This window comes from Eriocheir sinensis, unplaced genomic scaffold (genome assembly GCF_024679095.1).
Source record: "Eriocheir sinensis breed Jianghai 21 unplaced genomic scaffold, ASM2467909v1 Scaffold287, whole genome shotgun sequence".
Taxonomy (NCBI): domain Eukaryota; kingdom Metazoa; phylum Arthropoda; class Malacostraca; order Decapoda; family Varunidae; genus Eriocheir; species Eriocheir sinensis.
Genome location: NW_026111595.1, coordinates 320237 through 385000, shown reverse-complemented (window position 1 = coordinate 385000; position 64764 = coordinate 320237). Strand labels below are relative to the sequence as shown.

The 64764-nt window shown below is 46.4% G+C and overlaps 1 protein-coding gene across 1 annotated transcript; it reads left to right on the top strand.

The window, feature by feature from the left end:
• The first annotated feature begins 19047 nt into the window (after positions 1–19047).
• LOC126991471 (uncharacterized) lies at positions 19048–48288 on the top strand. The gene is made up of 5 exons (XM_050850228.1): positions 19048–19078; positions 20584–20829; positions 44728–46248; positions 47244–47391; positions 48282–48288. Exons 1-5 carry the CDS (start codon positions 19048–19050, stop codon positions 48286–48288), a joined length of 1953 nt encoding a protein of 650 aa, XP_050706185.1.
• The last annotated feature ends 16476 nt before the right edge of the window (positions 48289–64764 follow it).

Sequence of the window (64764 nt, the reverse complement as noted above, 5' to 3'; positions counted from 1 at the left end):
CTGTTAGTATTAAAAACCGAGGAAAAGTAATTGTTTGCAATGGGTTGGCTGTCAGTCACTAGTGCACCGTCACTGTTTGTTAAAGGTCCAATTCCACTTCTGATCACCTTTCTGTTGTTTATGTAACTGAAGAAGGATTTCGGATTATTTTTACAGTTGGCCGCAATATTTTCTTCATATCTACGCTTTGCCTGACATACTAATCTTTTTACTCGTCGCCTGACATCATGATAAAGTCTAATGTTTTCGGGTGTGCTTTGTTCTTTCTTTAACCTGTAAAAACAATTTTCTTTCCTTGACTGAGTGTTTAATTTCGCTATTAAACCAAGGTGGGCTTTTATTGGTGTTACTTCGCTTCTCACACTGAGGGACGAATATGTTCTGCTGAGTGAGTAAATGATTTTTAAAGCTTAGCCAGGCTTCCTCTACATTGCCGTCATTTGATAGTGGCATTTCTGTTAGTTTTCGTCGGATTTCTACGAAGTTAGCTCTTTTGATATTGGGCACCTTTACTTTATTTTCAGTCACTGATGTTTAAGCTCTAATGTCGACGCGCACTAATTTATGATCGCAAGAACCGAGGTGTTCTCTTACCGTGACATTACTGACTAAGTTGTCTTGGGTCGTTATAATAAGGTCTAGTATGTTATTTTGTCGAGTTCGCTCAGAAACCGTTAGGCTTGGATAATTTTCTTCTAAAAATTCGATCATTTTTTGTGACTCGCCTTCTGTACCTGACAGTTTCGCCCAGTCGATATGCGGGAGGTTAAAGTCTGCTAATATCAGTGAGTCGCTGTTATCAAGTGACTGCTTTAAGACGCTGTACATTTCAACATCTTCGAGTGATTGCCCCGGAGGCCTGTGGGTGACAGATATATTTACATTGACTTTTGCAATGTTTATTCGCACGCACAAATGTTCAACGTTACTGTCTCTTGGTGTTCTGTCAGTGGGTTGCAAATAGCTTTTGGCAAAAAGGGCGACGCCACCACCTCTATGTTGTATTCTGTACTTGAATCAATATTTATGGCGTCGATAAATGTTTCGGTTATAGCAATTACGTCTGTTTTTTTTGTCAATGCAAGACATCTCAGTTCATCAAACTTGTTTCTTAGGCTACGCGCATTGAAACTAAGGACTCTTAGGTTATCTTGAGGCTTGGTAATAGATGTGGTGGTACATGCGGGTTCATGGTTACGCGTAAGTTCATGGTGGAGAGAGAGAGAGAGAGAGAGAGAGAGAGAGAGAGAGAGAGAGAGAGAGAGAGAGAGAGAGAGAGAGAGAGAGAGAGAGAGAGAGAGAGAGAGAGAGAGAGAGAGAGAGAGAGAGAGAGAGAGAGTTTTTCTTTCGTCGAGGGCTAAGCAATATAAAGAGAACGGGAGACATAACAGCGTATTTAGGGTGACATTCATTTCCTTCTGTTCCTCATGAAATGTCTTCGGTGTTTTTGTTAAACTTTATCTTTTCTCTCTTCATTTTTGGTCTAACAGGTGTCTTCTCTTCAATGAGACAAATAGTTAATTAGTGAAGGAGCTGATTAAATTGTTAGTTGTAAGGTTATTTATTTATATAATTATTTATTTATTTATTAGTTTATTTTATTATTTTCTTTCTTTTCTTTTCCGTATTCTTTTTCTTTTCTTCTTAGATGTTTTCTTTTGTGTTCTTTTCTGCTTTTATATTATTTTTTTTTCTTGATCTTATTTTCATCCCCCTCCTGTGATGTCCTTTGGTCCGGGTGAGCTTCTTTCACCAAGGAAGAGACACACTCGTCATTTCCTTCATGTTACTGAGAGCCGAAAATGTGGATGATGACTTTTTCCTTTTTAAGATGTGCTTATATCGTATTATTTTTTCTGGTGTTCTTTTTTTGTGTTTTCCTTGTGCTGGTTTTCTCTTTCTTCATTTTCCTTTTTCTGGTGTTTCTATATCGGCTTTTCTTGGTGCCGTATCCTGCTACAGACGAATCTCCTTCACCCCAGAGAAGCCTCGCCCGTACCAACATACCACACCAAACGCCTGTGTGGTGGATTATTATTTATATACTTTTTTGTTGTCGTTGTTGTTGTTGTTGTTGTTGTTGTTGTTGTTTTCCCTTTGTTGATGTTGTGTTTCTATTTAATCTTTTTCCTCGTATTCTTTTTCTGCATTATCCTTTCTCCGGTGTCATTTTTCTTTATTTCCCGTGTGCTGGTGTGGTGTGGAGTATCTACATCGCCTTTTCGTGACGCGGTATCTTGCCACAGGTGAGTCTCCTTCACCCCAGAGAAGGCTCACCCGTACCAACATACCACACCAAAGTCCCTAATCCTCGTTGTTCGTTTTGCTAATGTTGTGTTTTTGTATCTGATTTCTTTTTCCTGGTATTCCTTTTCTGTATTATCCCGTCTCTGGTGTTATTTTTCTTTATTTGTCGTGTGAGTGTTATGTAGAGTATCTACATCGCCTCTACCTGGTGCCGTATCTTTGTCCTTTGTCGATAAAAACACGTCGCCATAACTCGTTATCCTTTCTTTGTTTCCAAAATGTTGATTCCTTTGTCGATAAAAACACGTCGCAGTACCTCGTTATCCTTTCTTTGTTTCCAAAATGTTGATTCCTTTGTCGATAGAAACGTCACAATAATTCGTTATCCTTTCTTTGTTTCCAAAATGTTGATTCCTTTGTCGATAAAAACACGATCACAATAACTCGTTATCCTTTCTTCGTTCCCAAAATGTTGATTCCTTTGTCGGTAAAACTAAACCATCTCAAAAAACATATTTTCCTTTCTTTGTTTCCAAAACGTCGATTCCTTTGTCGATAAAACTAAAACATCGCAACAACTAGTTTTCCTTCCTTTAAAGGTCAGCATCCCACCCCGACAGTTATGTCAGGGTCAGCATCCCACCCCAACCTTCAAGTTGGGGTCAGCATCCCACCCCGACAATTAAGTCAGGGTCAGCATCCCATTGAGAGCCCAAAATGTGGATGATGACTTTTTCCTTTTTAAGATGTTGTGTTTCTATCGTATTTTTTTTTCTGGTGTTCTTTTTTCTGTATTTTCCTTGTGCTGGTTTTCTCTTTCTTCATTTTCCTTTTACTGGTGTTGTTTTTACTGTATATCGGTTTTTCTTGGTGCCGTATCCTGCTACAGACGAGTCTCCTTCACCCCAGAAAAGCCTCGCCCGTACCAACATACCACACCAATGTCCGTAATGATTCTAGCTGTTCGTTTTGCTAATGTGTTTTGTATCTGATTTCTTTTTTCTGGTAATCTTGTTATGTATTATCCTGTCTCCGGTGTTATTTTCTTTATTTGTCGTGTGACAGTGTTGTGTAGAGTATCTACATCGCCTCTACCTGGTGCCGTATCTTGCTACAGCGGAGTCTCCTTCACCCCTGAGAAGGCTCACCCATACCAATATACCACACCAAAGGCTATCATGCTGGATTTTTGTGTTTTTGTTTTATTTTTTGTTTTTTCTCATCTGTGCTTCTATCTTATCTATTTCCTGGAATTTCTCTCCTGTATTATCCTATTTCTGATGTTCTTTTAGTATATTTTCCTTATTTTCGGTGTGTTTCACCTGTAATATCCCTGTCGTGGAGTTGTTCTGAAATCGCCTTTCCTTGGTGCCGTGTGCTGATGCGAATGGATCTCCTTCACCCCAGAAAAGACCCGCCCATACCAACACACAACAGCAAACGCCCTCCCCTCCCCCCGCCCCTGGACACTCGGGGTCCACGGCACCGCCATGGACGCCCCGAGGGAGCCGAGACGCCCTGCCGGAACCCCTGAGCCCCGCGACGCTCGCCAGGGAGACCTTGGGCTCCCTGACGCTCCCCAGCACCGCCGAGGCGGGGGAGGGCGGGAACTCCAGACAACTGCAGAACAACTCCAGACGGGAATATTAAATTAATCGTAAACACGGTGACGGCGCAAAAGCTGCGTTTGTCGAGTCTGGGATGGCAGGACGCCGGCCGAGTGTTTTCGGCGCGGCATCCGTTTCCCTCTCTGTTTCTGATTTCTCATTGTATTTTGAGAGAGAGAGAGAGAGAGAGAGAGAGAGAGAGAGAGAGAGACCATTTTAATAGGGATAATGCTTTTGTAATGCTTTAATCAGTTGATATTTTTGTTATTACCAATATCTATCTATCTATCGACTCCCCCCCCTCGCCCCCCCCTACACATTGTGTGTATATGTATGTATCTATCTGTGTGTGTGTGTGTGTGGCCGCTTCGGACCCCCACACCCACCCACCACTCCACCAATAGCTTTTTATTCCATGCAGATTTTTTCATAGAATTATTAAGCAACTATAAAAAGAAACAGTGCCACCTGACAAAGAAAATTCTCCTTAAGATGTCTGTATGAACAGATTTTAGGTAAGTTATAAAGGAAGGGAGGTGAGCAAGCTTTTATACAAAATCGTAGGCGATGGCGGAGTGGCTTCGTAGCGTAAAAGCACATATAGCCTAATATTACAATTTAATAAGTTCGTATAAAAACTTGCTTACCTCCCTTCCTTTTGAACGTATCGATAATCTGTTGACACCATCATATTCAGGAGAATTTTCTTTATCAAGTGGCACTGTTTTTACAGTAGCTTAATAATTCTATGAAAAATTGGCATGGAATAAAAAGTGATATAAACCTGTATAACCCGTCTTTGACTTCAATTAGCTTTATTTCCTTTATTTTTAGTCAGTGTGAGTTGTTTTCAACACATTCATAATCTGCAATCTTTCTCCTGTCCAACGATGAAAAAGGCAAATATGTATTACGCGACATGAGTGGCGAGGTCAGTTTCCATGATCACATCTCTCTCTCTCTCTCTTCGCCAAATACTACTGCATTGCATACCTCACTGCAAAAGTGGTGCATGGCATCTTTGCATCCTTCATCATCAGTTTAACCCTAGATAGGTAATCTGGGGGTGTCAGACACCCCAGCCTTCGTGCTGAAGCAAGTTTTCCTCTTCCCGCCACAATGATGTGAAAGAACGCCGCACTGCAAGTGTTTTCTAGTCATTATGGTTTAGTCTGACGGGAGAGAGTGGGCATCATCGTCACTCTTATCCCCAGGCAATTCTGTGGCTGCTCTGGGGGCGCAGGACGCCCCCAAACCCTAATAGTGTAGCTGAATTTTCAGGGAGAGAGAGGGCTGACATTGTGACAAAACTCGAATTTCTGCGAACACACTTGCTTGACTATAGTGTGTGAGCATTTCTTTTGGAAACTGTTGCTCTTGCGATGACGTGTGGATGGCCAGCACCCCCATTGGCCGTAAACTGTGGATTGTGTACGCTTGCAAGTGATGGTGTCCCATATGCGATTTTTCTTGTTTGTGGTATTTTTTTTGTGAGGGAGATTTTCATAACGAAATATGTATAACAATAGTTCTTGAAGTGAATATTATAAAACTAAAGTGACAATATAATATTTAAAAGTGGTTACAGGGCGTTCTGGTGCCGATAAATATGTATATATGCACAGTGAATATCTGCCTTTTTTACTGGGACGTGGGGCCCATATATGTGGGGGGAGGATGAGGAAAGACCCTATGGAAAAGAAGAAAAGGAGGTGTTACTTATTCCACAAAAGTAATGACACCAAAGTGAAGTCCGCCTGTGCCTCTTAATTGCTGCGTCCCCATAAGTGGACGCGCCACAGCTACCTTCTCTGCAATGACTGCAGGTAAGACCCGGTAAATATCATGAAAATATGAACCAAGGTGTTTTTAATGCCTTATTTTGCATATATCTTTATTTTCATCCATTTAAATTCACTAATATATGGGTTTATAGGCGCTGAAAATACCAGAAAAGAAATTACTCAAAAAAGGGAGGAAAAAAAATCCCACTTTTCAAAACACTTTTCCACTATCTTCCAACAGGGTTTGCTGGCTGCTGGCTTCAAGGTGGATTACCTCATCCCTCCACTTAGAGTTCCTAGACAAAGGATGCCCCGGGGTCACGGGAGTTTTGTTATACATATGTTTTTAAAATGTCACTTAATAAATGCGAAAGTTTTTGGAAAATATATTTTTCAGAATTTCAAAGTTATGTTTTCAATTAAAATAGAAGTTGAAATTACAGAAGAGGCCTTAAACATCAAGTAACTAGTTTAAGTCTTTCAATAAATTCATTACCTGATTTTATATGGATTTTACTTCCCTTGGGGTCCAATCAACCCCCAAAGTATGGAAAGTAGCAGGATTTATATGATTACCTATCTAGGGTTAACAGAGATGTCTTTGGCTTCAAGCTTAAGAAAATGCTTCAAAAGGTATTTTTTAACTACTCCTTTTTGGACTATTGCTATTCATACACTGTTGTTAATAATAAGGCAATAATATATTGATTTCTTATATATGTTACATAGAAACTGTTTATGACGTCATTGTCCAAGCCCTTCCTGCGTCGTGACTGGCTCGGTCTGGCTGACATATCTGACTGTTGATTGGCTGGTTGTGGGTATGGGACCGAGCCAGTATACAGTTCGGCCAGTGATGCCAGATATGGGGATTTGTCCCTAGATTTGGGGATTTCGGGGCACTGATGGGGACATGGGGACATTCACTCTCGATTTGGGGATTTTTGAGGCTGAAAATAATAGGTATTTATCATTAAAATTAAAATAATAATATTGATATGAAGGTTAAAAGAAAACATGAGGTTAAACCGACGGCAATTAAGAAGTAAAATTTATGAGGCCACGGTTGTTGTTGATTGTTTAATTGATATACTAATAACTGGCGCCGCAACAGCCAGGGTCACATGGCGCCCATGAGGCAGAGAATACGAATGAGCTAGAGCTAAAAAAAAAACAGACGGCAAAGCTGCCGACTTCAGTTTTTTTAACGTTCAAAGGTTCAAGAAATCAATGACTACCATGAGTTTTTGGACGATTGTATAGTCGGTCCAAATTAGCTTGGTCAATTTGCACCGAGAGGCCCCTCCCCCATTCTGGCTAAGCTCCGCCCCCCTTTCACCTGATTGGCTGTAGATGACATCATAGATTGTATCAAAGACACGTACCAAATATATATGATTGAGATAATCTAGCTTCTTTCATGATTAAAAAATATTCGAAACTTAATTGAATAACGACACTCTATTTAAACAATCAATGACATCACTTAAGAAAGAAAGTACAATCATAATACTGCAAGTTTTCAAGGGAGAACGGGCCCTGCAAAACGAGCACTGAAGGCGATGATGGTAGGATATCGATAAAGTAATGCACACTTTCCGTCATTATTTCCTACATAGCTCATTCACATAGGCATACCAAATATAATCACATCAAAAAATATACTCTATAATTTCTGAATACAGGTAGGAATCATTGTATTGAGGAATAAGATATGTATCTGTGGCTTGGCGCGACGGGTAGGCTACGCATGTACGCTCAGCGCAACAGCCACAGAATACCTTCTGTAAACTGCTGTAGAATATATTTTTGTGATTATATTTTTATAGAACCTGCATATATGGTATGATGTTATATGTTCCCTATAGGCATTACTATCAGCACCAACTCTCCGTCAAAATCGCAACAAGCGATTAGTAATTTGACACAAGGCGGCATCACCGCTGCTGACAACTCTCCCCTCAGTCCCTCACTCAGTCCTCAGGGAGTCAGACTTGCCACGCCGGCTGCATCACGCACGTGATGTGACACCATTGTAAATTTCCTTCAGGTTCGTAATTGAAACTGTATCGAGCATTTAGCGCACACACGCCTTTCATCAGGTAAGCAGTAACCTTAACTTAATGTTAGATTATTAGATGCTGTGATGCCCATGAATGCGAGGACCAAAGCATTTGAAAAATAATTGTGTTGTAGTTTACACATGCCCAACAGCACCAATTTACTCTAAGTATGATAGTTTACACATGTACAACTGTAGATCCTCACGAGGGGATTGTTATTATAATACTCTTAGGACGGCGTAATGGCGCGGTACGTATAAATTATGAGGGATGACGCAATTAATGGCGTATATTTCAGTATTTTTATAACAAGTATAAAATATATGAAACGGGGATATTTGGGTATTTTTCCTAAGTATATCTAGGGATTTTGAGACCAGGCTGTCTGGCAACACTGACAGCTCCGAATAATGCTTCCCGGCTAGTGAGGTCAGGCAGTGATGGGCGGGGTCAGGTTCACAGGAGCTGCCTTGTGTAAGTTGACCGCCCTCTTGTAGACTCCTTAGGTTCCTGTGTCATCATGTTCACGCTCCCTCGATAATCCTCCCTCACAGACTTCCTCTCCTCCTCCCCCTCCTCTTCCTCCATTATTTTCTCCCTTACTGTAACTTATCAACTCTCCTCCCTCTCTCCTATTTCCTCTCCTTCTTTCCTCCCCTTGCTCCATTATTATCTTTCTTATCACAACTTAACCCTCCTCCCTCTCTTTCCCTTCCTCTCCTTCCCTCCTCCCCTTCCTCCATTATTTTCTCCCTCACCACAACTTATCAACCTCCCCTCTCTTCCCCTTCCTCTCCTCCCCTCCTCTTCGTCCATTCGCCTCGCCCTTATCACCAGTAATCTCCCTCTCTCCCATTTCCCCTCCTCCCCTTCCCCTACCATCATTTGCTCTCCCCTTCCCCTACTATATTTGTGTTCCCCCTCCTCTACCTCCTCCCCGCCTCCTTGTTTTGCTTTATCAAAAATCTAGTATAATGTTTAGGCTATCTACACAAGTATAGATTTGCTGTAGGAGGCTGGACGTGTGTTGCTGCCTACAAGTGGCTACAAAACTAACACACGGTGCCAACAGTTTTAGATAAAGATCCAAACCACAGTCGCACGCCGTGTGTCAAGGGGAGAGCTGTACGAGTTACAATTACCTCTCATTCATTCACTCTAGAATATTAATAATCTTTCCCAATCAGTGCATCGTTATACAAATGACAGTAAAGAAGCAACACACATTGTAACAAACCACACCAGCCACCATTACTCGCCCAAGTATCGATGTGCTGGGTGCCGGCACATACAGCTGCCACCGAGGCTACGCGCGAGCCGCTTGAGGCGCCGCCGCCGTGCCGCCCCGGTTACAAGTTTCCCATAGGGGAGCGCGCGACTCTCCCTTCTTAATTAACTGATAGTACTCTTTGCTATCTATTACCACCACCACCACCACCACCACTACCAGCACCGGCAGCAGCAGCGCCACCAGCACCAGCACCTTCACATCCACCACCACCACCTGCACCATCACCACCACCAACATCACTACCAGCAGCGGCACCACCACCACCACCACCACCACTACCAGCAGCGGCACCACCACCACCACCACCACCACTATTATCCCCATTATCATCATCATCAGCACCATAATCTTCCTAAGGAGGCGCCAGGCAGCGGTACACGCTGAAAACTGAGCCTCAGGCGGGACGAAGAAGCAGTCCAATTACACCTGAGAGAGAGAGAGAGAGAGAGAGGAGTAAGGAGGTAATAATATAAGTAATAAAGGCAGACAAAGAGAGACCACAGAATGTAATAGAAGAAATGTTTAATAAAAGAGTATTGTGATTGCCTTTCTCTCTCTCTCTCTCTCTCTCTCTCTCTCTCTCTCTCTCTCTCTCTCTCTCTCTCTCTCTCTCTCTCTCCTTATATATATATATATATATATATATATATATATATATATATATATATATATATATATATATATATATATATATATATACACACACACACATTTGGTTTCATTTCGTAAAGACTTTCCTTCCTTTCTATATGTTTCCTTCTCATTTCTTTTCGTTCACAACTATTTATTTTAAGCAGTCTTCCTTACTTATATTATCTTGGTGTCTTTAGTGTCCTCCTCCTTTCTCTCTCTCTCTCTCTCTCTCTCTCTCTCTCTCTCTCTCTCTCTCTCTCTCTCTCTCTCTCTCTCTCTCTCTCTCTCTCTCTCTCTCTCTCTCTCTATATATATATATATATATGTATATATATATTTGATTTCCTTTCGTTTAAGCTTTCATTCCTTTCTATATGTCTTTCTTTTATTTCTTTCCATTCTCAGCTATCTTTTCTATGTGGTCTTCCTTACTTCCTATATTTTCTTGGTCCTTTTAGTGTCCTCGTGTTTAATTTCCTTTCGTTAAAACTTTCCCTTCATTCTTTGACTTTTCCTCTTATTTTTTGTATTCATTTACAGCTATGAGGTTCAAGTGGTCTTCCTTACTTATAATATTTTTCTCGTTTTTTTCTTTTCTCTGTGATTTCATATCGTTAATTTTTTTTCCATTCCATAAGTCTAATTTTTAAAGTTTTTTCATACACAGTTATTTATTCTGAGTACTCTTCCCTACGTCTAATATTTTTTCTTGATGTCTGTAAATTTTCTTTCTCGCCTATTAAAAGAAATTAAAGTGGCCTTCTGTGCTTCATTAAAAAATATTCTTTACTTTCTCGCGTATGAACATTTGGCCTTTTTTTCTTACTTCAAATATTTTCTTGGTAGCTGTAAACTTTCTTTTATGAGTGTAGAACAACATTAAAAAGTGTCCCTTATTGCTCCTTATATTTTTCAACTTTTTTAAACTTTCATTCTCGCGTTAAAGAGGAGGAAGAGGAAAACATCAGAGGAGGAAGAGTGTTATTGTATGGAAAGGGAAGAAGAGATAGAGGATAATTTTATGAAGAAAGATCACAAATAAAGGAGAGGTATTTCACTCCATTCCAAACATAGGGAACCATTGAAACCTAAATCAATACACTTTTTTTCTCAGCATTTTCTGTGTTCTTCGTGGATCAGCGAGCAGCGGTTCACCCTTTACTTCGTTCCGCCCTCGGCCGCCGCCTTGACCGCAAACAAAAACAATAAAATACTTCTCCATACAACTGTTCCCTTCCCCAAATGTTAACTTTCACTACAGGGAGAAAGTTTACTAAGGAACGGAAGAGTAATTAGTAAGTAGAAAGGGAAGGAAAGGTACTCACTCGGGGCGGCTTAGCTTCTACGTAACTTCTTTCCTTCTTCGCTCTGGAGGCTTAACTTCTTAATATCTCTTCCTCTTCCTTCCTTTTTTATATATAGCCTACACTGTTTTTATTGTCCTTGAGTCGGCTCCTTTGTTGTAATAAAAAAAAAAAAAAATAAGGTGGTGAAATACAGAAGGCCAGCCAGTTTGCAGTAATTTAGGTTAAGAAATAAAACATGAGATTATGATAGGTGGTGGGAGAGTAGGCAAGGACTTGTGGGTATAGTTTTACAAGACGGACAGTAGGCGAGAGTAAACATGTAAGTCGGCAAATGTAGAGCTTAGATATGCCGGAAAGATTACAGTAGTTCAAATGCTCTGCTCCTCTTCCTCCTCTTCTTCCTCCTTCTCTGAGTCTTCTTCCTTTTCCTCTTTCTCTTCCTCCTTCAACTTTTCCCCCTCTTCTTAATCCTCCTCCTAATGTCTCTCTCCCTCTTCCTCTTTCTCAAACTACAGGGTGCTTATGAAAGACAGACAGACAGACAAACATCCCCTCTCTCTCTCTCTCTCTCTCTCTCTCTCTCTCTCTCTCTCTCTCTCTCTCTCTCTCTCTCTCTCTCTCTCTCTCTCTCTGGTTCTGGGTATGCGGGTGAAGTGTTTTCACCTCAGGGAACTAGACGTCCTTGCCCTGCATAGTCTCAGGTCACCCTCGGACAAGGTGTAATACCTGATCTGTCTCTCGTGCCAGGGTCACGGTGAACCCTCTGGGAAGCAGCAGTGGTGGATTGGACTGCAGGCAGAGGATCTCTTTATGAGACAATGGCTGGAGTTCCAGGGTCCTAGTCAGCTGGACCGTGCCTAATTATTTAGGCCTGCGGTGTAGAGGAGTGTGGCGACCTCTACACTAAAAAGCCTCCCTGGGAACCAGTTGTCGGTGTGAGCTCCCCGTCCCTCCCCTCTATCGACGGTACTCCCATCCCTATTCTGCATAACAGCTGGTTCTTGTCTTCTCCTGAAAGAGATGTCTTCCGTGGGCCATTTGAAGTTGTACCTCCCGGCTTCTCGGTGGAGCTTCTGAGGGTTTTTCTTAAACTCAAGGAATATTTCAGCTTTTTGGTCTCTCAGGAAGGGCGTCTGATACTCTCTAGAGATGTGGAGAACACCTGGTGGCAGGTGCCACTGGCCAGGCCTCGAAAGGGTCGTAGAGTTGGGTTAGACGTTTCGGAAAGTGGGAACGAATTGCTGGTTCCTCTCCTCCCTTGCCAGCTCTGCTCTGTGTGACTACGCCGGCCCCGTTCTATGGGACAAAACTTCGAGGACAATAGCTGAAAAGCGCCGGGTTGTGAAAGTCTCTCTCGTGACCGAGGCTCAGGACAAGCGATTGGTCTTTGAGGCGTTTTCAAGACCCTGTGGGAGCGAACTCCCAGTGTTGGAAGCATCTAACACAGCAGTATCTAATTTCCATGCACAATTTTTATCCAATTCAATTTATGGTCACAATTTAAGTTATTTCGAAAGCGCTTTTAACCCGGTAGCTGCGGGGACCACGTTTCTTAAAGGTCCCTCTAAGCGAGAAAAATGAGAAAAAAAGCAACACTCGCGCAAACCATTTCATAATATGTATCAATGTATTTGTGATCAGTTTATGCATCATCTCTTTTGGGGGGTCTTTATCATGGCACAAATTTGGCCCGTCGCTGGTACACGGTAAAGCCACAAATTTGGCCCGTCGCTGCTAACTGATTAACATTTGCCCAAACTGTTAACTCGCTTAAATTTCTAACAATGCCTTCGAACCTTGAGTGTGACGTCTGTCCCGGACAATTTGCAGCTCAGTACTTCCAGCTGAATAAAACTTGCCGCCTCTGTGTTCAAAGATTACAACTTCAGAAGGCTGTGACTGAATGGAAAGTCAAACATAATGATCTTGAAAAGAAATTCGAAGCCCTTCAGGAATTTTGTGCAAGCAATGTGGCAGGGACTCCACCATCGATGGTGGAGAGGCCCTCCACCGAGACTGTGCCCTCTCCAAACGACCCTCCTGCTTCACGGGAGGACGTGTTACCTGCCTCACAGGTTGACTCCCAGCCTGCCTCACAGGCTAACCCCCAGCCTGCCTCACAGGCTAACCCCCCGCCTGCCTCACAGGCTAACCCCCAGCCTGCCTCACAGGCTAGCCCCATCCCAGGCTAACCCCCAGCCTGCCTCACAGGCTAACCCCCAGCCTGCCTCACAGGCTAACCCCAGCCTGCCTCACAGGCTAACCCCCAGCCTGCCTCACAGGCTAACCCCCAGCCTGCCTCACAGGCCAACCCCCAGCCTGCCTCACAGGACAACCGCCAGTCTGCCTCACAGGCTGACCCCCAGCCTGCCTCACAGGCTAACCCCCAGCCTGCTTCACAGGCTAGCTCCCAGCCTGCCTCACAGGACAACTTCCAGCCTGCCCCACTTAACGCTTCTCTTCCTGCATCACAGGATGTCGGGTTCCAACCTGTAAGGAATGGAGCCAACCGAAGCAGGCAACCAAGGATTTACTGACCCCACTACCTTCAGTAGGTTCCAGGTGCTGGCAGACACCAAGGAGGATGAGTTTGAGACTCGCCTAGTTGGGGACTCCATGGTGCGTGGCCAGCTGGTTGAATTCTGTGGTCGTTCATCAAACGGCCGCAGAAAACGTTACTGCTATCCAGGTGCCAGACTGGACGACATCACCGCAGCGTGCGATGATGTCACGAGAAATGCCGACCGAAACACCCTCTGTCATTCACGCGGGGACAAATGACGTAAAGACAACCCGTTCTGAGGAGCTGCTTGAGAAATACCGCCGTATGATCAAGCAGTATAAACGTAAAACGGATGCCAGTAACATCATAGTCTCAGGAATCCTCCCGAGGGTCGGTGCCGAATCTAGCTTTTACAGTAAGGCCTTCAGCACAAACAACAGACTTCAGTCCCTTTGCTCACAAGAAAACGTCCAGTTCGCTAACTTGAGGAACAGTTTTTACTACGATTCAGACTTGTTCCTTGCTGATGGCATCCACTTAAACCCTGTTGGAGCAGCCCGTTTCGGGAGGCTGCTCTGTGACCAAGTGGCTCTTCGAAAGCCAAAAAACGCGGAGGCGAGAACACCAGCAGCCCCACCGTAAGGGAGCACTCAACCCGCGAACCCCCCGACTCGAATCACATTAAAGCTTGCTATATAAACGCTCGCAGCCTACGTAACAAATTTGAAGACTTAGAAGTCCTCGCAGCTACAAATCATTATCACATCATCGGAGTCACAGAATCTTGGATAGACACTTCAAATAGATATTTCATTGCGGAATATAGATTGCCGGGTTATACCATCTTTAGTCATGAAAGAGATAATAGACAGGGTGGAGGTGTTATCTTTTATATCCACAACTCTCTCCATCCAGTATCCGTGGAAACCATTGTTATAACCAATGTAGACATGGTCTTCATTGAAATTAAAAATAAATCTCGTAAAATAGTAATTGGACTTATCTACAGATCGTCAAGGGAGACTCTTGATAGAAACAAGTAGCAGTTGCGAGGCAGTAATTGTTGGGGACTTTAACTTGCCAGTGAAAAGATGGGGTGAACCGTTGAACTGTCATACAGGGCTCGACCTGTACACAAATTTACTAGAAAGTGATTTACATCAACACGTTCAAGAACCGACTCGGGAAAATAATATACTTGACCTTATCTTTTCAACGACAGCTGATCTAGTTAACGAAGTAAATTTTTAGTTCTAGCGATCACCGAACAATCACATTCAGCATCAATATGAAAGAAAGTAAAGTAACTCCTAGTAAAGAAAAGGTGCCTGGTTATCAGAGAGCGAATATCGTAAGACTCCGATCAGTTCTAAAAAAATTTGACTGGACTGAAATCTCGGCGGAAACAGATATTGATAAATCTTGGGGGGCCTTCACCACAATATTGAACAATGCCATTAGCATATGCGTACCCTATCGTAACAGACATTCAGCTTTTAAGTAGAAACCCGAATGGTGGAATAACGAAATTCAAAATAGCCTATCTCTTAAAAAGACGCATATACAGTAGATACATATCAACTCAGAGAGAGGCTGACAAACTAGAGTTGGACAGAATTCGCCGCGAAACCAAGAAATTAATAAAACGAAGCAAGAAAAATCTTGAAGAATATATAGCGGAAACGAGTAAATCTAATCCTAAAGAATTTTTTAGCTATGTAAATAATAAAAAAGTCACTCACTTGTGGTATCGGACCGCTTGCTAATGATAATGGTAACCACACGAACGATGAAAATGAAATGGCTACAATCCTAAATAACTTTTTCGCATTCGTGTTTACCGACGAAGATTGTATATCACCTCAACCGCCGGAGGTTAGAAGGACCGAAAAGATGTTAAGTGGCGTGCTCATCGTAGAAAGTGACATTTTACGCACAATTGAAAAGATTAAAGTAAGCAAAGCTCCTGGTCCAGACAAAATTACCCCTAGGGTCTTAAAAGAAATCAAACATCAAATTTGTAAACCGCTCTCCATCATATTCAATAAATCTTGAACAGCTGGAAAAGTTCTGTCGGATTGGAAACTAGCAAATGTCACACCAATTTTCAAAAAGGGGGACAAGTCTCATCCAGGAAACTATCGACCAATTAGCCTGACATCGATTGTTTGTAAGTTAATGGAGATTATCATTCGCGACTATATGGTGAAATTCTTCGAAGAAAATAATATGATAAATAATTCGCAACATGGCTTCCGTAGTAAACGTTCGTGTTTAACTAACTTACTAGATTTTTTTCATTATATGTTTGAGGTGTTCGATGAAATCAGATCAGTAGATATCATATATCTGGATTTTCAAAAGGCATTTGATAAGTTCCCCCACCAACGATTGCTCAGCAAACTATTGGCGCACGGTGTCTCGGGTAACATTCACAATTGGCTTGTAGACTGGCTCTCTGAGCGGAAACAGAGAGTAGTTCTAAACGGTGTTACATCTAACTGGCTCGATGTCAGAAGCGGCGTACCTCAAGGATCAGTGCCTGGCCCCATGCTCTTCTTAATTTATGTTAATAATATCGATGATGGGCTCACTTGCAAAATATCAAAATTTGCTGATGACACAAAAATTGCTAGTAAAGTACCTGCGACACACGACGAAGAAGCTTTACAATCAGAACTAGATCGACTTGCACATTGGGCCAATCAATGGCAAATGAAATTTAACGTTGACAAATATAAAGTGTTGCACATCGGAAAAAATAACAATCGCGTTCGGTACGTAATAAATGTCCAACATCTTTCTGCAGTAAGTAAAGAAAAGGATCTTGGAATCACTATATCAAGCGATTTAAAGCCCGGTCAGCATTGTTCAGAGGTAGTTAAAACTGAAAACAAATTGGTTGGCTTCATCGGACGAGTCTTTAATAATAAATCGGAAAAAGTAATATTAAAACTGTATAATTCGTTGGTTCGACCCCATCTAGAGTACTGTGTACAGTTTTAGTCTCCCTATTACAGAAAAGTCATAGAAAAGTTGGAACGGGTTCAACGAAGAGTAACAAAGATGATTCCTAGGTTGAGAAATTTATCATATGAACAAAGGCTTAAAAAAGTAAATTTATTCAGCCTATCAAAACGAAGAATGCGAGGCGATCTAATAGAAGTGTTTAAAATGTTTAAAGGATTCAGTGATATTAATGCGGAAGATTACTTTACAATTGATCGATCAAATAGAACAAGAAGAAACCATAATTTGAAGATAAGTGGTAAAAGATTCTCGTCGCACGAAGCTAAACACTTCTTCTTCAATCGAGTTGTTAATGTTTGGAACTCTCTACCTTGTGATGTCGTTGATAGTACAACAGTTACGGCCTTCAAGAATAGATTAGACAAGTATTTTGAATCCAGCCAGCAACTAATATATTACTCATTGTCGTAATAACGTTAAGTTCTTCCGAATACTGGTGTCCTTGTCCGCTTTTATCGCCCGGTTAGTGGTAGCAGTAATGGTAGTTCTTTCCTCGTTTCTACATAATTTCCATGCAGTTTTTCCATGCTGCATGGTTCTTTTTCCTTTCCTGCCAGCTTTGGCTGGAGGGATGGCGGGGTGGGGAGGAGCCTTCGCCTTTGCTGTCCTTCATCTTTCATCTTTGATTAGATAGTTAGTGTAGCTTGTCACAAACAGCCTCGTAAGGACCAGCAGGTCTGCTGTTGTTTGTTCTTCCTTTGTGTTCTTTGTGTGTCTCTCTCTCTCTCTTGCACACCCACACCCGCACCCACACACACACACGCACACGCACGCACACGCACGCACGCACCCGCACACGCACACACACACACACACACACACACACACACACACACACACATTAAGAGCCTTTGTTGATAAGTAATAAAGGCCAGGCCGACATTTGCATATTTAAGAAACAGACAGACTAAACACGACATATTTGGAATGCAGTAAATAAAAAATGGAGATTAGTTAATAAAGCCGCGATGTTCAGTGTAGGACATCCTCCTCCTCCTCCCCCCCCCTCTTCTTCCTCCTCCTCCTCCTCCTTCATTACTATTTTTCCTTTCCATTTTTTCTTTTGCTTCCTTCAGCCACAATCTTTACCTCACTATTCTCCTTTCTTCCTCCACTCCTCCTCCTCCTCCTCCTCCTCCTCCTCCTGTACGAATGGACAAGGAAAGTTTCACACGCCATGGTAACTTTTCTTCCTCCATTTTTCTTTCTTTTTTCTCTTTTCCAACATTTTCTTCTAACACGCCCCGCTTTTTCTTCTTCTCCTCCTCCTCCTTTTCTCTTCCTAGTTCTCCTGTCTTTTTCTTTCTGCTTTCTTTATTTTTATCGCAACTTTCTCCTCTTAACCATTCCTCCTCCTCCTCCTCCTCCTCTTCCTCCTCCTCCTCTTCCTCCTCCTCCTCCTGTTTCTTCACCTTTTTTTTTTCATCATCATTATTATATCCTCATCTTCATCATATTCTTCTCTTCTTCTTCTTCTTTTTCTTTTTCTTCTTTTTCTTCTTCTTCTTCCTCCTCCGCCTTCTCCTCCTCCTCTTCCTCCTCCTCCTCCTGTTTCTTTACCTTTTTTTTTATCATCATCATTATTATATCCTCATCTTCATCATAGTCTTCTCTTCTTCTTCTTCTTTTTCTTTTTCTTCTTTTTCTTCTTCTTCTTCCTCCTCCGCCTTCTCCACCTCCTCTTTGTCAGTCAACGTTGACAAAGGCAAAGTCATACACTTTGGTTCCAGAAACAGTAACCATACATACAACATGCGTGGAAATCCTCTGCAGGTGGTGCAGGAGGAATAGGCTATTGGAGCCATAATCAGCAGTGACCTAAAACAAGCAAAACACTAAAAAAGCATATAACAAAGTCAACACTATGATTCGGGTTTACATCAAGAAAATTCGAATATAAGACGCCGGAAGTAATGTTATCCTTATATAACTCAATGGTGAGACCTCACCTCGAGTATGCGGTACAATTCTGGTCCCCTAATTACAGAAAAGACATTGAATTATTAGAAAGAATCCAGCGACACGGTACGGAGATGATTCCACCCTTGAGAGCCCTGCCGTATGAAGAACGACTCAGGCGACTCAACCTCTTCACGCTGGAAAAGTGACGCCTACGGGGGTATGATTCAGGTCTTCAAGTACCTAAAGAACTTCAGAAACGTCGACCACTCCAAGCTCTTTGGGCTACAGACCAACTCAAGTACTAGAAACAACGACCTGCCCATTCAAGCGAAGCGATACAATACAGACATTGGTAGGAGTTTCTTCTCTAACCGAGTAATACGCCATTGGAACGACCTCCTTGCTGAAGTAGTAAGTGCAGAAACCGTCAACTCCTTCAAAAATCGCATCGTACGTCACTTCGTGACAACAGGAGTAAACTGAATATACGCACCGAAGTGCTTTGAACTGCTCTGCAAGCACCAAGTGACTGTCATGCAGACCACGGCTCCACAGCAGGCAACCTCGTAATGAGCCAGCAGGCTTTCTGTTGCCTGTCATTCCAAGTTTCCATGTTTCCTCCTCCTCCTCCGCAATCTCTTTACGCCGGAAGAAGGAAGAGACGATCAGGCGGGGATGTGATGCAGGTCTTCAAGGACACAAACAAGGGCAGTAACGTCGATCACGCCAGCTGTGTTTTATTTATCTCCAAACTAACGCGAGAGCTGGAAACAACGGGATGAGCATGCAAAGAAGAAGAAAGAGACGGTCACGAAGGAACTTGATACAGGGCAGAATTCAAGGGCGTAAACAAGAACAGTAAAGTCCATCACGACAGTTTTTGTTTGTTCATTTTTTTAACCTAATTTTTCTTGCGTCCATACATGTTTCCTCATCCTCTCCCTCTTCCTTTTTCTTTTCTTTTTTCTTTTTCTTATTGTCTTCGTCTTCTGCTTGTCTTCGCCTCCTCCTTTTTCTTTCTCTCTCACACTTTTACTTTTTCTCTCTCCATTTCCCATGAACTTTCCCTTTCGCGTTCTCTTTTTGTTCGTTCTCTTTTATCTTTTTCTTTTCCTTTTTCCTCTTTCTCTTTATCCCTTCCTTTTCATCCTCTTCCTCTTCCTACAAATTATCTTTTTTCTCTTTTTCTTTTCCTTTTTCCTCTTTCTCTTCCTCTCCCTCTTCTTTCTTTTCCTCCTCCTCTTCCTCTTCCTCATAATCCTACTCCTCTTCCTCCTCCACTATTGAAATTGTTGAAGTTATCAGAAACAAGTGAAAAATATACATCATACGAGCGCTTACAAACATACATACATACATACAGACAGACAGGCAGCGGTCGAGTTCATAATTACACGCATTAGAATATTACTGTAACAATGTTGTATTATTTTGTATTCTATTAATCTCTCAAATAACACGTTTCTATTAGTGTAAAATGTGTGACTAATGATTCACAAACACCTGTGCATGATTCATTACCTGGACACACACACACACACACACACACACACACACACACACACCATATAATACGTCAACCCACTTCCACTTCAGCTTTTCATTTTCTCGTCTGTCTCTCCTCCTCCTCCTCTTCCTCCTCCTCCTGTTCCGTGTTGTACTATATTTTAGCTCACGTCTTTTATTTTTTTGTATATTCTTCTCGCCTCACAATTTTACTTTTCGCTTATTTCTTCCTTAGTTCCTTTGTCTTCATCGCACTTTTTATTTTCTTCTTCTCCTCCTCCTCCTCCTCCTCCTCTTCCTTTCTTTCCTCTTTCGTAACCTGCTTTTTCGCTTTGTTCCTTCTTTTCTCTTCCATCCCTATATTCTTTTCCTTCCTTTATTTGTATTTTTTCTATTCCCTTTCCTCTATAACCTGCTTCTTTTCTTTTTTCTTTCTTCTCTCTTCCATCGCCACAGTCTTTTCCTTCCTTCCTTTATTTCTACTTTCTTTCCTTCCCCTTCCTTCATACGCTTCCTTCTTCACATCCTTTCTATATTCCCGCTCCCTTTATATTTTCATCACAACTTTCTCCTTTTAACATGTCTCCTCCTCTTCTTCATCTTCATCTATTCCTCCTTCTCCTCCTCCTCTTCCTTTTCCTCTCTTCCATATGAAATCCCACTCCTCCCCTTCCCCGATGGCTAACACCCCTCTTCACCCCCTACCATAGGTGTCCCGGCGGGCGTCCAGGCGGGGTCATGGCCAGCCCCTCAGCCCCCGCCCTCTGAGCTCCGCCCACCGCCAGTCCCACTTTCAGGAGGAACACACGCCGTCACTCCCCCGGCAGCCACTCCGCCAGCTGCCCCGCCCGAGCCGCCATCGTTCGACACCTGCGCCTCCGGGAACGTGACGGCGCTGTTGGGCGGGACGGCGACGCTGAGGTGCCGCGTCACGAACCTCGGGAACAAGACGGTCTGTGTGTGTGTGTGTGTGGGTGTGGGTGTGGGTGGGTGGGTGCGTGCGTGTGTGGGTGGGTGGGTGGGTGAGTGCGTGCGTGCGTGCGTGCGTGTGTGCGTGCGTACGTGTGTGTGTGTGTGTGTGTGTGTGTGTGTGTGTGTGTGTGACAAAACCACCTCCCGTTTCTAACTAAACTCTCCCCCACACATTGCAACATTACAGTCCACTTGTTGCCGCAGACAGAACTTATGATATTATAAATTGCACAGCACATTATTCTTACACTAAACACTCCTTAGTTGAACACTCTGCCTTACACGTACACTTAACGAAACCCTCGGCCCAGCTCCCGTAGACTGTTGTGTTGCAGGGGTCCAGAACGAGAACATAAGAACATGAGAACGTAAGGAGTCTGCAAGAGGCCGGTTGGCCTATACAAGGCAGCTCCTGTACACTCAACCCCACCTTACATCACCATCCATGGCTTTATCTAACCTCTTCTTGAATGTATCTATGGTATTGGCACCCACAACATGGCTCCCAAGCCTGTTCCATTCGTCCACCACTCTATTAGTGAACCAATTCTTGCCTATGTCTTTGTTGAATCTGAATTTGTCTAACTTAAAACCATTGCCACGCGTCCTGCCTGGCTCTTTCACTCTCAAAATTTTATTGACATCCCCTTTATTAAATCCCTTCATCCATTTATAAACTTCGATCAAATCTCCTCGCAACCTTCGCCTTTCTAGAGAGTGTAGATTTAACTGCTTCAGCCTGTCTTCATAAGGTAAGTTTCTCACCCCCTGAATCATCTTTGTCATCCTCCTCTGTACAGATTCTAACATCTTGATATCCATTCTATAATAGGGGGACCAGAACTGAACTGCATAATCGAGATGAGGTCTAGCTAGTGCTAAGTAAAGTTTGAGGATGACTTCAGCGCTCCTATTGCTCACGCTCCTTGAGATGAAACCTAGTACTCTGTTTGCCCGATTTTTAGCCTGAATGCATTGAGCCCTAGGACGGAGGTCAGCGCTCACTAGGACTCCTAAATCTGTCTCACGCCCAGACCTGCTTAGAGGAGTGTTATTTAAGGAGTAATTGTGTAAGGGGCTATTCCTACCTACACTCAAACTGCTACACTTCCCGACATTGAATTCCATCTGCCACTTCCTCGCCCAATCATATAGTCTGTCAAGCTCATCCTGGAGAACGGTAGCGTCGCTGTCTGATTGGATTACTCTACCGATCTTGGTATCATCTGCGAACTTACTGACATCGCTATTAATTCCTGTGTCCAAGTCATTGATGTAAATAATAAAAAGCAGAGGACCCAGCACCGACCCCTGTGGGACTCCACTCGTAACACTGCCCCATTCAGATTTCTTACCATTGATTTGCACTCTCTGCTTCCTACCACTAAGCCACGCCCTGATCCAGTTCAAAACTTTCCCATCTACGCCGTGAGCCTGTAATTTTAGTAACAGCCGGTGATGAGGGACTTTGTCGAACGCTTTACTGAAATCTAGATATAATATGTCATAGTTTTCATCTCTGTCAACCGCCTCGATTACTTTAGTGTAGAAGGACAACAGGTTTGTAAGGCAAGACCTACCGTTTGTGAACCCATGTTGTGAATCATGAATTAAATTATGCTTTTCTAGATGGTCCCGAATGCTATAATTGACTCCAACATCTTTCCTACAACTGATGTTAAGCTAATTGGGCGATAGTTTGAGGTGGCTGACTTGTCTCCCTTTTTGAAAATCGGCGTCACATTAGCTACTTTCCATTGATTGGGCACATACCCAGAATTTACCGACATCTTAAAGATATCGGCAAGAGGGTCACTAAGGACTTCCTTGCACTCTATCAGAACCCTTGGGAATACTTCGTCTGGGCCCGGCGATTTATTTTTCTTCAACCTACAAATCTCATCCTGGACTACTTGCCTAGTGATGATCACATCCCTCAACTTGTCGTTCTCGTCACCCTCATATACCTGAACTCTTTCCGGAATGGTTGTTAGATTTTCCTGCGTGAAAACTGAGAGGAAATAGTCATTCATCATTTGACTCATATCTTCTCCATTCTCAACGAGCTCGCCCGTGTTTGTTTTCAACGGTCCAATTCTGTCCCTTGTTTTCGTCCTGTACAATTTGAATAAGCCCTTGAGATCGCTCTTGGCCTCGTTGGCTACCCTAATCTCATAATTTCTTTTTGCTAGGCGGGTGTTCTTCTTCACCGACCTGGCTAGCTCAACATTCCTACCCCTGAGGTGGGTTTCTCCGTTCTTTATTTTCCTATAAATTCTTCTCTTCAAGCCTATCTCATGCCTGAGTCTCCGGGTCATCCATTTGGGGTCGATATTTTCCTTCCTACGTGCTTGGTAAGGGATATGCTGTCTCTGTCTGCAATTTCTCTAACTAAATTATTGTAGGTCATTTCTACATGGTTCCCCTGTCTTTCCGGTTCCAGCCCTGAAATCTGGCCCTCATCCAGCCCTAAGGTTTCCCAATTTACCTCCTCAAGGTGTCTTCTGAGCCCCTCATAATCAGCTCTTCTAAAGTCAGGCACCAACACAGGGTTGAGTTCATGGGTCACCGCCCAGTCTAATTTAAACCTAATTTCCTTGTGATCACTGCCACCTAATTCTCCCCCAACATCTAGCTCGCTATCATATTCTCGGTGTTAGTTAAGACCAAGTCCAGAATGTTGTTACCCCTGGTGGGCTCTGTTACTGTCTGCTTGAGAAAATTATCTTGTACTACTTTCAGAAAATCCTCAGACTCTAGATCACCCACCACGCCTTCCCAATCTATATTCCTATAGTTAAAATCCCCCATTATGCAGACATTTTTGCTCCTGCTCGCCCTGCCTACCTCTTGGAGCAATATATCAGTGTCCTGCCTGCTATGGTTGGGTGGCCTGTAAAGAACCCCTAGAATTAGTTTGTCTTTCCCTTTGTGGACGTCCACCCAAACTGATTCTGAGTCGCCATTTGTTTGAATAGAGTTGTTAGCGAAACATTTAAGTGTGTCTTTAACATAAAGTGCCACCCCCCCTCCCCTTCTTCCCTTTCTATCTTTGTGAAACATCTGGTAACCATCTATTTCATACTCCGACATGAAGTTTTTGTTTGCAGTATCCACCCATGTTTCCGTGATAGCTATAATGTCGAATTTCTCGACACATGCTTTCCCCCTCAGTAGATCTATCTTTTTCCTGAGACTCCTACTGTTGGTGTAATAAGCCGTTAGCCCATCCTTTCTTATATCCTTTCGATTTCTCCTGCGCCCCCTAGTCCCAGTCTGCGATGCATTGACAGGTCCTCCCCCCTCGCCTACTCTAAAAAATTCTGTAGGGTGCTAAGTGATCGCTCGAGGGAGTCTGCGAGAACCTCCACCCCCTGGAGTGACAGGTGCACGCCATCCTTGGCATACAAGGTGCCTTTATTGTAGAAGAGGTCCCAATTATCAAGGAAAAGCCAACCATTTCGCTTACAGTGGGCCGCCAGCCTGCTGTTTACTGGTAAGGCTCTGGAAAGCCATCCCTCTCCCACCCCCCTCCTCGGCAAAACCCCACAAACAGCCGGCACCCCCCCGAAGTCCCTCACTTTAGCAAACGATTCCCTGAAGCGCCGAAATATCTCTTCGTTACCCACCTTACTGATGTCATTACCACCGAAATCTTGTGTTTTGCAGGGGACCAGAATGAGTGCATGGGTCCTTGTGTGTTGACCTGTACGTTTCCCTTTCCTTCACTTTCAAACTACTCTTCCATCTTTTCCATTACATTAATTTTCTCTTCCCTTCCCTTCCTTACCTTGTTCCTCCTCTCTCTTCCCTTCCTTCCCTTCACCGTGCATCACTGTCCACCACGTCACGCCCTTCCCTTTCCTTCCATTCCCTTTTGTACATTTTTCTTCGTTCTTTTCCCTTCATATCCCTTCCTCTTCCCATCGCTTCTCTGTCTTACTCTCCCCTTCGTTTCCCTTTCTTCCCTTCACTTCCTTTCCCTTCTCTCTTATACTCCCTCTGCCTTCCCTTCTGTTTCTTACCCTTCCTTTCCCTTCTCTTCCCTTCCTCTTTTCTCCTCCCTTCACTTTCTTTCAGCCTGCATTACTGTCTACGCTGCCACGCCCTTCCCTTCCTTTCCTTTCCATTCCCTTCCCCTCCCTTTCCTTTCATTCTATTTTCTTCTTTCTTTTCTCTTTCTTCCTCTTCCCCTCTTTTCTCCATCCTACTTTCCTCTCTATTATCATCCTTCCCTTATCTTCCTTTCCCTTCCCTCTCCCTTCCTCTCTTCCTTCCCTCCCCTTTCCTTCCATAATTTTTCATTCCTTCTTTTCCTTTTTCTCTTCCTTCCCCTTCCCCTCTTTTCCCTTCCCTTCCCTTCTCTTCCTCCCTTTCTTCCTTACTTCCCCTTCTCCTCATTCCTGTTTTCCCTTCCTTCCTTTCTTCCCTTCCTCCTCCTACCTGTCTTCCCCTTCTTCCTTACTTCCCTCCCTTCTTCCTCCTGTCTTTCCCTTCCTCCTTCCCTCCCCACCTGCATTTATCCTCCCTTGTAATTTTCCTCCCCCTCCTCCTCCCCCCCTCCACCACCTCCACCTTTCCACAACAGCCCATCCACTAAATTTCTCCCATTTTTCCACTCCCTCATCCCTCCCCTCCCCACTCCCCAAGCCCAGTCCCCTACCCCGCTTATCACCCCTTCCATCCCTCCTCCTCCCCTTCTCCCTTTCCCTCACCCCTCGAAAAACTCCACCACCCATATCTCTCTCTCTCTCTCTCTCTCTCTCTCTCTCTCTCTCTCTCTCTCTCTCTCTCTCTCTCTCTCTCTCTCTCTCTCTCTCTCTCTCTCTCTCTCTCTCTCTCTCTCTCTCTCTCTCTCTCTCTCTCTCTCTCACACTCACACACACACACACACACACACCGCCGTTTCAACCTTCAATTATTGTACTGATAGAAACGGTGCGTGTGTGTGTGTGTGTGTGTGTGTGAGAGAGAGGCCGGAAATATATAGCTGCCCCTTTTTCGTTTTTCCATCATCACTTTTTCAGCTTGGGTTTGGAAGCGGTTTTGTTGCATGAGGGATTTTTTTTTAGATTTTTTTTTTCATGGAGGTAGAAATCGATGTGCCCGATTTTTTTTTTCCTTTTCTTTCCTATTTTCCTGTTCTCCTTTGTTCCACTTCTCTTAACCTCTTTTTTTTGTCTTGTTTCCCTTTTTTCCTCCTCCTTTTCCTTTCTTTTCCCTATTTTTCTTTTAATTTTCTTTCGTATTTTCTTTTTATTCTTTGTTCCTTTTGTCTTAACTTTTATTTGTCTTTCTTTTCCTCTTTTCCTCTTTCCTTCTTTTTCTTCCTCCTCTTTTCTTTTTTCTCCTTATTCATATTTTTTTCCTTTTTCCTTTTCTTTTGTTATTTCCTTTTCTCTCCTATTTTCCTCTTCTCTTAACTTCTCCTTTGTCTCTCTTTCCCTTTTACCTTCCTCCATCTTTCTTCCTCCTCTTTTGATTTTCTCTCCCTTTCTCCCTTCCCTTTTCTTTCACTTCTTTAACTTTTCTCTGCTATTTTCTTCTTTTCTTCCGCTTCCTTTCTCTCTATATTTTCCTTTCTCTACCCTCTTTTTTCATCCTCTTCTTTCACTTTTCTCTCCTTTATTTTTTAACTTTCCATGTCTTGAATATTAACTAATTATTTCTCCCTTTCTTCCTCTTTATTTTTCCTCCCTATTTCTGTCTTTTCCCTCGCTACTTTTCTTCCTCTACTTTACCTTTACTATTTTCTCGCTTTGACAAGTTTCACATTAACAAAGTGGCCTCATTATTCTCCCCCGTAAGTTCGTCCAGTGAAGTGTTCCTTTCAAAGCTCCGTCACCCAACAGCTGGACGCGGCAGGTGCAGTACACACACCTGCTAATTACGGGGACGCACCTGTTGACTGGCTGGCTACATGAGTGACGTCAAAAATCATATACCTGTTTCAATATTAATCTTTAAGTGTATCAACGGACTCACGACTCTCTTTTGGCCTCTTATGCTGTTTACTGTTATTGGGGCAGTGACTAGCGGCCTTTTGTTGTTGTTGTTGTTGTTGTTGTTGTTGTTGTTGTTGTTGTTGTTGTTGTTGTTGTTGTTGTTGCTGCTGTTTGTTATGTGTTACTGCCCTTGAGCTGTCTCCTGTGCTGTTAAGAAAGGGGAATAAAAGAGCAAATATGAGAGACAGACCAGAACAGATTACTTCAGCTTACGAATGTCTCAACGTTCTTTTGTGTCTTGCGTCTATTCGGTCACTCCTTCATTCCTTCATTCTCTCCTTCGTTATCTGTTTCTGCCTTTCATTTGGTTGCTTTTTCATTCATTAATTATTTCTTTCGTTATTTGCGTCTGTCCTTCATTTGGTTACTCCTTCCTTCCTTCATTCTCTCCTTCGTTGTCTGTTTATGTCTTTCATTTGGTCACTTATTCCTTCCTTCCTTCCTTCTTCCTTTCATTATTTGTGTCTGTCTTTCATTCGGTCACTCTTTCATTCCTTCATTCTTTCTTTCCTTATATGTGTCTGTCTTTCATTCCCTCGCTCATTCCTCCCTTCATTCTTTTCTCTTTCATATTTCCATCATTCTGTGAGAGGGAAAGGTATCATATTTTCTACTATTTTTTTTTCTCCTTCCTTTCCCTTCACCTTTCTTCCCTTCCTCTTTTCTAATCTTTGCCATCTTATTCTTCCTCTTCCTTGCCTTTCCTTCCTTAATTTATCTTTCCCTCCTCTTCCCTTTCCTTCTTTATTTCATCCTTCACCGAAACCTTCCTTTCCATGTCCTACTCATCCCTTCTCTACCCTTCCCTTCTCTCTCATACTTCCTCTGCCTTCCGTTCCCTTCACTTCTCTTCCCTTCCTCACCTTCTCTTTCTCCTCCCTTCCTTTCCTTCCATTCCTTTCCTTTCCTTTCCCTACCCTTCCCTTCTCTTTGATACTTCCTCTGCCTTCCCTTTCCTTCACTGCTCTTTCCTTCCTCACCTTATCCTTTTACTCCCTTCCCTTCCCTTCCTTTTTTTTCCTTACTCTTTCCTTCTCTACCCTTCCCTTTTCTTTGATTCTTCCTCTGCCTTCCCTTCTCTGCCCTTCCTCTTTGCTATCTTATTCTTCCTCTTCCTTGCCTTCCCTTCCTTAATTTAGCTTTCCCTCCTTTTTCCCTTTACTTCTTTATCTCATCCTTCACCTCCCTTCCCTGCCCCTCATCCCTAATCCCCCGGGCCGCCAGGTAACCGCCCCCCCCACCCACCACCGCCGCCGCACCTGAGCTCATTAACTATTGCAACCCTCGCCGTGGTTTGTGTTCCCGCGGCGACGACAAACTCATCAACGGACTCACGAGGAAAGGGAAAATAATAAGAGATAAAAAGAGAGACCAGAACAGATTACTTCCGCTTACGAAGAATGATGTTATTTCAATCTCTCTCTCTCTCTCTCTCTCTCTCTCTCTCTCTCTCTCTCTCTCTCTCTCTCTCTCTCTCTCTCTCTCTCTCTCTCTCTCTCTCTCTCTCTCTCTCTCTCTCTCTCTCTCTCTCTCTCTCTCTCTCTCTCTCTCTCTCTCTCTCTCTCTCTCTCTCTCTCTCTCTCTCTCTCTCTCAGGGCTCGGTTCTTGGCCCAGTGCTCTTCATTATTTACATCAACGATGTGGATGTTGGACTCAATAATCGCATTAGTAAATTTGCAGACGACACAAAGATTGGTAGCTCGGTTCTCACTGACGAAGACAGGCAAAGCCTCCAAGAGGATTTGCACAAAATTTCAGCTTGGTCGGCTAGATGGGAGATGCCCTTTAACGTAGACAAGTGCCAGGTCCTTCAAGTTGGAACAAGAAATAAGATGTTCGATTACGAAATGCGCGGCGTTAAACTCACAAGCGTTCAATGCGTTAAGGACTTGGGGGTAAAAATCGCGTCAAACCTCAAATTCTCACATCAATGCATCAATGCAGCAAATAAAGCGAACAGAATGTTGGGCTTCTTTAAAATAAACTTTTTATTCAAGAATAAAGATGTAATACTTCCGCTCTACAATAGTTTAGTAAGACCCCACTTGGAATATGCGGTACAGTTTTGGTCTCCCCACCATGCAAAGGACATTGCTAAATTAGAAGGTGTTCAGCGTCGGGCAACAAAAATGATCCCTTTCTTGCGCAACAAATCTTCCGAAGAGAGGCTTTCCACCCTTAACATGTTCTCTCTTGAGAAACGTCGCCTCCGAGGAAAACTGATCGAATGTTTTAAAATACTTAATGGTTTTACGAATGTAGACAGAACATAATTGTTTATGATCGATGACACTTTGCGAACGAGGAACAATGGCATAAAACTCAAATGTAGACAAGTAAATTCAGACTGCACCAAATTTTTCTTCACCAACGTTGTAGTGCGAGAATGGAATAAGCTCCCACCTTCAGTGGTCCAGTGTAACACGATTGACTCCTTAACCCGTGAGCTTCAGCTATGGGAAAACCGAGAAGTGGCCGAGAAACGGCAAAATTACACTGCATTTTGAGACTAAGAAAAGAGCATGGAACATACATCAGAGTACTCCTCTCATAACCATAAAGCCGTTAAAAATATTTACTTTTACTCACACTCCATTCTTTTTTTGGGTGGTGTTTGTTACAAAATAAACAGTCTTTTGACGCGTGGCATCTAGCCGAGAGTCGCTTGTTGTCTACTCTAAAGAATTTGACAAGTGATTACTATGTGGATAGCTAATTCAGTCTGCCATGACCTTACTGCACCACCTATGACAAAAAGCCCATCTCAAGATCACTCACCCACCACTATGACCCAGAGCATGTATGGTGGGTTGCTCTATGCCGCCACCACCTACAATTAGCTCGAATTAGGTGTTTTATGGTGAGCCCTTTTTAGGGTCCACCGTACCACAGCCACGACTCGTGAAAGCCCAGAAAAGGGTCTGCCGACGTTCTCGGGTTAAAAACAAGCTCGACCGTCACTTCCTTCAACTCAATACTAACTACAGTAGAAATGCAACGTTTTGGATCCTTCTGTACAATCACTTAGGTTTAAGGACAGACCACCTAGTCTGGACCATGGGGTCTGTGTGGTCTGATTTTCTATGTAAATCTATGTAAATTTCTCTCTCTCTCTCTCTCTCTCTCTCTCTCTCTCTCTCTCTCTCTCTCTCTCTCTCTCTCTCTCTCTCTCTCTCTCTCTCTCTCTCTCTCTCTCTCTCTCTCTCTCTTTTTCACGGAGGCAAAACGTTTGGAAATCTAGTTTTCATCGAGTCTGCGTCCATATGTCAGGGTTTGAAACGTTGTGGCGAGTTTGGTAGCAGCGGCAGCAGCAGCAACAGTAGCGGTAGTAGTAGTAGTAGTAGTAGTAGTAGTAGTAGTAGTAAAAATAGTAATATTCAGCAACAACTAGAACACCTATTACTACTTCTGCAACTTCGCTACTACTGCCGCTACTACTACCACTACTACTACTACTACTACTACTACTACCATTACTTCTACTACTACTACCACTACTTCTACTATTACTACTACTACTACTACTACCACTACTACTACTACAACCACTACCACTATTACTACTACTACTACTACTACTACTACTACTACTACTACTACTAAGTTACAACGATTTAGCTAGAACAGTAAAGAAAAACACGCGTATAGCAAAACGTAATTATGAGATTAGAATTGCCAGGGAAGCAAAGACCAATCCAAAGGGTTTCTTTCAGCTTTATAAGACCAAGGTTAGGGATAGGATAGGGCCGCGTAAGTCAGGAGAATCACTGATTGATAGAGATGAGGAAATGAGCGAGGAGTTAAATAGATATTTTTTAACTGTATTTACCAAAGAAAGATTAGATGATATACATCAGGGAGAACAGATCTGCAGGGGAGAAGAGGTAGAAGGATTAACCGACATCAACATAAGTAGGGAGCTCGTGATTAGACGGATAGATAGACTTAAAGTCACTAAGGCGCCAGGGCCAGATGAACTTTTCCCCAGGGTAATAAAGGAATGCGAAACTGAAATCAGTGGGCAGCTAACATAAGTATTTAGGAAGTCACTAAACACAGGAGTGGTGCCTATTTCATGGAGGCAGGCACACGTTATTCCAGTATTCAAGAAGGGTGACAAATCTTCTATGGAAAACTATAGGCCGATTAGTTTGACGTCAATTATAGGTAAAATGATTGAGTCAATAATAGCTGATAGTATTAGGGACCATATTGACAGACAAAGTTTAATTCACGACTCATAGCATGGGTTTATTAAAGGAAAATCGTGCCTCACTAATCTTATATCCTTTTACAATAGAATAAACGAGGCAGCTGACAATGATGAGAGCTATGATGTAGTTTATCTTGATTTTAGTAAGGCCTTCGATAAGGTACCTCACCAGAGACTGTTAAATAAAGTCAGGGCTCATGGGATAAGAGGGAAGGTATTTGATTGGATTAAGGCGTGGATTAGCGACAGGAAACAGAGGGTTACCATTAACGGTAAAAAAATCCGAATGGGGAATGTTACCAGTGGGGTTCCTCAAGGTTCAGTTTTAGGCCCGCTTTTATTCATTATCTACATCAATGACATAGACAATGGGATAACTAGTGACATTGGTAAATTTGCAGATGACACCAAAATAGGACGCACTCTTAGGGGAGGATGCTAGAGCTCTGCAGGAGGATCTCAACAAACTGTCAGCTTGGTCAGAGAAATGGCAGATTAATTCTAACATCACCAAGTGTAGCGTACTAAGTGTAGGAACACGCAACCCATTACATGGGTATAGTTTAGACACCACAGCGATAGGCAGATCAGAGTGTGAAAGGGATTTGGGAGTGTTAGTGAACTGTGACCTAAAACTAAGGAAGCATTGTATTAGTGCGAGGAATAGGGCTAACAGGGTATTAGGCTTTATTAACAGGACGGTAACCAACAGGAGTGTAGAGGTCATTCTCAGACTCTATTTTTTTTTTTTTTACAACAAAGGAGGCAGCTCCACGCATTTAGCGTTAGTTAGGCCACACTTAGATTATGCTGTCCAGTTTTGGTGCCCACACTACAGAATGGACATCAACTTGCTAGAATCAGTTCAGAGGAGGATGACCAAGATGATTCAGGGTCTGAGGAACCTCCCATATCAAAATAGGCTGAAACATCTAAACTTACATTCACTAGAAAGACGAAGAGTGCGGGGAGATCTGATAGAAGTATTCAAATGGGTCAAGGGTTACAACAATGGCGATATAAGTAAGGTACTGAGAATTAGCCATCAGGATAGAACACGCAGTAATGGATTTAAATTAGAAAAGTATAGATTTAGGAGAGATATAGGCAAGCATTGGTTTAGTAATAGGGTGGTGGGGAAATGGAATAGACTCAGCAATCACATAGTGCAGGGACGATAGCTTGTTTTAAGAGTAGACTGGATAGCTACATGGACGAGGATGACAGGTGGTAGTGAGGTGTGGGTGCAGTAAGGTGACAGGGTACTGGAGCGTACGCCCGTACCGAAAGTAAACGAGGATCATGTAATGTGCATATTATAACATAATGTGAATGTGTGAATGTCTGTGTGTAACGTCCTGTAACCCCTGTAACTACACCTCACCCATCGTGAGTAGTGGGGGGGATTCTGGAGCTGCCCTGTGTAGGCCACCCGGCCTCTTGCAGTCTCCCTGTGTTCTTATGCTCTTATGTTTCTTTTTATGTTCTTTTTCTTCTTACTACTACTACTACTACTACTACTACTACTACTACTACTACCACTACTACTGCAGGTCCTACTCATTATATTCTCATGTCCAAACCGTCTCAGAGCACCAGGCTTCACCCACTCACCCACTCCACAATCCACTCCCCTTGCTGTCACACCCGAACCAAAACTCATCCACATTCTCATTACTTTCTCCATCCTATCCTGACACACCACATGCATGAACCTATTATCCACACACCAAACATTTTCTCATTACTTTCCCCATCACATCCTGACACACCACATGCATGATCCTATTATCCACACACCAAACATTTTCTCATTACTTTCCCCATCACATCCTAACACACCACATGCATGATCCTATTATCCACACACCAAACATTTTCTCACTACTTTCCCCATCACATCCTGACACACCACATGCATGAACCTATTATCCACACATCAAACATTTTCTCATTACTTTCCCCATCACATCCTGACACACCACATGCATGATCCTATTATCCACACACCAAACATTTTCTCATTACTTTCCCCATCACATCCTAACACACCACATGCATGATCCTATTATCCACACACCAAACATTTTCTCATTACTTTCCCCATCACATCCTAACACACCACATGCATGATCCTATTATCCACACACCAAACATTTTCTCACTACTTTCCCCATCACATCCTGACACACCACATGCATGAACCTATTATCCACACATCAAACATTTTCTCATTACTTTCCCCATCACATCCTGACACACCACATGCATGATCCTATTATCCACACACCAAACATTTTCTCATTACTTTCCCCATCACATCCTAACACACCACATGCATGAACCTATTATCCACACACCAAACATTTTCTCATTACTTTCCCCATCACATCCTGACACGCCACTCTTTTCCTCATTTCCAGAGCGTGTGTTCGTGATTTCTGTGCCACACTCCACGTCCATGTCCCTGATGCATGTGACAGAGCTGGGTGGATAAGGCTGTTCTCTATACCGTCCTTTGCTCCCATACCCACACTTCCCTTCTTGACTCCTCTCTCTCTCTCTCTCTCTCTCTCTCTCTCTCTCTCTCTCTCTCTCTCTCTTCTCTCTCCCTCTCTACCTGTTACCTGTCCGTCCATCGCTGCCTCTTCCCTCACCTCCCCTTCATACTCCAATATTTTCTACAGCAATGGAAGGAAGCGGTTCAAGGGCAACACAAACAGGAAACAAATAAAAGAAAAAACTAATCTTTTCTCTCTCCCTCTCTATGTTTGCTGTCTACCCATTCTTCCTTTTTCCCTCCCCTTCCCTTCCTTTACATTTCAGCCCGGAATCGTGCCAAATCTATTCTCCGACTTACCAAAACTTCTTTTATTAATAGAAAATGTCAACACCTTGCTTCTTCTAATTCTTCCCGTGACTTCTGGCATCTTGCCAAAAATATCTCCTCCAATTTCACTTCTTCCTCTTTCCCTCCTCTCCTTAACCCTGACGGCAACACTGCCGTCTCATCTGTCTCTAAGGCTGAACTCTTCGCTCAAACGTTCTGTAAGAACTCCACCCTGGACAATTCTGGGCATATTCCTCCTACTCATCCCCCCTCTGACTCCTTTATGCCTGTTATTAAGATTCTTCCAAATTATGTTTTCTATGCCGTCTCTGGCCTCAACTCTCAGAAGGCTTATGGACCTGATGGAGTGCCTCCTATTGTCCTTAAAAACTGTGCTTCTGTGCTGACACCCTGCCTGGTCAAACTCTTTCGTCTCTACCTATCAACATCTATCTTTCCTACCTGCCGGAAGTATGCCTTTGTACAGCCTGTGCCTAAGAAGGGTGACCGTTCCAATCCCTCAAACTACCGCCCTATAGCTTTACTTTCCTGTCTATCTAAAGCTTTTGAATCAATCCTTAACCGGATGATTCAAAAGCACCTTTCCACTTCTAACCTCTTATCTGATCGCCAGTATGGATTCCGCAAGGGGCGTTCTACTGGCGATCTTCTTGCTCTCTTAACTGAGTCTTGGTCATCCTCTCTTAGCCGTTTCGGTGAAACTTTCTCTGTTGCGCTAGACATATCGAAAGCCTTCGACAGAGTCTGGCACCAGTCTTTGCTTTCTAAACTGCCCTCTTTCGGATTCTATCCCTCTCTCTGTTCCTTTATCTCCAGTTTCCTTTCCGGCCGTTCTATCTCTGCGGTGGTAGACGGTCACTGCTCTTTCCCTAAACCTATCAACAGTGGCGTTCCACAGGGCTCTGTCCTATCACCCACTCTCTTCCTGTTATTTATCAATGATCTTCTTTCCATAACAAACTGTCCTGTCCACTCATACGCCGACGACTCCACTCTGCATTATTCAACTTCTTTCAATAGAAGACCATCACAACAGGAAGTACACGACTCCAGACTGGAGGCTGCAGAACGCTTAACCTCAGACCTTGCTATCATTTCTGATTGGGGCAGAAGGAACCTTGTGTCCTTCAATGCCTCAAAAACTCAATTTCTCCACCTATCAACTCGACACAATCTTTCAAATACCTATCCCCTATTCTTCGACTACACTCAGCTGTCACCTTCTTCAACATTAAACATCCTCGGCCTATCCTTAACTCAAAATCTCAACTGGAAACTTTATATCTCCTCTCTTGCTAAATTAGCTTCCTCGAGGTATCGTCTCCGCCAGTTCTTCTCCCCCGCGCAGTTGCTATCCATATACAGGGGCCTTGTCCGCCCTCGTATGGAGTATGCATCTCACGTGTGGGGGGGCTCCACTCACACAGCTCTTCTGGACAAAGTGGAGTCCAAGGCTCTTCGTCTCATCAGCTCTCCTCCTCCTACTGATAGCCTTCTACCACTTAAATTCCGCCGCGATGTTGCCTCTCTCTCTATCTTCTATCGATATTTCCACGCTGACTGCTCTTCTTAACTTGCTAACTGCGTGCCTCCCCTCCTACCACGGCTCCGCTGCACACGACTTTCTACTCATGCTCATCCCTACACTGTCCAAACCCCTTATGCAAGAGTTAACCAGCATCTTCAGTCTTTCAACCCTCACGCTGGTAAACTCTGGAACAATCTTCCTTCATCTGTATTTCCTCCTGCCTACGACTTGAACTCATTCAAGAGGAGTGAATCAGGACACCTCTCCTCTCGAAATTGATCTTTCTTTCGGCCTCCTCTTTTAATTCTTTTTTGGGAGCAGCGAGTAGCGGGCTTTTTTTTTATTATTGTTTTCTTTTTTTGTGTGCCCTTGAGCTGCCTCCTTTGTTGTAAAAAAAAAATAAAAAAATGGTTACACATTGTCTGCAGCAATGAAAGGAAGCGGTTCAAGGGCAACACAAACAGGAAACAAATAAAATAAAATAAAATAATCTCTTCTCTCTCCCTCGCTATGTTTGCTGCCTACCCATCCCTCTCTTTTCCCTCCCCTCCCCTTCCATGGTTACACATTGTCTACAGCAATGAAAGGAAGCGGTTCAAGGGCAACACAAACAGGGAATAAATAAATAAAGCTAAGCACTGTTCCAGGAAATAGTAGTTAGTGTTAAAGGCCAGAACAGAGGTCAGTTTCGGATAGAGTCGTTCCTAGGTATTGACATTCAGCTTCTTCTTGCATGTCTTTCCCTAACCCTCTCTGCCCTAACTCAGCATGGCTTTGCAAACTCAGTGGTCTTCTCTCTCTTGCTCTTTCAAACACCGTTACTTCACTCTTACTTTTACCTACTCTTACTCTAGTCTTCTTACTCTTGTCCATTTTTATTTTCAACTTTCTTCTCTTTCCCCTAACTCTGTATAGTGTTGTATATTCATTGGTCTGCTCTCTCTTGCTCTTTCAAATACCACACCTCACTCTTACTTTTCTCTTAACCTACTCTTACTCTTACTCTTACTCCTGTCTACTTTTACTTTCAACTTTCTCCTTTTTTATCTCGGAGAATAAATCACCAGCCCTCTGCAGCCTCTTTTGTTTACATTTATTTTCTGCTTTCTTCTCTTTCATTCGCTATCAAATTAATCTTCCTCCTCTTCCTCCTCTCTTGGTCTTTAAAATACCGTTACCTTACTCTTGTCTACCTTCATTTTCAGCTTTCTTCTCTTTCATACTCTGTCAAATTATTCCTCCTCCTCCTCCTCCTTCTCCTCTACTGTCACTACCACCACTTCCAAACCCACCTTCACCCGCGCTCCCTCTTGTACCTCGCGTCCTTCCAAAAGAAATCACTAGACCATCCTCCCAGCTGTCACTTGTACGAACCAGACGCTATTTCCTGGCACGGGCAAACTGACTGCTAGAGTCAACTTAGTTGGCGATAGTCTGGTGAGAAGCCAACTTACGGAGTTTTGCGGTCGGAATACATTGACACGGCAGCGTTTCTGTATCCCCGGAGCCAAACTGGACGATATTGCATCAGCTGTCGATGCAGTTTCAGTAAATGCGAAGGACGACACAGTGTATCTGATCCATGCGGGAACCAACGACCTTCAGTCAACTCAATCTCAGGACATGTTAGCAAAATACCGTCAAGTCATTCGGAAATACAAGACCAAGTCCCCTCACATCATCGTCTCTGGGATTCTACCGATAATCAATAAGTTCGCCAGATACAACAACAGTATAGCGTACGGCGACAACACTAGTCTAAAGCAGTTATGCAACGATGAAAGCGTAGCGTTCACGAATGCGTGGCATCACTTCAACCAGCGCCCAGATTTGTTTTGGGAGGACGGACTCCACCTGAACGAAGTTGGTTCGGCGCGGCTTGGAAGGCTCCTGAACGAGGCAGTTGAAAGCTTCTCGAAAAGCTATTCAAAAAACTGCAAACGCGGGCAAGGCAAAGGCAACCCTTGATCAACCGAACCGTAGCGTCGATGCGGCTTGCAAAGAAACTATGTAACCAACGACGCCTCCGACAAGCGAACTCATACAACACGACGCGGCCAAACCAGGAGTCACATTTCCATTTTGTACACAAATGCACGCAGTCTATTACCCGAAAAGAACGAAATTAGGGCGTATATTGCAACTGAGAAACCAGATGTGGTAGCCATCACAGAGACTTGGGCCAACTCTGCATATCTAGTATCTGAACTGTCATTTCCCGGGTAAGAAAACTTCCAAAAAAATCGAATGCACAAGAAAGGAGGAGGAGTAATTTGCTACGTAAAAAGTACGCTCCCTGCCATAAAAATAGACAAACAGGACGCAGAGAGTTACGACTCTGTCTATGTGGAAATAACCGCGAATAATAAGAAACTAACACTTGCGACCGTATACAGGCCTCCAAAACAACAGGCAGCCGACGACACTGCCTTGCACGAAGAGCTTCACTCTTTAACACAAAGCAAAGAAGCAATAATAATTGGGGACTTTAATTGCCCTAACATTGACTGGGGACTGATGACTGAGATGAAGAGGGTAACAGGCTTATAGAAATGGTGGAGGATTCATTCCTCACTCATGTTGTAACTCAACCGACAAGAGAAAACAATCTGCTGGATCTGGTATTAGTAAGCGACCCCGACCTCATTCGCGACTGTGAAGTTGGTGAAAAAATTAATGGTTGCGAGCGCCACTTAATCTGTTTCAATGTCAACATGTCACAAACTCGTAGACAATCCGTCAGTGATACCAGACTACAAAAAAGCAAATTTCAACCTAGCCCGTGAGCTGCTTCCCCCTGCGACCTGGGACCAACTTCACCTAACCGACAATACAATCGACAACGTGTGGAACAACTTCAAAGATAAGCTTTTGCAGGTAGAAAAGGCTACAGTGCCTACGAAACCCAGGCGATCAAATGGTACCGTGGATCCACCGTGGATGACCAGAGAAATAAAAAGGGCGGTAAACTTAAAAAAAAGGAATTATAACCTAATGAAAGAAAATGACACGGCCGAAGCCCGTACTCAGTACCAAACCAGCCTCAGAGCTTGTCGCACCCTTATTCGGAGTAGTAAACGCAACTACGAAAAACAAATAGCGCGTGACATCAAAACACTCAAAAAAATTCTTCACATACATCAGATCGAAAAAGAAAGTAAAATCCAATATTGGTCCCCCAACAGATGAGACTGGATCTGTAACTCAGGACAGTAAACAGATGGCCAGAATCCTCAACAGTAACTTCGCATCCTCCTCTCCTCCCTCCCCTTTGCTCCTCATATTCCAATCTGGTATTTCCATCATGCTCTCGTTTATTTGGCTATTTCATCCTCTCTCTCTCTCTCTCTCTCTCTCTCTCTCTCTCTCTCTCTCTCTCTCTCTCTCTCTCTCTCTCTCTCTCTCTCTCTCTCTCTCTCTCTCTCTCTCTCTCTCTCTCTCTCTCTCTCTCTCTCTCTCTCTCTCTCTCTCTCTCTCTCTCTCTCTCTCTCTCTCTCTCTCTCTCTCTCTCTCTCTCTCTCTCTCCCTCCCCCTTGCTCCTCACACTCCACTTAGTCCCTCCCATCACCCTCTCCCTCACACCCTTCCCTCCACCTTCTCGGCACACTGCGTCAGCTCACTCCTCTCTGGCTCTTTCGCTTACCCCTACTTCCTTTCCTCTCCCATGTACAGCCTCACGGTGATTGCCTTCCCCCAGTCATCCGGGAATTCAGATGCCGCCAGTGATGCCAGGCTGGACTACACACACACACAGCATCCAGGCGACAACTCCACCTCGCCTATAGTTCATCTTCTCTGCTGTCATATTTTTCACCTCTTTATTGTTTTCTCTGTCTCCCCTGCCTCCAGTTCTCCCAGACTGGACTACACACACACACACACACACACACACACACACACACACACACACACACACACACACATTATCATCAATATTATATGTCCGCTCATAGACACACCGGTTCGAACGCTGTAACGCGGGAGGAGTAACGGGACACCAGCCGAATCTGACCCTCCCTCACGGCCACTCCCGCCGCCGTCTGTTTGCAGGAGTGTTGCTCGGAGGGATTTTTGGTATAATTTTGTTTTTTTTGCCTTTACTGTTAAAAAAACCTCTTGCGTCTATTCAAGCATTTTGTTTCGAGCTAACTTGCTAACAGCTGCCTCCCCTCCTCTCCCGCGGCCCCGCTGCACTAGACTTTCTACTCTTCCTCACCCCTATACTGTCCAAATCCCTCATGCAAGAGTTAACAAACATCTTCATTATCTTACCCCTTCCGCTGGTAAACTCTGGAACAGCCTTCCTTCGTCTGTATTTCCTCCTGCCTATGACTTGACCTCTTTCAAGAGAGGAATTTCGAAACACCTCTTCTGAAATTGACCTTTCTTTTGGCCTCTTATTCTGTTTCTTTTTATTAGAGCAGCGCCTGGCGGACTTTTTTGTTGCATTTTTGTTTTATTGCCCTTGAGCTGCCTCCCTTGATGTGAAACATGGAAACATGGAAACATGGAAACATGGAAATGCAGGCAACAGAAAGCCTATTGGCTCATTACGAGGTCGCCCGCTTGGGTGATTTAATCTGCTCGACCGCCACTTGGGGCTTGGTGAGCAGATGAAAGCACCTCGATATTGAGGAGCAGATGGAAGCCCCTCGTTATTCAGTTTACTCCTGACGCAGCGAAATGACGGTCGATTCTATATTTGAAGGAGTTGATGGTATTCGCATTTACTACTTCTGAGGGAAGATTGTTCCAGTGGCGGATGACTCGGTTTGAAAAGAAACTCCTTCCAATGTCTGTGTTACATCGACTCGACTGAATGGGTAAACCGTTATTTCTAGTTCTTGAGTTGGTTTGCAGTTCAAAGAATTTGGAGTAATCGACGTTATTGAACTTTTTTAGATACTTGAAGACTTGAATCATATCCCCTCGTAGGCGTCTTTTCTCCAATGTAAAGAGATTGAGTCGCTTGAGTCGTTCCTCGTACGGTTGAGCCCTGAAGGTTGGAATCATCTTTGTGGCGCGTCGTTGAATCCTTTCCAGTAAAGCAATGTCCTTTCTGTAATTGGGAGACCAGAACTGCACTGCATACTCGAGGTGCGGTCTTACCATGGAATTATACAAGGATAGCATCACGTCTGGTGTTTTACACTCGAAGTTCCTCGCTATGAACCCGAGCATAATGTTGGCCTTGTTGTATGCTTTTTTACAGTGATTCGCGTGTTTCAGGTCACTGCTGATAGTGACTCCAAGATCCTTTTCCTCCTGCATCGCTTGCAGAGGTCTCCCATTCATGATGTATGTGTGGTTACTATTTTGGGACCCAATGTGCATGACTTTGCATTTGTCAACATTAAAAGACATTTGCCATTTTTCCGACCATTCGATAATGTGATTCAGGTCTTTCTGAATGATTTCGCAGTCGGTCTTTGTGAGGGCATCTCCACCCACCTTGGTGTCATCTGCAAATTTCGATATTGTGGATTTCAGTCCTGATTCTAGGTCATTGATATATATGATAAAGAGGATGGGTCCCAGCACTGACCCTTGAGGCACTCCACTAGTGACTGGTAGCCAATCGGAAGGCTGTCCGTTGAGTAGTACTCGTTGTTTTCTGTGGGTGAGTGGAACAGGCCTGGCAGTCATGTGGTGAGTGTCAATACGATACACACCTTCACGAATAAAGAAAAATAAATAAATAGATTAGGAAGATAATAGTGTTAGGTTCCTTTCTTTCTACCCTATTTCCTTCCTCTCTCACCCTCTATTCTCTCTCCTAATATTCCTACCTCCTTCCTATCTCTCCTCCTTTTCCTCCCTTCTCTCCTCCCCTCTTTTCCTCTCCTCCCTCTCCTTCCCCTTCTATTTTCCTATTGTTAGCTTTCTTATTACATTCCCTCCCCTTTCCTCTTTCCTACAACTACTACTACTCCTACTTTTTTTTTATCTACTACATAAATGATACCTCCACCCATGTTTATTTTCCCGACACATAATCATGGAGGGCTCCATAGCTTGGAGGTCATTAGCCCCAACTCTGTTCGCTAATGACTGTGGCATCGAACCATATCACTAATACTACCTAGCACTAAATCACCTATCATCTATTACGTCTAGATCCCCCTGTCCTTCCCTACTCTAGTCACTCCCGACCCACCCTAATGTCACTCTCCACCACTGTGGCTTCATAGTCCATATTGGAGATGTTGGTGGCTTTTGGGCCAGAGTGTCTGGTGCCCCTGAGACATAGGATGGTCGACCTGAGCAGGGAGAACGAGAGGCGACACCTCATCCAGGCAACAACGTGGTTCCTTGGCTGATGCTTCTTTTCTGAGATTAGTTCCGCGAGGCGTGCGTAGAAGCATTGGGCCCTGGGACCCATCCCGCCGGATGTGGTGAAGACGAGGGGGTTGAAGCTGCCCTGATCCACATGTTGGATTCTTTCACCGTATGCCCTTGTCTTCACCTGCTCGTTCCTGTGGTGGACGGCTTCCAGGGGCAGCTCACGGTGACAGGCAGCCATCGGGTCGAATATACGGATGTCCATGAACGCCCGCTGTCCGCGCACCCAGAATCCGCGGGCACTCACATCAACCCGTGCCTCCTGTGAGGTATTGGCCGTCCTGTACCGAAGGTGTTCGCCGTCCAGGGGAAGCAGTGCCGGCTCGGTAGTGACGTCTTGGCATACCTCCCCGAGCATGCTGGCTGTCAGATCCCTCACCTCATCGTGTCGAATACAGACGAAGCCTCCCTTTTAACATGTCATGGTGTGGGTGACATCATTTGGTGATCCACATGCACAGAGATCAGGCAGTCCCTCAATCGGCCAGCCATATCTCAGAGCAACGGCGTCGACAAATTCTTGTTTGTTGAGGCTGAAGCCCTTTGCTCTGATTGGTAATGACGTAAGCCAGTTAGAGGCGCCTGCCTCCTGTGCTGTGTGTATTTTTCTACCCATTTCTGTGGACAGGTGGTGTGTAAGACGGTCCAGTTCGTCTTTTTGGGCCTGTTGCCTTTCTTCTGAGATTTTTCTTTTAATTTCTCTTATTTCTGTTTGGTCTATCTCGCCCTCTGCCTCCTGAGCGATGATCCTGTTGATGAGTGACCTGGTAAGGCTGATGGAGTTTTGGTTCTCCTTATCAGCCAGCTTCTCAGGGTTGGTGATCCAAATTCCGCCCAGTCTTGGGGGAAGTGCTAGCATATCCCTCTCCTCCTCCCCCAAAGCATGAGATTTCACTAGCGCCGGCAAGAATACATTCTTGACGGCATTTTCCAGTGGTCGGAGGAGTGGACTGATGCCGGGGATGGTGCGCATCAGGAACGTCCACCGATGTTGGATGCCGTGTGTGTACGCTGAATAGGCAGCGTACTACTACTATTACTACTGATGACCTCTTGCAGAATCATGTTCCTATGCTCTTTGGGTCATTATTATCAATTACGCGCAGAAAATGAAAGAAACTGAGCCACACGAGAATTGAGTCACACGGGAAATCAGTCAATAAGTCACTCGAGGCGTCAGTCAGTCAATCAGTCAGTTTTTCAATGTCATCGATCTCACACTCCTTCCTTCTCTCCCTTCCTTCCTTTCTTTCTTTCTTCCTACCTTTCTTTCTTCCCTCCATCCTTCCTTAATATATTCTTTCCTTCTTTCCTTCTATCTTTCTTTCTTTCTTTCTTTCTTTTCTTCCTTTCTTCATTTCTTCTTTCCCTTTTCCCCTACTTTCCATTTAACATTCTTTCTTTCATTCTTTCTTTCTTTTTCTTTCTTCCTTCTTTCCTTCAATATGTCATCGATCTCACACTCCTTCCTTCTCTCCCTTCCTTCCTTTCTTTCTTTCTTCCTACCTTTCTTTCTTCCCTCCATCCTTCCTTTCTATAATCTTTCCTTCTTTCCTTCTATCTTTCTTTCTTTCTTTTCTTCCTTTCTTCATTTCTTCTTTCCTTTTCCTCTCCTTTCCATTTAACATTCTTTCTTTCCTTTTTCTTTCTTTCATTCTTTCTTTCTTTTTCTTGCTTCCTTCTTTCCTTCCTTCCTCTCACACCCATTCTCTCTCTCCCATTATTCCTGCCTCTTTCTTCTCTCCTTCCTTCCTCTCCTCGGTTCCTCCTCTTCTTCTCCTTCTCCTCCTTTTCTACTTTCCTCCTGTTATTATTATTATTATCTCTTTCCCTCTCCTTTCCTCTTCCCTTCTTCCATCCTCCGCATTTACATAATTATCCTTCCTTTCCTCTCTCTCCTTCGCTTCTACCTACTTATCTTCCCTTCCCTCCTCCTCCTCTTCTTTCTCTCCCTTCCTCCTTTACTACAGAAATCTCCTCCCTTCTCATTTTTCTCCTCTCTCTTTCTCTCTCTCTCTCTCTCTCTCTGTCTCTCTCTCTCTCTCTCTCTCTCTCTCTCTCTCTCTCTCTCTCTCTCTCTCTCTCTCTCTCTCTCTCTCTCTCTCTCTCTCTCTCCGCCGCCCACACCCTCCCTAACCTGTTTATATTGACGAAAATTACCAAGAATCACCCAAATGAGGGGAAGCTGATGGCCGCGGCGAGGACGAAGGGAGCGCCGAAGGGAACACCGAATGGAAAGGAAGGGAACATGGGAAGCAAGGAGCAGGAGGGAGACAGAAATCAGTAAGAATGGCCGCTATGAGGGGAAATGAATGGAAATTATGGTAAATGTAAAAACAGGAGCAGAAAGGAAGAGGAAATGAATAGGAATGGCCATAAATGAGGGGGGAATGAATGGAAATGAAGGAAATTGATCTGAAAATGAAGGAAATGAACGAAAATGTAAGACGGGAAATTAAACGAAAATTAGGGAAATAAGCGAAAATGACGGGAAATAAAAGAAAATGAGGAAAAATAAACGAAAATGAGGAAAAAATAATAGAAAATGCGGAAAATGAATGTAAAGAAGAGAAAATGAACAAACATTAGGAAAAATAACCGTGTAAATTAGAGAGAATTCATATAAATGAACGAAGATGAATGAAACAGAGGGAAAAATAGATAAATATATTGGTAAAAATTAACAAAAATGAGAGGAACTGAACAAAGGTAAGGAGCAAGGAACATACACGAGGAAAAAGGAACAAAAAATCCGGAATGTTTTTTTAGAGAAAATGACTTAAAATAAAAAGGGAACTACAATATTGGAGAAATGATATAACATGCACCTCTTCTCCCCCTTCCACCTGTAATAATCCTCCCTTCCCCCCTCTCCACCCTGCTCACGTGCCCCACCCCGCTCCACCCTGCTCACGTGCCCCACCCCGCTCCACCCCGCTCAAGTGCCCCACCCCGCTCCACCCTGCTCACGTGCCCCACCCCGCTCCACCCTGCTCACGTGCCCCACCCCGCTCCACCCTGCTCACGTGCCCCACCCCGCTCCACCCTGCTCACGTGCCCCACCCCGCTCCACCCTGCTCACGTGCCCCACCCCGCTCCACCCTGCTCATGTGCCCCACCCAGCTCCACCCTGCACACGTGCCCCACCCCGCTCCACCCTGCTCACGTGCCCCACCCCGCTCCACCCTGCACACGTGCCCCACCCCGCTCCACCCTGCTCACGTGCCCCACCCCGCTCCACCCTGCTCACGTGCCCCACCCCGCTCCACCCTGCTCACGTGCCCCACCCCGCTCCACCCTGCTCACCTGCCCCACCCCGCTCCACCCTGCTCACGTGCCCCACCCCTCTCCACCCTGCTCACGTGCCCCACCTCTCCACCCTGCTCACGTGCCCCACCCTGCTCCACCCTGCTCACGTGCCCCACCCTGCTCCACCCTGCTCACGTGCCCCACCCTGCTCCACCCTGCTCACGTGCCCCACCCCTGCTCCACCCTGCTCACGTGCCATACACCGCTCCACCCTGCTCACGTGCCCCACCACTCCACCCTGCTCACGTGCCCCACCCTGCTCCACCCTGCTCACGTGCCCCACCCTGCGCCACCCTGCTCACGTGCCCCACCCCGCTCCACCCTGCTCACGTGCCATACACCGCTCCACCCTGCTCACCTGCCCCACCACTCCACCCTGCTCACGTGCCCCACCCACTCCACCCTGCTCACCTGCCCCATCCCACTCCACCCTGCTCACCTGCCCCACCCTGCTCCACCCTGCTCACGTGCCCCACCCTGCTCCACCCTGCTCACGTGCCCCACCCTGCTCCACCCTGCTCACCTGCACCACCCCGCTCCACCCTGCTCACCTGCCCCACCCCGCTCCACCCTGCTCACCTGCCCCACCCCGCTCCACCCTGCTCACTTGCAACACCCTGCTCCACCCTGCTCACCTGCCCCACCCCTCCACCCTGCTCACCTGCCCCACCCCTCCACCCTGCTCACGTGCCCCACCCCTCCACCCTGCTCATGCCCCACCCCTCCACCCTGCTCACCTGCCCCACCCCGCTCCACCCTGCTCACCTGCCCCACCTGCTCCCACCCTGCTCACGTGCCCCACCTGCTCCACCCTGCTCACGTGCCCCACCCCGCTCCACCCTGCTCACCTGCCCCACCCCGCTCCACCCTGCTCACCTGCCCCACCCCGCTCCACCCTGCTCACGTGCCCCACCCCGCTCCACCCTGCTCACGTGCCCCACCCCGCTCCACCCTGCTCACCTGCCCCACCCCGCTCCACCCTGCTCACGTGCCCCACCCCGCTCCACCCTGCTCACGTGCCCCACCTGCTCCACCCTGCTCACGTGCCCCACACCGCTCCACCCTTCTCACGTGCCCCACCCTGCTCCACCCTGCTCACGTGCACCTCCCCGCTCCACCCTGCTAACGTGCGCCACCCCTCTCCACCCTGCTCACGTGCCCCACCCCGCTCCACCCTGCTCACCTGCCCCACCCCGCTCCACCCTGCTCACGTGCCATACACCGCTCCACCCTGCTCACCTGCCCCACCCCGCTCCACCCTGCTCACGTGCCATACACCGCTCCACCCTGCTCACGTGCCATACACCGCTCCACCCTGCTCACCTGCCCCACCCCGCTCCACCCTGCTCACGTGCCATACACCGCTCCACCCTGCTCACGTGCCATACACCGCTCCACCCTGCTCACGTGCCATACACCGCTCCACCCTGCTCACGTGCCATACACCGCTCCACCCTGCTCACGTGCCATACACTGCTCCACCCTGCTCACATACACCGCTCCACCCTGCTCACCTGCCCCACCCCGCTCCACCCTGCTCACGTGCCATACACCGCTCCACCCTGCTCACGTGCCATACACCGCTCCACCCTGCTCACGTGCCCCACCCCGCTCCACCCTGCTCACGTGCCAAACACCGCTCCACCCTGCGCACGTGCCCCACCCCGCTCCACCCTGTTCACGTGCCCCACCCCGCTCCACCCTGCTCACCTGCCCCACCCCGCTCCACCCTGCTCACGTGCCATACACCGCTCCACCCTGCTCACGTGCCATACACCGCTCCACCCTGCTCACGTGCCATACACCGCTCCACCCTGCTCACGTGCCCCACCCCGCTCCACCCTGCTCACGTGCCATACACCGCTCCACCCTGCTCACGTGCCATACACCGCTCCACCCTGCTCACGTGCCCCACCCCGCTCCACCCTGCTCACCTGCCCCACCCCGCTCCACCCTGCTCACGTGCCAAACACCGCTCCACCCTGCTCACGTGCCCAACCCCGCTCCACCCTGCTCACGTGCCATACACCGCTCCACCCTGCTCACGTGCCCCACCCCGCTCCACCCTGCTCACGTGCCATACACCGCTCCACCCTGCTCACGTGCCCCACCCCGCTCCACCCTGCTCACGTGCCCCCGCCGCCCCCCAGAGCCAGAAACCGCCATCGTGGGGGGCCCGGACGTGTACCTCAACACCGGGAGTCAGCTGGCGCTCACCTGCACCGTCAGGTTCAGCCCCGAGCCGCCCGCCTTCATCCTCTGGTACCACGGCGACAAGGTGGGTGGGGGAGTGGATGAGTGGGTGGATGGAAGGAAGGGTGGGTGGATGAGTGGATGGGTGGTTGAGGGGAAGGGGTGGGGGTGAAGTGAATGAATGAGAAAGAAGTTGGTGGATGAATGTATGAGTGGAAGAAAGGGTGAGGGAAGAATGTATGGTGACTGGATGGGTGGATGAATGTATTAATGGGTGACCCGATGGGTGGGTGGGTGGAAGAATGTAAGGGTGACTGGATGGGTAGATGAATGCACGTTGTGGTGGAAAGCTAAGTGGACGTTTGTGTAATTGGGTGGATGCTTAGTGGATGAATGAAATTTATAGTGGTGCACTAATGGAGTGGATGAGTGAGTGGATCAGTTGGTTGAGTGTTGGAATGAGTGAGTGAGTGAGTGAGTGAGTGAGTGAGTGAGGGAGGGAGTGCTGGAGTGAATGAATAATTGAAGAAATGGTTTATCAGGTTTTGAATAATTCCTGAACTTTTTTTTAAAAAAAGAATAGATTAGTGAATAACAAATGAAATAACACACACACACACACACACACACACACACACACACACACACACACACACACACACACACACACACACACACACGATTTTCTTTCCATTTTTCTTTCTCTTTTTTCTTCATTCATCCAGACACGTTTCATATTTGTTTTTCTTTCTATATCAAATTGTTTCCTTTCTCCATTCCTCCTTCCATCTTCCTTCCTTTTCTCTCCATTCTTTACACCCTTTGCCTTCCTTCCATCCCTCCTTCTTTTAGTGTCCTCTCCTTCCTCTTTTTATTCTTTCTCTCTCTCACCCCTAACCTGCCCACCCTCTCCACACGCACACAAACTCTCTTCACCAACATCTCCCCCGCCAAACACACACACACTGACACAGCCTCCATTCTTCCCTAAACAGCTGGTGAGCTACGAGAGAACAAGAGGCGGGGGCAGAGGAGGAGGAGGCACCAGCAGCACCAGCAGTAGTAGTAGTGGAAGCAGAAGCAATAGAAGCAGAACCAATAGTAACAACAGCAGCAGCAGTAATAGTAGTAGTAGTAGTAGTAGTAGTAGTAGTAGTAGTAGTAGTAGTAAAAGTAGCAGCACCACCACGAGCACTAGTAGTAGTAGTAGTAGTAGTAGTAGTAATAGTAGTAGTAGCGGCGTCACCTCCTCCCTCCTGCTGGTCCAGTCGGCGCGGCTCTCCCACTCCGGCGTGTACACCTGTGACCCGGCGAACGCCCGGCCCAGGAGCGTGAACGTGCACGTGCTGGCCGGTGAGTTGGGGGGGGGGGGGGGGTGTAGGGTTGGGGAAAGGTATGAATGTCCACGTGATTGCAGGTGAATAAAGGTGTTGATGAGGGGGAGGGGAAGGTGGTGGTGGTGAGGGTTACATTGGGTGTTGCTGAATACATGTGGTGATGAAGGAGGGGAGAGGGTAAGGAGTGGTAGTCGTGGTGGTGGTGGGGAGGGGGTGGGGATGGTGGTGGGGAGGTGTGTGGAGAAGTGGTGATGATAAAAATTCATGAAGGAGAGAAAACAAAATGTTGATAAATGTTAAAATGCAAGAATGAGAAAAAGAAGTGAGAAAATGTTGAAAAGAAAGAAAATCATGTTAAAATAATGGAAAGAAAAAGAAATAGGATCGGCTATCGAAAAGAAAAAAAAAAGACACCCAAGGTTCTGCCTTCTACCTATAACCACCTTTGTAAGAGTTCCCCCCTTCAGTCAATCAGTCATTGGGGGCATACGCTGGAGGAAGCGTCGCCTCACCCACCCACGCTAGGCGCGGGGGTCCCTCCATGCAAGCCTCCATGCAGGACTATTCTGACTACCTCATGGTCGAATTCATCGACTTGCTCAGGCCACGAACTCTGTGGGCGTCCCCTTGACCTCTTCCACTCAGAATGTCTCTTACAGAAACAACCAGGTGTGCAGGGTCGGCTTCTGGGTAGTGTGCCACATGCCCGTATAGCCGGAGTTGGTGTTCACGGACAATGCACCTTGTCACCTGCAACCAACGCCACCTGCTACCCAGCAGCTGAAAGCTGGAGGTCGGAGGTCATTCGCATTGAGATGGCCCTTGACCTCCTCAGCGAGACCCCTGACACACCTCTCTTTGTCTCTCCTCAGGAGAGCTCTAGTCCTACGTGACAAAGCCCTGTATTGGTCCCAATTCCCAACAAGCCCGGCAGCGCGACTCTCCTTAATATCCTCCAGCGTCTCCGCCGAGGCAAATCCACATCCAGATCTCGGGCGTTCTCCAATGCACTCCTTGGCAGCTCGGAGAGTCTCACATTTGAAGGCTTCCCACAGTTCTACATGGTCCTCGAGGGCGCTAAGCACATTGAAATGATTTGAGACAGTCACTGCATACTCCTGAGCACATGCCAGGTCCTTCAGCCTCTCGAGATGGAACACAGTATTGTTGCATCTCGAGATTCTTCTTGACCTGACATGAAGCTTGATTGTTGCAACAACAAGCTTATGGTCAGTTGCAAAAAACTCAGCACTCCGGTAAACTCTGCAGTTCTGAAAGATCATCCAACGAGTACTTACGAGGATGTGGTCAGTCTCCTTAGCTACCCCTCCGGCATCGCTACACCAGGTCCAGCGGTGCAGCTCTGGTCTCTGGTACCAGGAACCTGCAATTCTCAACCTCCCGGATCATGCAAAATTCAGGAGAGAGCTGTTGGTTGTGGAACTGAGTTCCTGTACCCACTGTGGTAAGCCTTCCCTCCAACCGGCAACGTCGCAGTAGTACTACTCAAGTGTTGTTGTGAATGAACGGTGTTCGTCGTGTTCGGGTGTGAGTGGCGGAGAGGTTCACTGCTATTCAGGAAGTGTAAGGGAGGCTTTAGTCATAATTAGGAGGTGAAAATAAATGTAGCATGTGTATGTAACACACGTTAAACCAAAATATCACTACAAAATAATAACAGCAGAGAGAAGACGAGACGTATTATCTAGAGTCGAGACTTTGATGTTCCGCTCAGCTCCATCAGCATTCACGTGTGAACGTGTGCACCTCTCTCTCTCTCTCTCTCTCTCTCTCTCTCTCTCTCTCGTCTAAAGGAGAGAGAGAGAGAGAGAGAGAGAGAGAGTGTCGCGGTTTAGATTCGCGACAAGTTATTTTTATATTATTTGCTATAGGGAAGCTGCTGACGCGTTTTCCTAGTTCGTCACGTGACCTAGGCGCGGGGCGGATCACGATGACTCTGCCTGTTCGTTGCCTAGGCGACGAGCGTTGTGATGCCAAGGCGTGCACTTTCGTTGCGGGTCGCCCGCTGTGTTTCACCTGCGCTTACGCACTTTCAGGAGTCACCACTCCACTCTCTGCAGGTGCATAGTATTGTGGGCATTACTGCAGCTTGTACGCCTCTGCTGTGAGGATGTTGGGCTATTGTCTTTGTGCTTCCCGCCATGGGGGCTGTTGCCGCCCGCGGCCTGGCTGGGCGGCCTGTGTTGCTAGCTCGCGATTGTTGCTTTCCTCTTCGTGTCTGTACGTAGCTTGCTCCGCTGTTTATATTGCGGTGCCATGCACTTGCAAGTTATAACTGCGCGTCAGAGAAGTGTAACGATATCTGCCTATGGCAGTATTGCTCAGAGTGCTGTCAGCACCCTCTGTTGTATTTTTCCGCGCCGGCAGCGTTTCGCATCTCGGCCGGGCGAGTTGTGGCCCGTCAGGTCACTCGCCGCGGCTCGGGGCTTGCTTCTCCTCCTGACCGCCGTCTGGTGAGATCACGGGGCGGCGTTCCTCTGCTCTCACCTATCTCTTGGCACCATTCGGTTTTCCTCCTGCTGGAGTGTGGGGATCCTGGGCTTCCCCACTTCGGGATACAGCCCACACCGGGTCTCAGTTTGGGTGTGTCAAGTCCGCGGCGGCCTCTTCCTGAAAGCCGCATCTACCGCCGACATCACGCGCCTGATGAGAGGACCCACGGCAGGAAGGACAAGCTGCAGCCACCTCGAGCAAGGCTGTGCAACTAGCCTCTACTCTTCTCCCTCCGCACCAACTTCAGTAGCTAGTTGTTAGTGTAGCCAGGGCAGGTTAGTCTTGTGCGAGCACGAGTAACGCTAGGCTCAGCTGGGTGTGTATGTGAGATTTGTCTGTGTTTTCTTTGTGTGTAATAAAGTTAGTGCATAGTTGTACACGAGCTTTATTGGTAACCCTTTTGCCTGTGCGTATGTGCCTTCCAGCCCCACAAGGAGAGTAATAAGTACCCCACGGGAGATTTGAGCAGGTAAGTCGTGTTAGTACTCCCTTTTCAGGGTGTGTGCACCGTTGTGTCTCCTGGCGAGCCGCGGGAATCAACCCTTGTCGGCTAGCTACCGCCTTGTGAGCACAAGCCTGTTTTTAATCATATTTTACCCCGTGACAGAGAGAGAGAGAGAGAGATTGACATAGAAAATCAGACCACACAGACCCCATGGTCCAGACTAGGTGGTCTGTCCTTAAACCTAAGTGATTTTACATTAATCAGATTGCTCCAAAACGTTGCTTTTCTACTCTAGTTAATATTGAGTTCAAGGAAGTGACGGTCGAGCTTGTTTTTAAAGGAGTCAATCGTGTTACACTGGACCACTGATGGTGGGAGCTTATTCCATTCTCGCACTACAACGTTGGTGAAGAGAGAGAGAGAGAGAGAGAGAGAGTAATATTTGACGGCGATTAATAAGTGATTGCTTGCCTGCCCACTACACCACCATTCAATAGTTCACACTGTGCTATGAGAGCAGAAACCCTCATGTAAGAGGTTGCTGTCGGTTACTGTTAACTTACTATAGTGAATCATGGCAGTGCCGTGGTAAAGTGGCATATAATTATTCGGAGTTGATGGTCCTGCAACTGTATGGGTATAATTTAGGCGGTGTGTTTAGAAAGCGTGGTCACGTGACGCCCACCACATTTGATCAGGTTCACGGTCATTGTGGGAGGTGTTCATGGTTTTTTTTATTCTCGTATGCTGTTACTGCCAGTGTGCACACGTTCACACGTAAATGCTGTTACTGCCAGTGTGCACACGTTCACACGTAAATGCTGTTACTGCCAGTGTGCACACGTTCACACGTAAATGCTGTTACTGCCAGTGTGCACACGTTCACACGTAAATGCTGTTACTGCCAGTGTGCACACGTTCACACGTAAATGCTGTTACTGCCAGTGTGCACACGTTCACACGTGAATGCTGTTACTGCCAGTGTGCACACGTTCACACGTGAATGTTGTTACTGCCAGTGTGCACACGTTCACACGTAAATGCTGTTACTGCCAGTGTGCAATAGTTCACACGTGAATGCTGTTACTGCCAGTGTGCACACGTTCACACGTGAATGCTGTTACTGCCAGTGTGCACACGTTCACACGTAAATGCTGTTACTGCCAGTGTGCACACGTTCACACGTAAATGCTGTTACTGCTAGTGTGCACACGTTCACACGTGAATGCTGTTACTGCCAGTGTGCACACGTTCACACGTAAATGCTGTTACTGCCAGTGTGCACACGTTCACACGTAAATGCTGTTAATGCCAGTGTGCACACGTTCACACGTGAATGCTGTTACTGCCAGTGTGCACACGTTCACACGTAAATGCTGTTACTGCCAGTGTGCACACGTTCACACGTAAATGCTGTTACTGCCAGTGTGCACACGTTCACACGTGAATGCTGTTACTGCCAGTGTGCACACGTTCACACGTAAATGCTGTTACTGCCAGTGTGCACACGTTCACACGTGAATGTTGTTACTGCCAGTGTGCACACGTTCACACGTAAATGCTGTTACTGCTAGTGTGCACACGTTCACACGTGAATGCTGTTACTGCCAGTGTGCACACGTTCACACGTAAATGCTGTTACTGCCAGTGTGCACACGTTCACACGTAAATGCTGTTACTGCCAGTGTGCACACGTTCACACGTAAATGCTGTTACTGCCAGTGTGCACACGTTCACACGTGAATGCTGTTACTGGCAGTGTGCACACGTTCACACGTAAATGCTGTTACTGCCAGTGTGCACACGTTCACACGTGAATGCTGATGGAGCTGAGCGGAACATCAAAGTCTCGACTGTAGATAATACGTCTGGTCTTCTCTTTGCTGTTATTATTTTGTAGTGATATCTTGGTTTAACATGTGTTACACACACATAAGAACATAAGAACATAAGAACGCAGGAGTCTGCAAGAGGCCGGTAGGCCTGTACGAGGCAGCTCCTTTGACCCTAAGCTCCCGTGTATCTAACCCCACCTAATATCGCTGTCCATGAATTTATCTAGTCTATTTTTGAATGTGACAATTGTATTGGCACTCACCACATGACTGCTAAGCCTATTCCACTCATCCACCACCCTATTAGTAAACCAATTTTTGCCTATGTCCCTGTTGAATCTGAATTTATCCAGTTTAAACCCGTTACTTCGTGTCCTACCCGGTTCTCTTACCAACAAAACCTTATGAATGTGTCCCTTATTAAAGCCCTTCATCCATTTATAAACCTCGATCATGTCTCCACGCACCCTTCGCCTTTCTAGAGAATGCAAGTTTAACTGTTTGAGTCCTTCCTCATATGGCAAGTTTCTCAACCCCTGAATCATCTTAGTCATCCTCCTCTGCACCGATTCTAACATTTTGATATCCATTCTATAGTAGGGTGACCAGAACTGAACCGCATAGTCAAGATGAGGTCTAACTAATGCTAAATATAGTTTGAGGAAGACTTCGGGGCTTCTGTTGCTTACGCTCCTTGAAATAAATCCCAGTACCCTATTAGCTCGATTTCTAGCTTGAATGCATTGTGCCCTTGGACGGAGATCAGAGCTCACTAAGACCCCTAAATCCCTCTCGCACCCAGACCTACTTATGAGAGTGTCATTTAAGCAATAGTTATGTGAGGGGTTGTTCCTACCTACACTCAGAATACTGCACTTCCCTACATTGAACTCCATCTGCCATTTATCCGCCCAGTCATATAATCTGTTGAGTTCACCTTGGAGAATACCAGCGTCCTGATCCGACTCAATTACATTTATTTTCACCTCTTAGTTATGTATAAAGCCTCCCTTACACTTCCTGAATAGCAGTGAACCTCTCCGCCACTCACACCCGAACACGACGAACACCGTTCATTCACAACAACACTTGAGTAGTACTACTGCGACGTTGCCGGTTGGAGGGAAGGCTTACCACAGTGGGTACAGGAACTCATTTCCGCAACCGTACCAGAACCATGTGGACCAAAACGTAACTCGTAGCCGACACTGTCAGTGCCAGTAGTAGCACTGAACTGCCCCACGACAATGAGTGTGTCCCGCGGAGGGCACTGGTCTAATACGGAGTCGAGTTTGGCGTAGAACATCTCATTCTTCAGCTTCACACATCTCGGTAGGAGCGAACACTGCAACAAGAGACATGAAGCCCAGTGTGTGCTTCAGCCTCACTCGCATTATACGCTCATCAACCGGAGCAACTTCAACCACAAATGGCAGCAGTTGGCTGGAGATGCCCATAGCTACCCCCTTGAGACGGAAACCATAGCTCATGCCGGACTAGTAGTAAGTGAATCCCCGCTCATTGATCTCGCCACTGCCAGGCCTCCTCGTCTTAATTAAGAGTCCCACTGTGTCCACCCTCAGCCCCCTGAGCTCATCTGATAGGAACGGCAGTCGGTCATCCTCCGAGAGGCTTCGGACGTTCCTGCATCACATCTTTAAGTAAAACTAAACGAGAAACAGCTTAGGAGAAACACGAACCAGCCCTCCGTGAGTCATGGCTCATCAAGGGGCGCAGCGGCAGTAACAGGAACACATCGCCGGGAGTTACGAGCGAGGGAAGGGCGCGGCGGCGGCGGTGGCGGACGTGTGGAGGGGAGGGAAGTGGTGGTGGGAGTGATTTCCCTCTGATTTTACACTGTTTATCTATTACGGGGATGTATTTTTCACCTTATTCTTGCCCTCGAGCTGCACTGAGCAACCCTGAGGAGTAGTTCAAGAGGGTAAAGGAAGGGAGTTTATTTACAAAGGGAGAAAGATTATACCGTCAAAATGTTCAGGTTTACGTGTGAATAATGAATGAACGAGGAATGTTACTAATTCTCTCTCTCTCTCTCTCAGGTGACCAGCCAGCAGCCATCGTCCACGACAACGGAGGAAGGATTCTTCTTCCTCCTCCTCACCTCCTCCTCTTCCTCCTTCCCTCCCTCTCGTCCAATCTCCTCCGCCTCCTCTTCCAAACCCACGGATGTTCACTTTCAATTTTCCTTTAACTTTCTCCTCCTCCTCGTAAACTTATTTTCACCTTACACTTATATCACTCATTTTCTCCTCCTCCTCCTCGTCCTCCTTCTCCTTCTCCTCCTCCTCGTAAACTTTCTTTCACCTTACACTTTTATCACTCATTTTCTCCTCTTCCTCCTCTTCCTTCCTCCTGTCCTCCCACCTCCCTCCTCCCTCCCCTCATCCTTCACCCTCTTACTCCCCCATTCCATTATCTCTCATCCTTTTCCCTTTATTTGCTTTCCCTCCCTCATTCCTTAGTCCCTCACACCCCACATAACACTTCACCCTTCGCTCCTCTCTCACTCCATCACCCTTTCACCCCTCCCTCCTCACTCCATCACCCCTTCACCCCTCCCTCCTCACTCCATCACCCCTTCACCCCTCCCTCCTCACTCCATCACCCCTTCACCCCTCCCTCCTCACTCCATCACCCCTTCACCCCTCCCTCCTCACTCCATCATCCCTTCACCCCCCTCCTCACTCCATCACCCCTTCACCCCTCCCTCCTCACTCCATCACCCCTTCACTCCTCCCTCCTCACTCCATCACCCCTTCACCCTTCCCTTCTCACTTCATCAACCCTCCCTCCTCACTCCATCACCCCTTCACCCCTCCCTTCTCACTCCGTCACCCCTTCACCCCTCCCTTCTCACTCCGTCACCCCTTCACCCCCTTCTCCTCCATCACCCCTTCACCTCCCTCCTCACTCCATCACCCCTTCACCCCTCCCTTCTCACTTCATCACCCCTTCACCCCTCCCTTCTCACTTCATCACCCCTTCACCCCTCCTCCTCACACCATCACCCCTCCCGCCTCACTCCATCCCACCTTCACCCCTCCCGTCTCACTGAATCACCCCTTCACCCCGCCCTCCTCACACCATCACGCCTTCACCCTCCCTCCTCACACCATCACCCCTTCACCCTCCTCCTCACGCCATCACCCCTTCACCCCTCCCTCCTCACTCCATCACCCCTTCATCCTCCCTTCACTCCATCACCCTTCACCCCTCCCTTCTCACTCCATCACCCCTCCCTTCTCACTCCATCACCCCTTCACCCCTCCCTCCTCACTCCATCACACATTCACCCCTCCCTTCTCACTCCATCACCCCTTCACCCCTCCCTCCTCACTCCATCACCCCTTCACCCCTCCCTTCTCACTCCATCACCCCTTCACCCATCCCTACTCACACCAACACCCCTTCACCCTCCTCCTCACTCCATCACCCCTTCGCCCTCCCTCCTCATTCCATCACCCCTTCACCACTCCCTCCTCACTCCATCACCCCTCCCACCTCAAACCATCACCCATTCACCCCTCCCTCCTCACTCCATCACCCTTCACCCTCCCTCCTCACTCCATCACCCCTTCACCCCTCCCCTTACTCTGTCACCCCTTCACCCTCCCTCCTCACCCCATCACCCCTCCCTCCTCATTCCATCACCCCTCCCTCCTCACTTCATCACCCCTTCACCCCTCCCTCCTCACTCCGTCACCCCTTCACCCCTCCCTCCTCACTCCATCACCCCTTCACCCCTCCCTCCTCACTCCATCACCCCTTCACCCCTCCCTCCTCACTCCATCACCCCTTCACCCCTCCCAACTCACTCCGTCACCCCTTCACCCCTCCCTCCTCGCTCCATCACACCTTCACCCCTCCCTCCATCACCCCTGCACCCCTCCCGCCGCCCACCCTGACCCCATTGACCACTCCCCCCTCACTGCATCACCCCTAAACCCCACCCTCCACACTCCATCACCCCTTCACCCCTCCCAACTCACTCCGTCACCCCTTCACCCCTCCCTCCTCGCTCCATCACACCTTCACCCCTCCCTCCATCACCCCTTCACCCCTCCCTCCTCACTCCATGACCCCATTTACCTCTCCCTCCTCACTTCATCACCCCTTCACCCCTCCCTCCTCACTCCATCACCCCTTCACCCCTCCCTCCTCACTCCGTCACACCGCAATGTTGATAAGGAAAAGAGTAATGTCCCAAAACAATGACAATAAAAAGAAAGAAGAATGAAAATTATGAGAATGGAAAGAAAACACGATAAAAGGGAAACAGGACAACGAGAAAGGTGATAAAAATTAAAAGAACAACTGGTGATTAGAATGTTAAAGATACAAGTGACGGAAGGGTGAAGGAAGAGAAGAAATGTTGACGTGTTGGAAAAAGAGAAAAATGTTGAAGAGAAATGTTGAAAAAAAGAATGTTGAAAAATAAATGTTTAAAAGAAAATGTGGAAAAATCTAAAAAAAAAGTGAAAAAAAAGTGTACAAGGACGTGAGTGGCAGTGACACCTCAAGACTACACCAATGGGAGGCCCGGACACATGGACACACGGACACAGGGAAGAACAGGCACCAGATAGACGGACACATGGACACACGGACACAGGGAAGAACAGGCACCAGATAGACGGACACATGGACACACGGACACAGGGAAGAACAGGCACCAGATGGACGGACACATGGACACACGGACACAGGGAAGAACAGGCACCAGATAGACGGACACATGGACACACGGACACAGGGAAGAACAGGCACCAGATAGACGGACACATGGACACACGGACACAGGGAAGAACAGGCACCAGATAGACGGACACATGGACACACGGACACAGGGAAGAACAGGCACCAGGTAGACGGACACATGGACACACGGAAGAACAGGCACCAGATAGACGGACACATGGACACACGGACACAGGGAAGAACAGGCACCAGATAGACGGACACATGGACACACGGACACAGGGAGGAGCAGGCACCAGATAGACGGACACATGGACACACGGACACAGGGAAGAACAGGCACCAGATAGACGGACACATGGACACACGGACACAGGGAAGAACAGGCACCAGATAGACGGACACATGGACACACGGACACAGGGAAGAACAGGCACCAGATAGACGGACACATGGACACACGGACACAGGGAGGAGCAGGCACCAGATAGACGGACACATGGACACACGGACACAGGGAAGAACAGGCACCAGATAGACGGACACATGGACACACGGACACAGGGAGGAGCAGGCACCAGATAGACGGACACATGGACACACGGACACAGGGAAGAACAGGCACCAGATAGACGGACACATGGACACACGGACACAGGGAGGAGCAGGCACCAGATTGACGGACACATGGACACACGGACACAGGGAGGAGCAGACACCAGATAGACGGACACATGGACACACGGACACAGGAAGGAGCAGGCACCAGATAGACGGACACATGGACACACGGACACAGGGAGGAGCAGGCACCAGATAGACGGACACATGGACACACGGACACAGGGAAGAACAAGCACCAGATAGACGGACACATGGACACACGGACACAGGGAAGAACAGGCACCAGATAGACGGACACATGGACACACGGACACAGGGAAGAGCAGACACCAGATAGACGGACACATGGACACACGGACACAGGGAAGAACAGGCACCAGATAGACGGACACATGGACACAGGGAAGAGCAGACACCAGATAGACGGACACATGGACACACGGACACAGGGAAGAGCAGACACCAGATAGACGGACACATGGACACACGGATACAGGGAAGAACAGGCACCAGATAGACGGACACATGGACACACGGACACAGGGAAGAGCAGACACCAGATAGACGGACACATGGACACACGGACACAGGGAGGAGCAGTCACCAGATAGACGGACACATGGACACACGGACACAGGGAGGAGCAGGCACCAGATAAACGGACACATGGACACACGGACACAGGGAGGAGCAGGCACCAGATAGACGGACACATGGACACACGGACACAGGGAAGAACAGGCACCAGATAGACGGACACATGGACACACGGACACAGGGAAGAACAGGCACCAGATAGACGGACACATGGACACACGGACACAGGGAAGAGCAGACACCAGATAGACGGACACATGGACACACGGACACAGGGAAGAACAGGCACCAGATAGACGGACACATGGACACAGGGAAGAGCAGACACCAGATAGACGGACACATGGACACACGGACACAGGGAAGAGCAGACACCAAATAGACGGACACATGGACACACGGACACAGGGAAGAGCAGACACCAGATAGACGGACACATGGACACACGGACACAGGGAAGAGCAGACACCAGATAGACGGACACATGGACACACGGACACAGGGAAGAACAGGCGCCAGATAGACGGACACATGGACACACGGACACAGGGAAGAACAGGCACCAGATAGACGGACACATGGACACACGGACACAGGGAAGAACAGGCGCCAGATAGACGGACACATGGACACACGGACACAGGGAAGAGCAGACACCAGATAGACGGACACATGGACACACGGACACAGGGAAGAACAGGCGCCAGATAGATGGACACATGAACACACGGACACGGAGGAGCTGGCACCAGATAGACGGACACATGGACACACGGACACAGGGAAGAACAGGCACCAGATAGATGGACACATGGACACAGGGAGGAGCAGGCACCAGATAGACGGACACATGGACACACGGACACAGGGAAGAACAGGCACCAGATAGATGGACACATGGACACACGGACACAGGGAGGAGCAGGCACCAGATAGACGGACACATGGACACACGGACACAGGGAAGAACAGGCGCCAGATAGATGGACACATGGACACACGGACACAGGGAAGAACAGGCACCAGATAGACGGACACATGGACACACGGACACAGGGAGGAGCAGGCACCAGATAGACGGACACATGGACACACGGACACAGGGAGGAGCAGGCACCAGATAGACGGACACATGGACACACGGACACAGAGAAGAACAGGCACCAGATAGACGGACACATGGACACACGGACACAGGGAGGAGCAGGCACCAGATAGACGGACACATGGACACACGGACACAGGGAGGAGCAGGCACCAGATAGACGGACACATGGACACACGGACACAGGGAGGAGCAGGCACCAGATAGACGGACACATGGACACACGGACACAGGGAAGAATAGGCACCAGATAGACGGACACATGGACACACGGACACAGGGAGGAGCAGGCACCAGATAGACGGACACATGGACACACGGACAAAGGAAGGAGCAGGCACCAGATAGACGGACACATGGACACACGGACACAGGGAGGAGCAGGCACCAGATAGACGGACACATGGACACACGGACACAGGGAGGAGCAGGCACCAGATAGACGGACACATGAACACAAGGACACAGGGAGGAGCAGGCACCAGATAGACGGACACATGAACACAGGGACACAGGGAGGAGCAGGCACCAGATAGACGGACACATGGACACACGGACACAGGGAGGAGCAGGCACCAGATAGACGGACACATGAACACAGGGACACAGGAAGGAGCAGGCACCAGATAGATGGATGGGCGGTAAGATAACGGAGATATAAGGAAGATATAATGAGAAGATAATGAAGAGACTGTTGCTGCATTGTTAAGCTGCCGGTAATTCATTGTTGGAACGTGATTGTGTGTTTGTTTGTATTAGCAAACAAATAAACTTTTATACTCTGCACAGGAATGATTTTCTTTCCCTGCTCACCGGGATCACCTTTCTTAATCCCGTCTTGAACATTCTCATCCTCACTTTGGCCTCAGCACTGTCATCCTCAACTTAGTATATCAATATCATTGAATCATTATTATTACTTTATATTAAGTTTTCTTGTATCATTATTATTACTTTATATTAAGTTTTCTAAGTTTCGTTGTATTTTCCATTCAGTGTGTTTCACCGTCTTTCATCTCCCCAAAAGTGTACAAAACTTTGGAATATGAACTCACTTGACCCGACAGTCTCGCTCGCTGAGCCAGGCTGCGGACGAGTGAGTGCAGAATGTTAAGGACACGAGAGGAGGAAATGAGATGAAGTTTTCAGTTATCGTTGGAAAAATGAATGACCCTAAAACACAGGACGAGTTTTTCAAAAAGACAAATACAAAGTCAGTATGAAAAGCCTTGATACGACCTTCTAGAAAACCCAAGTTGTAGGAAGGTTTCTGGGGCCATTAAAAGTGTGTAACGCTTTTTGGTTCAGACCTTACCGCTCCTCTCCTTGTCACGCCACATAACGCATCTAATCCCCCATGCACAATTTTGTGACACCAACAAGTACATCCCCCCTTCAATTAAAACTTTTCCATCATAATTTAACAGAACCTAACTAAATTAAATCTAACAACCTTACGTGTTCCTTGCTGCCAAAATGCAATAAATAAAACTTAATCCCTCAATATATCCCCCAGACCATATTAGTTAATATCATGAACGTGTGTTTTGCGACGGCCAAGCAATGCGGCGGTGCGTTGTGTGGGCACAAAAGAATTCGAATTCCGTGTCCCTCGCAGTGAGACAGCGGACGTCTGGCACAACACCCAAAGGTACAGTGTGTGGCCAGGCTGTTCATAGGCATGATAGTGAGAGGATGAACACTGAGGATACTTGTTGACTCGGCCACTGTCCGGAGAGATGTGGCAGAAGACGACTAACAGGAGTGATATTCTAAGGCGAAGAGGAAGTTCTGACAAGCTTCACTCACCTGCAGGAAGTACGTCGTGGTCAGGGGGAGGGCGGGACTCGGGGAGGCTGCGGGGCGCGGGTCCCGTGGCAGGGTGCGAGGCGGCGGCCCGGTGCTCGCTGGCTCGCTGCCTCGCGCCTCGGGTCGGTGAGGCCGCAGCAGGGAAGGGAAGGGAAGAGGGACTCGTCTACACTCGGTGTGCACTGAAAGAGGTACAATACTAACTATGGAAACTGAGGACGTGTAACACCTAATCACCAGTAAATGCAAGACATTGTGGAAACACGAAAACATTTCGCTCCTCAGTAAACACAAAATACATCATAAAAAATAAACAAACACCCAGTCTTCTGAAAACACAATACTCATTAATAAAAGAATCACCTTACCTTCAGTATTAACAAGACTCATTGCAAACATCAATTCACACCTACTTGCATAAACTTCAGGAAATACGTGAATAAAAATTATAAAGACATTTCACAATCCTTAATAAACATAAGATTTCCGTGAGTCCAACATTCTTTAATACTGAGGTAATACGGTTCCACTGTTCTTCTAGAATAACAATGCTTTCCTTTTAAGAGAGCCGTTAGGAATTGCATCAGGGGGACATTTCTTTTTGTCGTTGTTTGTTTTGCAGTTAATACTAATGTGTCAGACTGGCTGCTTGTGGCTGTCATAAAGTCTCATCCACGGTGTCGTTTTGAGAGCTAATAATAAAGTATCAGACTGGCCACTCGTGGCTGTCATAAAGTCTCATCCACGGTGTCGTTTTGAGAGCTAATAATAAAGTATCAGACTGGCCACTCGTGGCTGTCTCAAGTGTTCCGGGTACGAGTTATGGTGGGCCTTGAAAACTGATGATATTTCCCTGAATAACCAAACCCGCCGTGACGTGAAACTAATGAATGGATGTTTCATGGCGGCAGCGGCTGAAAATAATAACCGTTTCTGTGAAGAACTTTATTTTTTCTTTACTGCGTCCGTCCGTTGGTGGTAAAACGACCTTGGAAATAATTAAAAAATCGTCGTCGTCGTCTTTACAACCTTCACGCGCAAGCAGACAGGACGGGGATGAAAAATGTAAATAAATAAATATAATAATGAAGGAACAGTCTTTCTTCTTCTAAATTCTCACCCTTTCTCTTTCTGCTACTATATCTTTCATCCAGCCTTTTCTCTTTATTTTTTCCACTCGCCAACGCTCAGGGCGATATTCTTAAACAGCGCCCAAGCTCACACACTTAACAAGGATTTCGTAGGAGTTATAGGCATTTCCAGAGGTAGTTTTGTGACCCTGGTGGTAGTTTGATCCTTCTTCTGAACCATGAACCTAAAAAACACTCCTTAGAGCCCAATCAGTCTTGTTTACGGCCTTTGGAAATGGATGATGTGTGCGGCGGAAGCGTCTAAATATGCCAGCCTCAGCGTCTATGTCTGTACTGGTGGCCGTCTGTCGCAGTGTTGCAAGTGGGAAAAATGAGAATGTATCCATAAAATCATCCAAAATGTATCCAATGTATCCATTCAATCTAAAACGTATCCAAAACTTATCCAATATAGTGTTTAGCTATTAAACCAAGTTACTTATTGAGTTACGTCACTGTATGAATTCTCTTGCTTCTGAGAGCGACGTACGGTACCATCCTGGTGTCTGACAGAGAAATATATAGAATTACATATAAAATCAGACCACACAGACCCCATGGTCCAGACTAGGTGGTCTATCCTTAAACCTAAGTGAATCTACACTAATCAGATGGCTCCAAAACGTTACTTTTCTGCTCTAGTTAATATTTAGTTCAAGGAAGTGACGGTCGAGCTTGTTTTTAAAGGAGTCAATCGTGTTACACTGGACCACTGACGGTGGGAGCTTATTCTATTCTCGCACTACAACGTTGGTGAAGAAAAATTTGGTGCAGTCCGAATTTACTTGTCTACATTTGGGTTACAACATAAGAACATAAGAACGCAGGAGTCTGCAAGAGGCCGGTAGGCCTGTACGAGGCAGCTCCTTTGACCCTAAGCTCCCGTGTATCTAACCCCACCTAATATCGCTGTCCATGAATTTATCTAGTCTATTTTTGAATGTGACAATTGTATTGGCACTCACCACATGACTGCTAAGCCTATTCCACTCATCCACCACTCTGTTAGTAAACCAATTTTTGCCTATGTCCCTGTTGAATCTGAATTTATCCAGTTTAAACCCGTTACTTCGTGTCCTACCCGGTTCTCTTACCAACAAAACCTTATGAATGTCTCCCTTATTAAAGCCCTTCATCCATTTATAAACCTCGATCATGTCTCCACGCACCCTTCGCCTTTCTAGAGAATGCAAGTTTAACTGTTTGAGTCTTTCCTCGTATGGCAAGTTTCTCAACCCCTGAATCATCTTAGTCATCCTCCTCTGCACCGATTCTAACATTTTGATATCCATTCTATTATGCCATTGTTCCTCGTTCGCAAAGTGTCATCGATCATAAACAATTTTGTTCTGTCTACATTCGT

What these genes read in the sequence shown, in the direction of transcription:
- LOC126991471 (XM_050850228.1), top strand. Translation starts at nt 19,048, where the DNA reads ATGCAGGTCTTCAAGGACACAAACAAGGGCA. An exon ending in CCTCGGGAACAAGACGGTCT is followed by an intron (nt 20,830 to 44,727) that starts GTGTGTGTGTGT and finishes ACCCCGCTCAAG; the next exon opens with TGCCCCACCCCGCTCCACCC. An exon ending in CCCCTCTCCACCCTGCTCAC is followed by an intron (nt 46,249 to 47,243) that starts GTGCCCCACCCC and finishes GCCGCCCCCCAG; the next exon opens with AGCCAGAAACCGCCATCGTG.